Source organism: Ctenocephalides felis, unplaced genomic scaffold, assembly GCF_003426905.1.
Source record: "Ctenocephalides felis isolate EL2017-DRISC unplaced genomic scaffold, ASM342690v1 CF-g0.4_SCAFFOLD_03573, whole genome shotgun sequence".
Taxonomy (NCBI): domain Eukaryota; kingdom Metazoa; phylum Arthropoda; class Insecta; order Siphonaptera; family Pulicidae; genus Ctenocephalides; species Ctenocephalides felis.
Window position 1 is genome coordinate 3,817,499 of NW_020539727.1, and position 72,089 is coordinate 3,889,587.

Below are 72,089 nucleotides of genomic sequence, written 5' to 3' on the forward strand. Positions count from 1 at the left end.
TTTATAAACATTGTAGTAATTTCACACCCATTGTAGTATTTTTACAAACATTGTAGTATTTTTACACCCATTGTAGTATTGTTTATAAACATTGTAGTAATTTCACACCCATTGTAGTATTTTTACAAACATTGTAGTATTTTTACACCCATTGTAGTATTGTTTACAAACATTGTAGTAATTTTACACCGATTGTAGTATTTTTACAAACATTGTAGTATTTTTACACCCATTGTAGTATTGTATACAAACATTGTAGTAATTTCACACCCATTGTAGTATTTTTACAAACATTGTAGTATTTTTACACCCATTGTAGTTTTGTATACAAACATTGTAGTAATTTCACACCCATTGTAGTATTTTTACAAACATTGTAGTATTTTTACACCCATTGTAGTATTGTATACAAACATTGTAGTAATTTCACACCCATTGTAGTATTTTTACAAACATTGTAGTATTTTTACACCCATTGTAGTATTGTTTATAAACATTGTAGTAATTTTATACCCATTGTAGTATTTTTACAAACATTGTAATATTTTTACACCCATTGTAGTATTGTTTATAAACATTGTAGTAATTTCACACCCATTGTAGTATTTTTACAAACATTGTAGTATTTTTACACCCATTGTAGTATTGTTTACAAACATTGTAGTAATTTTACAGCCATTGTAGTATTTTTATAAACATTGTAGTATTTTTACACCCATTGCAGTATTGTTTACAAACATTGTAATAATTTTACACCCATTATAGTATTGTTTACAAACATTGTAGTAATTTTACACCCATTGTAGTATTGTTTACAAACATTGTAGTAATTTTACACCCATTGGACTTATGTACATCATATTATCAGATATTTTATAGAGATTTTAATACTGTGTACATATTTTGTGTAATTTTTTTTGGGTTCAGTACTAAAATTTTTAATTCCAGCATGGGAATTCTAGCAATTTGAATTAAGGCACGATGCCATGCACCCCACTAGTTAATAAAAATGTTTAAAAGATAAATTTGGTTATAATTCTTCTTCCCCAGAACCTGGTTATATATTTCAGGCGGCACCCTGAATCATATTGGTAGAGTGGCTCGGCACACCACAGTTAAAAGCTTGCCGACCCCTAATGAGGCTTGAACATGTTGTTCCCTCTACTTTCAAATATTGTTGCTATTTTTTTTTTTAAATTTATTTGGTGGTGAAACAAACCTCTACTTATGCAGTGAATGCACAATTAAATAAAATCATCATAAAATATTTACGATACTGCCTCTTATATCGAATTAAATCTTATCCCGGTAACAGAAAGTTAATAAGTTAGTAATTACCAAATATTAATAAGAAAATAAATAATATATAATTTTAAAAGATATAAAATATTAATTACGATAATAGGTAGGCACATATATGCTTATATTACTTACGCCATTATAGATATGGTTATATCCTGTTCGATTTTTGCAAAATGTGTGAAAAACGTTAGAAATTTCTTGGAACATTTTATTTACAAACCGTATCTTGTATGATTCAAAACCGATGCACATAAGTGCATTCTCAGAAATACGTATATCAATATTGATATAAATACTTAACTTATATAATAAATAAAGCAAATAATTCAATATAGGGTAGAATGGGGCTTAAAAGACCACGCTTAATAAAGTCCACCACCATTATCTCAAAGACTAATAACGCTATTTTCAAGTCGAGGGCAAATCATGTGTAACCAGTCATCACCATAAATCGGGTGACATCAGAAGGTAAAATGCCATATTGTAAAATTTTTAACTTTCCGAAAAAGAAGTTTATGTTTTCATCAAGAAATCCGATTCCCATTTTGAATCGAATGAGAATAAATTTGGAAAAAGTATGTGTGTGTGTGAACAGATTTTTTTGCCGTAAATCGACGTTTTCTCAAAAACGGCTGGATCGATTTCAAATATTTAAAAGCCATTCGATGTATTTCGATAAGAACTATCGCTTATCAATTTTGCGCGAAGATCAGTCAAGCCGTTTCTTTGTTAAAATCAGAAAAGTGAAAATATTTTTGTCCACGTTTTAGCCCGCAGTTCGAACATTTCAAAAATTTTGAAAATTCAAAAATGGATCGAAAGATATTGGTTGGGATCGTGCTGATTAGTTTATGGTAAAGATCCGCTGGCACAAGTTATTGTAATTCACTGTTGACAATTTTTTGTTCGACGATTTTTATGGATTCGTAATCGATAAATATAATAGTTTTCTAGATTATACTAAAATATTGCGGCCCCACGAATTAGACCTCAAAACTAGACCTTTCATCGACGTTTTTTCAAAAATGCCTGAACCGATTTCAGAAATTTAAAAGTCATTTGATGTATCTCAATGAGGACTATCATATGTCAGTTTTGTGCAACGATCTGCGGAGCCGTTTCTTTGTAATTTGAAAACAAGTGTTAAACTATTCGTTCACATTTATGCTCATACTACTGAATCGATTTTAAAAAATTGAAAACAGTTCGAAAGATATTAGTTGGGAATGATATTAATTAGTTTCAGGTGAAAATCTACCGAGCCGTTTTCTTGTAATTAACTATTGAAAAAAATATTTAAGTCGAATTTTATGGAACTTTTTTTCGCGATATATAATAGTCTTATAGAACTTACTGAAATATTGCGGTCCCACGACAAGTAGTTTAATTTTAAAAATTCATCAAAATTTGAGAAATGAGTAGTTTTTTTACGTTTGTTAAATTTAAAATTAGACAATTTACTTGGTATAACGATAGAGTACTTGGTCTTATTAAACAAACCATTATAGTCCTACAGAAACTAGTTCAATTATTAAATTTGTTGATTGTTGAAAATTTGATTTTAAAAAATACTCCAAGTTATTGTGTTTGTTCATTTTCAATTACATGTAATAAATGCACTTTTTTATTTTTTAAGGAGAATCAGTATTCATACAAGTATATCATACCAATCATCGACATTTTTTTGATTTAAGCTTTAACGAACATTCTTGACTATTGAATTAAGAAAATTTGCAATTAATAGTTTTCCATAATAAGTTGCCATGCATCTGATCAGAATTTCTCATTTGTAGACATCATAAAAGACGTTGATCAAATTTTTATTGTTTTTCTAGATGAAGCAACATTACAAGATTAAAACAATTAAAATATTTTTAATGTGGACCAGATATTTGACTAGACTTCAGAAATCTAGCATAAAATTGAAACTAGTTCAATTATTAAATTTGTTGATTGTTGAAAATTTGATTTTAAAAAATACTCCAAGTTATTGTGTTTGTTCATTTTCAATTACGTGTAATAAATGCACTCGAAATACTTTTAATCACTCATAAATTAATTTATTTTTATGGATTAAGTCGATTATTCACACATATCAAGAAGTACATGTAACTTGTCGCAAGGGAAATTACCAACACCAACCAGTTACATTTTTTTTCGATTGCTATAACTTAATCTGCAGGAACTTAATAATTTTATTTTCAGAAAAGAGGAGGTAGTAGTCCAGGAAATTATAATTATATATCTATTAAAATTAACAGATTAACTCCCTCGTAACGATTTGCGGAAAAGTAGGGCACTGAAATGGCATATAGATGATGCCTGGTTGTCACGACTACCCTAGGGGCGACAAGGAGGCGCCTTGGGCCTATATAGGCACAACCTTTAACAATATACATTTATCAAAAAAAAAAAAAATTCTTTATGTGTTAATGATTCTATTTATCTTAGCTGATTTGAGGTTACTTTTGTATTTGTTAGTTACTTATGTATAAAGTGAACCATACAACGTAAAAGTTATTTCGATTATTCTCATAAAGTGAAGACGTGGAAGAAAAACAGTAAGTCTCATCACCCAGAAAACTGACACAAACTAGTTGGCATTGGTATTTTGCCTCGAGGCAAGTTACATGAACTTCCCGATATGTTTAAATAATCGACTTAATCAATAAAGAATAAATTAATTTATGAGTGATTATAAGTATTCCGAGTGAATTTATTACACATAATTAAAAACGAACGAACACGTTAATTTGGAGTATTTTCTAAACGCAATTTTTCACAAATTAATAATTTTTATAATTGAATGTTAGTATGTTCATTGAGACCAAGTATACTCTATCGTTATACCAAGAAAATCGTCTAATTTTAATTTTAACAAACGTCATATACGATAACCCTCAAATGGCTTAAATATACATTAAATGGCTTTTAAATTTTTGAAATCGGTTCAGGCGTTTTTGAGTAAACGTCGATGAAAGATCCAATTTTGACAAATGCCAAAAAAACGATAATAATTTTTGCAAACTTTGACGAATTTATACCGTTAAACGAGTTGTCGTAGGGCCGTAATATTTTAGTATGATCTATAAGACTATGGTACCTACACCGTCAAAAAAAAGAAAAATCGTCCAAAAAAAGTTTAACACTTTATTACAAGGAAACGGCTCGGCCGATCTTTACCAAAAACTTTTCACTTTTTTGCTATTTATAAAGAAACTGCTTGGCCGATCGTCGCACAAAAACTGACAAATAATAGCTTTCATCGAGGTGCATTGAATAGCCAATTGAGAAAACGTCAATTTACGGCAAAAAATCTGTTCACACACATACGCAAACTTTTTCGAAATTTGCTCTCATTCGATTCAGAATAACTTGAAACGTCGAGAAAACATAAAATTAGCGATTCTGATTTTTTGATAAAAACAAACTTCTCTTTCGGGAAGTTATTTCTTTATTCACTTAATATGAATTATCAAAGTTATTGACATTTTTCTCTGAAACACTTAAAAATTTTCAAGTGTTTCAGTAAAAAAATGTTTGACAGCACTGTTGCATTCTTACATTGATAAACCAGTATAGCAAACTTAGATGATTCTTGTTGGCGCCAAACGCTCTTCAGATTTCGCGTTGAAAGTAGTGAAAGAATATTATTATTACTAAAGAATATTTTTATTACTATTATTATTAATAGTAATAAAAAAACATTAAAGCAATAATAAAGTGGACATGAATAAAATGGATTCAGGCAGTGGTGAGTGATTTTACGATTTTTAAATATTTTTAAATCGCATGATTATTATCCTTTGCTTAGCATTTAGCAATTAAACAAATCAATGTGCCATTATTTAACATTACATTTTTTTACCTATTTTAGATCATGTTTAAATAATATCTATGTGCAAAAATTATTCGTATTGGCTCTGCCTGAAGGCAGGCTCGTGATGAGAGATTTATCTTTCTTCCTTTACATGTATATAGTTCACTTTTTACTTCCCGAACTTCTGCTTTTATGATTGTGCTTCAGCTTACAATTATCCACATTTTTCTCCTTTTGTAAATCGTTCATCATCTTAAACTTTGTCATTTTTTTGTATGAATTCTGTCTTAGATGACATCGAGAAGACTCCTTTCCTAACATGTGTCCACTCCAGTTTTCTTTTCCTTTCACAATAATATCCAGTAGAGCTTTTTCCTATTATCGTCATATATACAGTATTTTCTGACACAAATTTTTCAAACAAACAATGTATTAGGCGAACAGAAACTTATGTTCAAATTAATTTCTCTATCGATAGGTGAGTGTTCATTCTTATATGAATGTTAACCCTATTATCGTTATATATATAGTCTTTTCTTAGATTTTTTATGGCATTATATTTTTTTAAATTTTATTTCATCATTACTATGATGGTGCTAGGCACAAAGGTCCAATTTGACTTTGAACAATTATGTTGTGAAAATCAAACCAATTATATCACAACAAATAACACATATCAAACAAACATCTATCTGACTATGTTCAGTAAAACTACAAGTTTATTTATCATTGTAGAAGTGCAGTTTTTCACTAACTTATTTCCTGGTCGTTTTTGCCCCATAGGCGGGGTAAAATGGGACAGTCAGAGGGTAAACAGGTCTAATGTCTCATTTTTAATTTTAAAGAGATTTTACGAAATATTAGCTACATTATTCAACAAATGGAAAACATAAATTTCATAGGTACACATTTTTTACAGAGATAACACTTTATATAACCTTGATCTAGTATTTTGTCAGAAATAATCACCAGCAGAGTTGGAATAACTATTTATTTTACATATCTCTTGTAAAATTGCTTATTAATTCAATTTATTTTTTTATTTACTATTTTTTATTGTTTACACCTATGCCAGGCCAAAGGCTCAGGTGGTTTCTTTTACCCTTCCCACATGTGAGCTTTTATAGAGGTTATATAAGAAAAACTGTAGAATTTCAATTAAAAATGACAAAACATCTTATAAGATAATTAAGTAACGTATGATTGAAAACATAACACTTTATATAACCTTGATCTAGTATTTTGTCAGAAATAATCACCAGCAGAGTTGGAATAACTATTTATTTTACATATCTCTTGTAAAATTGCTTATTAATTCAATTTATTTTTTTATTTACTATTTTTTATTGTTTACACCTATGCCAGGCCAAAGGCTCAGGTGGTTTCTTTTACCCTTCCCACATGTGAGCTTTTATAGAGGTTATATAAGAAAAACTGTAGAATTTCAATTAAAAATGACAAAACATCTTATAAGATAATTAAGTAACGTATGATTGAAAAGGTTAAGGTCTTGTGAACTAAACTAACTAAAAAATCTAAAGATGATGGTTGGTTATACATCTTTTTCCCTCTACTTTAAAATATTGTTTTTGAAAAAATTCTGACTTTACTAGTTTTTGAAATATCAGTGGTGAACCTTTTTTTTAAATATGCAATAAAAATGATTAATTGTTTGTTAAAATTTTGCTATAGTCATTTTATTACCTCAGGTTTTTGTGATATTTAATTAAAATGAATAATTGTTTTATATTCCATTCTTTTATATTTTTTTTAAATCTAAAAATAGTCAGGTGTTCTTTGAAATTTTCTCGTAGCATATTTATATTTAAGCTAGTTTACGTGTACATATCTTCATAAATCGAATGTTTTATGTATGTTAGGATTTTTCAAATTATAGAAAACTTATCAATCGATTTTAAAGAACCAAAAAACTATTGAAACATTAGAAAATCAGGGGTAAAATTTAGAACTTGTTATAAATGGAAGAAGTCATCAAATTTCTATAACATTTAGTATATATATCTCAACTATGTTTTTTGAATTCCGTCAAATGAATCACTTCTAAAAACATGTCCAACATATAATCTCATCAGAAATAGAATGGTCAACCATTGGGTCGCCTTGCAGAAATATACATCACAATAGCTTACAGAACACTTACTAGTAAAATTCATAAGTTTTATTCAAATATGTTCAAGACATTTTATTTGCTGTTATTACCTTCCCATAGGGCAAGTTATAGTAATCGCAAAAAACGAAAATGAAAATTTTTCTATATCTTTACGTTTCAAAACCTTCTGAACATTTTGGCATACCTTAGAAAAAATGGATGTACGTGTGAGTGTGTGTGTGTACGGATACAGATTTTCGTTGAAGATTTCGGGAACACCGATCAATCGATTTGAATAATTCAAAAAACATTCGATTCGTATTGATAAGGAGACGTGCTGATTAGTTTTTGGCGGAGGCAGTGCCAAAAACGATAACTCAGTTTTTAAGAGCGTCCGATTTTAATAATTCAAAAAACATTTCTCTTGTATTGACAATATGAAGAACTGATTATATTTTTAGGAAGGTTAAGGACTCTCAGTAAAAATAAGTTAAAAAATTGCCATTCGGCGGTCAAAAATGTTTATTGGACATATGTTCGTCAAAATATCAGATATTTTATAGAGATTTTAATACTGTGTACACATTTTGCGTGATTTTTTTTTTTTTTGGTTCCCTACCAAAATTTTCAATTACGGTACGGGAAGTTCCAGCAAATTGCCTTAAAGCACGATGCCGTGCACCCCTATCTATTACTTTATAAATTTCTTGCACAAAACTTTTCAAAACCTACTAAATACTTCCCGACTTATTAAAATTATTAACTTCCCGAAAGAGAAGTTTATTTTTTCAACATACAATATGATTATTAATATTATGTATTCTCAACGTTTCAAGTCATTCTGATTAGTTTGGCACCAAAATTAGGAATAATCGTAAATAGTATGTTTGTAAGTTAATAGGCCTATAATATTTTAAGGATTTCGGTTTGACTATCAATTCTATCATTATGCAAGGTTTCATCAAAATGACAGAAGAATGAACCTGAGGTTCTCCTTGTTAGTTTTAATTTTGCAATATTTGCTTCAACTTGTTTAAACACCACAATGTCAGTATTTGCTTGGAGATGGCGTTCTGTATTATCAATTCATCGCACATATTTACATTCCAACACGAAAAATAAAACAATTGGCGTTTTTTTGTTAATTTGACCATGAATTTTTTGTGAGGTCAGTTCTAGAATAATCAGAGTGAAACAAAATATGCAGAACTGAATGTAAATTAAGATTACTTTAAAAACATTACAATTGTATGCTATGTAAGGTAACCATATGTTTCGGATTTCCACCTTGTGTCTTGGATTTTTCTAAAATCAATATTTGTCCCGGAAATACTTTTTTGTCCCGGATTGTCCCGGGTTATGGAAAAATATAGGTTTTGAATTGAATCTTCACAATTTTTGATGTAAAATTTCAACTACCTATCAAATATTATAAAATGATATACATTATATTACAATTGTAACATGATTGTTACATTATATTTCAGATTGCAATGAGTATGCTTATTATTACGTTAAAATGAGGATGAATCTATACGTTATATATGAGAAAATTGACGATTCAAAATTTCAAAGATGGGTTAAAATAGTTTTTCACATTGATAATTTCAATTTCAATTTCACAAAAATTAGCAAAAATTGTGAAAACGGTTTTTTTGGCCACCTGGCAAAAGTAATATTCTTTGTCGAATAAATTTTGGAAATTTGTTTATAAAATCTTATACCAAGCTCAAAGATGAAAAAAATATATAGACCCATAATTGTAAAATTTTATTTACCAAATACTTAATATTTCAACATCATATTTAAGCTATTTAGCATGAGAACCCCCCCTCCTACCGTTCCTCTGTCCAAGGTTAGAAAACCAAAACTAAAAATTGGCGCAATGGTTTTGAAAAAATATGATCACCTTAATATTAAGTCTTTGTTTTTTATAAATTGCGAAGAAAAATATATACGTTGTTCTAAATATTTTATATTATCAGCCGAGCCATTTCTCTAGCTGCAAAATATTTTTTTAACATTATTTCCTAAAATCCTAAATCAATTCATAAGTTCAAAAAATGTTCGAATGATATAACTTGGGAATTGGGATGATTAGTATTAGGCAAAGATTGGCCAGGCCGTTTTTTTCATAATTAAATTGTGGAAGAACATTTCGTTTTAAAATTTGCGTTTATAATGAAACCTAACACAGTGATAAAGTTCTTTTTTCTTTGATTAAATCTATTTTTTATCAATGAGGCCAAATATTTGCACATATCGGGAAATATTTATAACTTGCCTCAAGGCAAAGTGCCATTCACACCTAGTTTTATCAGATTGTTATAACAATAATTCAAACCATATGAATCACCAGCACAATGGTACACAAAATAATTTTGAATTTTATCTGATAATGTTGAACGATTCGTAATCTATCAAATTATCACAATCAAACAAATATATTTTAAGGTATTACATTATGAATATTATATATAGAGTAGGGCGGGGCACAAAGATCCAATTTGACTTTGAGCAACTATATTGTGGAAACCAAACCAATTACAATTTATCTCCTGATAGCAACGTCGTAAAAATTGATGTGGTGGCTAGTTATATATCTTTTACCCTGTACTTTCAAATATTATCGTTGAAAAATTCCTAACTTTACTTGCTTTTAACTTTCCGTTGTGTAAGTTATAGTAATCACAAAAAAATCGCAAAATGAATTTTTTTATATATTTTTACGTTTCGGAGGTTTCTGAACATTTTGGCATACCTAAGAAAAAGTGGATGTATGAGTGTGTGTGTGCGGATACAAATTTTTGCCGACGATTTTGATAGCATGGTTAAACCGATTTGATTCATTCAAAAAACATTCGATTCCTATTGATAAGGAGACGTGCTGATTAGTTTTTGGCAAAGGTAGGTCTAGTTCGTTCTGAAGATATGGGGCGAAAGTGCCAAAAACAGTAACTCAGTTTTTTAAAGGGGCGTCCGATTTTAATAATTTAAAAAAAACATTTTACTTGTATTGACAAGATGAAGAACTAATTTTAAAGGTACAGGTCTAACGGTTACGGAGATCTAGTAAAAAAAGTAAAAAAAGCTATTTGGCGGTCAAAAATGATAATTAAACATATACACATCAAATTGCCAGACATTATAGAGATTTTAATAATGTCTATCAATTTTATTTGCATTTCTATGGGTTCCGTAACATCGTTTGTCCATTAGACGGCGACGCGGCGCTTACGCGCTTCGTTATTTTATCTCTATGCAGCTAAAGTAGTGCCATTGCTTTGAAAAAAAGTTCAGAACTCCCAAAATATTTCAAACTAAACCCAGTGGTTGACTGTTCTATTTCTGGTAAGATTGTATTAGATATGTTTCTAATAGTAATATTAATATATATTGAAACAATTCCCCAAAATCCTTCATTTTTTTCCAAAAGCCAATTTTGTTCAAAAATTTAAAATTTCTCAAAAATCTACTTTTTTCAAAGTTTAAAAAAATATATCTATTTTAAAAGAAATAATTATTGGTGCGAGAAGTTTCAGAAATTTGCCTTAAGGCACGATGCCATACACCACTAATTTAAGATACTTTATACCTCCAGACCTTTAAGCCCCGCTCTACACTGTGTTTCAATCGACATCAATTAAAAATAGTTTTTTTTGGAATCTTTATTTCCTAAATAAACAGTTGAACATTTTATCTAAATAGCTTGTATCTAAATTCTTGTTCATAAAGTCGATAATTAACTTCCCGTAGGGTAAGTTATTGTAATGGGCCAAAAATCGAAATTGAAAATTTTTACATTTCTCGATGTTTTGAAGGTTTCTGAACATTTTGGCATACCTCAGAAATAATGCATATGTGTGTGTGTATGTATGTATGGATACAATATTTCCTTTATTGATTTGAATGGTTCAAAAAACATTCGATTCCTATTGATAAGGAGATGTGCTGATTAGTTTTTGGAAAAGGCAGGTCCAAAAGTTGTGGAGATAAAGAGCAAAGAGTGCAAAAAATAGAAATCGAGTTTTTGAGAGAACGGAGCATCCGATTTGAATGACCTAAAGAACGTTCAATTAGTAATGATTGAGAGAAGTTGCAATTAGTATTTGGCAAAGCCAGGCCCAGCCATTTCAAAGATACGGAGCTAAATGTACAAAAAATGGCAGTTTTTGAAAGAACTAAGCGTCCAATTAAATTGATTCAAAGAACTTTTTGCTTGTCTTAACAAAATAATTAATTTTGGAAAAAAAAATTGTTTAAACTTTTTTTTTTCATTTTTTTTAATTCTTTGTATATCGAAAATAATTCAGATATTATTTTTAATTCTGACTATAGTTCTAATGTACTTTAAACAAATAATTTCAACTTTGCAATTCAGTTTATATAATTCTTATAAATATTAGACAATGTTACAATATTTATTTATAATAATCTATCTGAAAACATTCAGTTATCCTCGAACATTTCGTTATGGTACGGGAGGTTCCAGCAATTTGCCTTAAGGCACGATGCTACACACCCCACTAGATTACAGTCAATTTTTCTGCCGAAAGCAAAATGCTACTTACTACTAGTTATTGTAATAGAACCAATTGTATTAAATTTATTGATATGCCATAATATTAATTTAAAATTTCGGAATCGCTAACCACCTTGTCCAGCTTCATATCAAGCAATAGCGATATCATAAACAGCATTTTGGGGAATTGTTTCAATATATATTCATATCACTATTAGAAACATTTTTAACATAATCTAACCAAAAATAGAATGGTCAACCACTGGGGTGACTTCTAGAAATTATTATCTTAACAGCTTATAGGGGGCGTCCATTAATCACGTGAGGTTTTTAGGGGGAGGGAGGTTTGACAAAAAATCACAAAATATCACGTGGGGGAGGGTGGGGTATAGTAACATATCACGTGTATTTATTTTCTACCTAAATTTTGTAAGAAAATTAAACATTTTCAAAAAAATAATAAAAAAAAATTACAATTTTTTCTCGTAACTAAAAATACATGCGATGTTTGGAGGAGGAGGGGAGTAATTTTCAATACCATGTATCACCAAGGGAGAGGAGGGGTCCAAAAATCCTTAAAAAAATTGATCACGTGATTAATGGACGCCCCCTTATTGTTACTTCTGATTACTGGTCTATTATAAATAAGACTGATATCATGATTAATTACAACTTAGCAATAAACAAAATGCCACCGATTAATGTCCAAAAATAAAAGATAATGTTTCAATATCTGATGGGTTCAATAAGAGATTATTTCTAAGCTAGTTATAAAACATGATAAAACATACACAATGATTACCTTAGATAAATGAATTTTTAGATAAATTATATTGCCTTTCCTGTAATATTTGATAAAAGTGTTAACAGTAAGCATTTGCTGGTCATTAATTTTGCTGTTTTCTGCCAAAGTGTTCAATAATTAACAGATATTATTTTCAAATTTAAGTTTGTGATATATCTTGTGAATAGTGCTTGATATTACATTCAATATGGATTATAGAGGTAATTGCACAAATATAAAATTTGCCAAAACGGTTCAGGATTTAATCAGATTATATTTCAGACCAGTACGGACAAAGGCCACCTGTTGGTTTTAAAGGTAATGCAATTTATTTGATATTAAAATGCTTAAGTGTTTAAGTTAAGGTGGAAACGATGACAAAAATTTTGCACTACTTGGTAGTTATAAAAAATCTGCTTGGCCGATCAACGCGCAAAACTGACCAATAGATTGATAGAGTTTCATGAAATGGTTTTATAACGAGTGGTCCTAGTGATCTAGTGATCTTACGGTTTAGATATTTCTGTAAATGTATAATACTTTATATGCTTTATAAAGTATTATACATTCTCTCAAAAGGTCTCAAAATTCTTAGTTTGTTCCCATATATCGCAACTTCGAATACCGCACGGTGTGGCCTACAGGCAAGTTGCTATCGATAAATTCCAATTTTTAAATGGGCCACTCATTAATCAAAACTATAGTTTTGAAATCGGTGCAGCCGTTTTTGAGTCTACTAAATGTCAAATTAATGCTCACAAACTTTTTACAATTTTGTTGTCAAACGATATAGAATGACTTGACACTTCGAGAAAATTCAATATTAGCGGATCGAATTTTCAGGTGAAAAAACAAACTTCACCTTTGGAAGTTAATACAAAGTTTGTTGGAAATTTGATATTATCGAATCTGAAATTACGAAGAAACGGCCTGACCGATTTTTAACAAAAACTAAATAAATTAGTTTTTGTTGAAAATCGGTCAGACCGTTTCTTCGTAATTAATAGATAAGAAAAAGCCTCCACATCATTACAATTTGAGTGTTTTTTGAATAATTCAATTAGATACTCTGTCTTCTCGTGAACATTTTTTTCTATTTTCTGCACTATTTTCTCCTTATCTCCGAAACGGCTGGACCTGCTTTTGCCAAAAACTAATAAGCACGTCTCCCCATCAGTAGAAATCGAATGTTTTTTGAATAATTCAAATCCGTTGACCACACACATCCATTTTATCTAATTTATGTCAAAATGTTCAGAAAAGTTTGAAACGTAAAAATATACAAAAATTTTCATTTTGGATTTTTGTCTAAATTCTAAATCTTAAAATATTATAGGCCTATTTATAGGAAATCAAGTTGATGTACTAGACGTATATGTAATTAATCTACTTGTTAAAAATAACTAACGTGTTTGTCAAATTTGTACAAAAGTACATATTATGCAGTAGTCACTAGCTTCTTACATTATAAAGCCCTACAGCACCTTGGTATACTTATAAATAACTCACAACAAATCACATATCAAGAAGTTCATCCAATTTTAGTTATTTTAGTCATCCAGTTAGTTTAATGAATAATTTGGATCTGAAATTTTTGAATACAAAGTTAATTAAAATTATGTGCATTAAAATCAATGCTTTTTTCCATTTCGAACTATTTTTCAAATATTTCAAAGTTCTCAAAGAAATTTTTCAAAAAGTAACTTTTTTCGAAAATATTCGGAAAATCTCAAAAATCGTTTTTTTCAGACTTCTAAACGAAAATTGAATCTTTTCCAAAAATTTTAATTTCAGCAATTTGCCTTAAGGCACAATGCTAGGGTTTATACAAAAACCGACATTTCAGAAAACCGGTTTTCGAATTTTAATTTTGCCAGAAAACCGGTTTTAACCGGTTTTCGAATTTTATATGGAAAATAAATTTTTGCTCGAACATTCTGTTAATAACAAAAATTTATCCACAAATTTAGTGCTATTTTAAGCAGTATTTGATTGGAATTATTTATTGTTAAATTTTATGGATAGTAAACAAAATTATTTTAATTTTAATTAGTAGATCAAAAAAATAATAGTTTATATGGATTAAATAATTTTGAAAATAATTATTCGTTTTTCATGCATTATTTTAACATATAAGAATGTAAATATTTCTATGATAGTGAAAGGAAAGTTTTCGAATGAATGAAACAATTTAAAATAAAAAAAAAACATTTATTAAATTAAAAAAAAATATTAGATGCATCCTTGATAATATCAATTTTAGTTTTAAAAACAATTAAGCTAAGCCGCGAGTATTTTCTATTTCGAGTAGTTTCAATTAATTAATTTTAAAAATCCTAATTATTTTTTTGTTTGATAAAATGTGATTTCAAAAATATTTAAATATCTTCGATTTTCTTTACTAGTCCATTCATCTATTTATAGTTATAGAAAATGTTTGTCCTTTATTTTTCATACAGTTTATTTCATTTATTGTTTCATGTTTTATAGATTCGTAAAAGTTGTAAATAAGTTCCATAACCCTAGAATTATTCTGTGGTAAGCAATAATTCCGTTTTTGTAATGACTCTCTTATAAACGAGCTATTTGTTATGCAATTAATTGATAGTCCATCTAATGCAGCGAGCTTTGACACTATTTCTTCTAAACTAGTTTTTTTTCACAAAATTAAAAATACGTGGTTGTGTACATGTTTGTAAAGTCGAGCCGGCATCCGGCAATTTTTTTCAGTTTTTTTTATCGTGTACTGTTTTCAAATAATTATGTAAATTGCTTGTGCTTGATCCTTTGCAAGAAAGCATTTTATTGCAATAAATACAACGCGCTTTTTCTTTGTCTACTTTTTTGAAATAATTCCACACGTCTGACATTTTAGACTACAAAAATATAAATAGTTTAAATAATAATATATTTTTTAATAATAAAATGTTATCTACTAACATTTTGTATTATATCTGTATCAAATATCGATCAATGGCACTGAACACTGAATACTGAACTTATAAACTGCACATAAAGAAACAAGAAGTCCATTGATCTGAATTAATATAAACACTCGTATAAACATTAGAATTAATATATACATTAGACAAAAGATAACACAAAACCTTTCTGGGAACTATAGCAGACTGATAAGATTCCAAACGCTATTGAATCTATATGATTCCAAGAATCAAAACGCTGCATCGCATTTAAATTAGGCTATATTTGTCATTTTCCACTTATACAGTAAAAACCGACTTTTTTTTTACTGAAAAACCGGTTTTCGAATTTCATAAATATCGTCAAAAAACCGGTTTTTAACACCGGTTTTGAAAACCGACAAACCCTACACAATGCCATGCACGACTAGCTAAGCTGTTAATTCATGTATCACTGTCTATTGCCTTATTTAGCTTATAATGCTAAGTTACGGATCTATCTTTGTATGAGTTAGTAGACAAATTGTCAAAAAACTTTGTATTTGCTATACAATCAGATGTTTTGCACGTGAATCTCAACTTCACGAATGTGTCATCAAAGACACATTCTAGAATAAATTTTATGATAATGGTAATACGGGTCTATCTCCGTATGAGTTGATAGTAACAAATTGTCACAAAACTATGTATTTACTGTTCGATCAGGCGTTCTACACATGAAACTCAACTTCACTTATATGTTATAAAAGAGACATCAGGAAGTTGTACTTTTGACAAAATTGTTATTTGATGTTTGTGCGTTTTGTAGGTTAGGTTTTATGTGTGAAACGCCTGATCGCACAGCCAATACATAGATTTTTGGCAGTTACTACCAACTCATACGAAGATAGATCCTTAACATAGCATCACCATAATGAGTTTTCGCTTCATAATATATGTTGAAAATATGAAGATAACAAACAGATGCAATAAAATAAAAAATCTCAAGGGGCTATATCAGAGATATTCTCGTCACTTATCCCGTGAAAATCATCTTAAATTAACAAATAATTTTGCAGATATAATTTTATTATTTTACACATATAATTTTATTATTTTACACATATAATTTTATTATTTTATATAGAAGAGCGCACGTTTCGCATCGCCGATCAGATTTCTATTATTATGTAATACTCGTTTTAACCTTGATATTGTTCAAATTTGATATAATCGTTAAAACATTTTTATCAAGCTATGTTGATTTCTATATTAATATCTATTGTATAATCCTTTTATGTATACTAGCCATCAATTTTTTTTAATAAAACTTGATCACGAATACATTTGACGATGACTTGTAACAAATTGACATGTTAAATTTATTATAATAATTGTTACATTTTCGGATATTTTTAGCTTGTTTTTTGCAGCACGCACACACACATATGCATATATATTAGAGCATATATATTAGATTTGTATGGGTTAAAAAAAGTTGCTTAGGCACATATAATTTCCGGATACTAGGGATTAAAATAAGATACTTTGCTGAAGCAACCATACCTCTAAAATGAATACTTATGTCCCGTGCATTGACCCTAAATTAATTTATATAAGGGAGTTTTAGAATTTTAGCTAGAATTAGAATTAAAATCCGAATCATTCTTGGTATATAAAAATGGATTTTTTTGCACTTTTCAAAACTAATCGTCTCTTCACAAGCAAAACGTTTTTTGAATCATTTAAATCCTTGGCTTTGTTCTCTCTAAAACTGTTATTTCTAACACTTTTAGCTTCTTATCTCTGAAACAGCTGGGCCTGTCTTTGCCAAAAACAAATTACCAAGTCTTCTCATCATCACAAATTGAATGTTTTTTGAATCATTCAAATCGGTTGCTCTGTTCTCTCAAAAACTCGATTTCTATTTACTGCACTCTTTGCACCGTATCTCCAAAACGGCTGGACCTGCCTTTGCCAAAAACTAATCAGCACTCTCCTTATCAATAGGAAAAGCAGCTCGAACAAACACGTAGGCAACTTAATTGCTTAATAGGCTGGAAATCACAAGTCTCAATAGATAATAAACTCCTAATATACAAGACCAATTAATAAACCAATATGGTCCTAAGGTCTACAACTATGGGGTGCGGCCAGTAAATCAAACATAACTATTCTACAGAGATTCCAAAACAAAATTTTGAAAGGAATCGTGAACGCTCCAAAATATGTCCCCAACTGGTTAATACATCAAGATCTCAGAATTCCAACTATAGAAGAAGAAATTAATAATTACTGCTCCAGATACAAAACATCCAAACCAATTAGCGTGTAACCTGCTCAAGTCTTTACCTCCATAGCGTCTCAAAAAAAGAATCTGTAATGATTTACTACAACAAAACACATAATATCTAAGAAGGTGCTATCGCAGGATAGCGATCCTTTTCACGCTATCAAATAAATGTTTCTGTAAATTAGCTGAATGTACTGTATGTATAGTTTACTAAAAACAAAAAAAAATATTAATTTTGTCATTACAAGTAAAATGTTTTAAAAAACATTCAAATCGAGTTGTCTGTAAGTACTCCGTATATCAATAGGAATCAAATGTTTTTTTAACCATTCAAAACGGTTGATTTGCTCGTGGACAAAAAATTGTATCCGAACATACATACATACATCGATTTTCTCTGAGGTATGCAAAAATGTTCAGAAATCTCTGAAACGTAAAAATATATACAAATTTTCATTCTCGATTTTTTTGTGATTTCTATAAGTTACCCTACGGGAAGTTACAAATATTTTCGATTTTTGGACGATTACCCTGCAGGAAGTTAATTATGTCTTACATACATATTTCCATACTTTTTCCACGTTCAGTGTCGAACGATTCAGAATGACTCTAAAGGTAATGACATATAAAATTAGCGAATATGATCTTCAGACAAAAATTTAAAAATTTTCGCGAAGTTAAAAATTTAACAATGAGGCCAATTTACTTCAAGGTTTTAATTTCAGTTCCCTTGGATACCGCCTATCCTGAATGGCGCTCAAATTATAATTAATTACATATTTTTTAATTCCAACAATGTATTTGGATAAAAACACATTATGTAATAAGGTTTCAAAAATAAATTATTCAAAAACAAGTTAGACATATGCTATTAGATGATTCCGGTTATTTTTTTATGTGTGCTTGTGTGAAGTAACACAACATGAAACGAAAATAACACAATTCATTCTCAATATGAAATATGTCAGTTCTATCGCTCGTGTCAAATTAGAAACACGTTATCGAACAGATAAAATTAGATTGTGATTGTTCCAGAATTAAATCATTGAGTAATTCGATAAATTTGTATTTAATTAATTGTGAAGTAATCATTATCATTTTATCGTGACAAAATTTGTTCATGTAATTTTTTTTTTCATGTGAATGTGTTGTGTTTGTTACAGCTTCTTAATTAAATAACATATTTTAAAGTCTTTGCGTATTCATTTTGAACAAGTATATTTAAGAAAAAAAATAGAAATATTTCTTTATATCAGAAAGAGATAGGTCAACAGTCGGGTTGCTTTCTAAAAAAAAGCTACGTAGTTAAGAAACTAGTGGTGTATGGCATGGTGCCTTAAGACAAATTGATGGAACTTCCCGTATCATAATAAAATATACGAGAAATATTAAATGTTTTCAAATAAATTATTATAAATTCTTATTTTATAGACTATAGAATTATAATTATATAATAGAATGAATTGGGCGACGACGTTTATACATATTTAGAGAAAACTAAACTAGTTGAAAACGGCATTTACCCTTAAGGCAAGTTGCATGAACTTCCCGAAATGTGTAAGAATTAACTTAATAAATCAAAATTAAAATTTAGATAAAATTTTCAACTGTTTATTTCAAAATAAAGTTATCCCTTTCAATTAAATCTGAACATTGCGATTTCAAATAGAATTTTCTCAAACACATTTAAATTAACTGTAGTTAAATTAATTATATTGCACAGACACGTGCTTGTAAGTCCTAAAATTGTAGTTTATTATTTTAAATTTTAATGAATTGATAACGTTTGACTCTTCACACAAATTTTGACTATAATATGTTCTCAAACTTTGATGAATTTTTAACATTAAACTATTTGTAGTAGGGCCGTAACATTTTAGTATGTCATATAAGACTATAATTTCTATTGCCAAAAAAGGTGCATAAAAATCGGCAAAAAAAAATTTTTCAACATTTAATTTCAAGAAAACGGCTCGGTATATTTTTACTAAAACTAATCAGTATATTCCAACCAATATCTTTCAACAGTTTTTGATTTTTAAAATCCATTCAGATTGAGAGCTAGAACGTAGACGATTTTTTTTCACTTGTTTGTTATTTACAAAGAAGCGGCTCAGCCGATCATCGCAAACTGAGAAAAGATGATGCACATCGAGATATATTGATGGCTTTTAAAATTTTAAAATCGGTTCAGGCGTTTTTGAGCAAACGTCGATGAAAGTTCTAATTTTGACAACGCCAAAAAAACAATACTAATTTTTGCAAAAACTTTGACGAATTTTTAAATTAAACGACTTGTCAAAGGCCGTATCGACCATCAAAAAAATTCATTAAAATCGTCAAAAAAAAATTTTAACACTTCATTACAAGAAATGGCCCCGGCAGGTCTTTACTAAAAACTAATCAGGTCGACTCCTATTCAATATTTTTCAAACGGTTTTAAATTTCAAAATCGATTCAAAATTGCGGGCTAAAACGGAGACATTTTTTTTTTACTTTTTTGCTTTATAAAGAAAAGGCTTGCCGATCGTCACTATAAACACTAGTCCTCATCGAGATACATCGAATAGCTTTAAATTTATGAAATCGGTCCAGCCGTTTTTGGAAAAGCATTTAATTAGAAATACATTATCAATTAGATAAAATTAGATTGAATTGTTCTAAAAGTGTATTTAATCAGTTGTGAAATAATATATTAATATTGTTATGGGTTATACAACCACTTATGTGTTTTCTCCGAAATGTTATCAACACTTATCTCAGATCTTGAATTTTTCTCAAGAAATTTAAATTATTTTATTATCATCAGATATAGGTTATCAATTCTTCATAAAATTTAAATTTAGGAAAATCACTTTTTTGGAGTGTATACACATGCAGTTATATCATTACTGAATCATTTTTTTAAATATTCAGTATTCTTAAAAAGTTTAGCGGTAATTTCACCCCTATTTTGAAATTTATGAAAAAAAAACTTTAAATCTGGCTATTATATTATTACTTGTTATTACCTATTAACTAAGGATTTTTTACTTTTCGAAAAAGAAAACTAACTTAACGAAATAGGTTACCAACCTAAATCCAATATTTAGATATAGCAGTAAAAAGCCAAAAATTCATTTTCTTATAATAAATAAAATCTCTGTAAAATATCTGATAATTTGATGCGCATAAGTCCAATAAACATTTTGACCGCCAAATAACATTTTTTTAACTTATTTTTATTGAGAATCTATAACCGCTGGACCTGCCTTCCCAAAAATTTAATTAGTTCTTCATCGTGTAAATTCAAGTAGAATATTTTTTAAATTATTAAATTGGACGCTCCGTTCTCTTAAAAACTGACTTACCGTTTTGGCACTTTTTGCCCCGTATCTTCGGAACGGTTAAACCTGCCTTTGCCAAAAACTAATTCTGCCTTCGCTTAAAACTATAGCACGTCTCCTTATTAATACTAATCGAATGTTTTCTAAATTATTCAAATCGGTTGATCCGTGTTCCTGAAATCGTCGACAAAAATTTGTATCCGCACACACACACACATGCATACACATACATCCATTTCTATTATTCTACTAAGATATGCCAAAATGCTCAGAAATCTTTGAAACGTCAAGATATATAAAAATTTTCATTTTCGATTTTTTTGCGATTACTATAACTTATTGCCCTACGGGAAGTTAAAACAGTCAAATAGAAAAATAGATTTTTTTTAATATGAATAATTATTTTGACAATTAAGATCTATTTAGAAAATTTAAGTACCTTCTATATTAGAAGAAAGAAATACTTCTCACGTTATTTAGGTTTGTAAAGTTCTATTAAAATCTACAAATTCTATCGTGTTAGGATTTTATGAACACTTTCATTAATGAGTTTGAAGGCTAAAAAGATTTCAAACTACTATACGAAACCTCTATTATTATGGCACAGAAACTCTATTATCATGGCACAGAAATGTCGACTGTAATCAGCAGCTACCTACGAAACACAAAATGTATATAATGTTCGGCATAGATTCTAAGTAAAATCGCTTGGACACTGCATAATTCTAAATTTTGACAATTTTTTATAATTTACCGCATATTATAATATTTTAGTTATTTCAGACTATTAAATCTATCCGTATATAAAGTTACATCAATGTTGTCAAACAAATATTTTTCAGTATTTAATTACGAAGAAATGGTCTGGCTGATCTTTACCAAAAACTAATTAAACCGATTTCCAACCAACATTTTTGGATCAGTTTTTGAATTTTTAAAATTGATTTAAGATTATGGGCTAAAACATATTTATACTTTTCTGCCAATTACATAGAAACGAATTGGCCTATTTAGGTCATAGAGTTACATTGAATGGCTTTCAAATTTTTTAAATCGGTTCAGCCGTTTTTGAGAAAATGTCGACGAAAGGTTAAAAATGAGCTCACATATACACACCACATACATTCAGAATTCAGAAGTTCGATTTCAGAAGTTCAGATATTCGATTCAGAATGACTTGAAACGCCGAGAAAACCTAAAAAAATCTTTTCTTCCAGAAGTTAATAATTATTTAATCAATAGTGGTATACCACTTATTTTCACTTTAATCTATGGATCTGCAGTGCATATTCTGATAGAGTTTCGCGCGTGCAAACTGATATCAAACAGTATGATTTTTATAGCCGAATTCAGCAATTCAAAACAAGGTTTTCCATTGCTGAATTAGTTATGTAATCGCAAAAATGTTTCTGCGAAAGTCAACGGTGTACCCTCATGACCACATTTCGATAGAAATATATATTCATAGCCTACATTAAAAATATAGATAAGAATTGATAACAATGAAGACTCCCATTTTGCACTAACATGCATTGAAACATACAGTATTTTCGTTTAGTTTATAACAGGAGACTCAGTGAAATATTATAGTAACATCTGTTCAATTGTGAAGAAAATATTAATATATATCAGTTAAATAATAAGGAGAAGATGGATTACAATAAAGGTAAATTATTTTAAAGGTTTACACAAATTTTACTGAATTTGCAAAAATAAGATTTTAAATTATATCTATTATATCTATTATTAATTTAATCTTCTCAAGAGTTCTTATATTAGTTCCACCATGTATCTTGATGGTTTATATTTCATAAATATGTTTTCATTTAAATTATTACTTGCTGAAAACATTTATACTGACAGTACTCAAAACATAAAGAGTGGTGCATGGCATTGTGCCTTAAGGCAAATTGCTGGAACTTTCCGTACCATAACTAAATATCTAAGAAATAAAAATTATATGTACTTAATGAACAAAAAATGTAATGAATATATTAACGATATTTCTCAATATTTTTTAATAGATTATTATAAATACTGTAAATTAAAAAGTTATTATTGAATTGGAAGACGTATATATACTTAAAACAAATGTAAATCGAGCCAAAATAAAACTAGTTGTGTATGGCATCGTGTTTAAGGCAAATTACTGGAACTTTCCGCACCGTAACAAAATATTCAAAAATTATTATAAGTACTGTAACATTTATAAGAATTATATAAACTGAATTAAAAAGTTGAACATTAGCCAGAACTAAAATTAAATTCTCATTATTTTCGATATACAAAAAAAAATATTTGAAAAAAAATTTAAATAATTTTTTTTCCCAAAAGTAATTGTTTGTCAAAATAAGCTGATTATTTTTAAATCATACAAATTGCATGCTTAGCTCACTCAAAAACTGCAATTTTTAGCGCATTTAGCTCTGTATCTCCAAAACGGCTGGACCTGCCTTTGTGAAAAACTAATCACCACTTCTCCCCGTCATTACGAATTGAATGTTTTTTAAACCATTCAAATCAAATTCAAATGAAAACGTGGACGAAAAATTGTAACCATACATACATACACACACACAAATCATTTTATTCTGAGGTATGCCAAAATGTTCAGAAACCTTCAAAACGTGAAGAAATGTAAAAATTTTCAATTCTGATTTATGGACGATTACAATAACTTACTCTACGGGAAGTTAAAAAAAAATATCAGGACGAGGACTTTAGTCAAAACATGCGTTAAAAAATTATTTAGTTCATGGTTATTAGTGTAACGCTCCGAGATTATGAAGTGTTCTCAATAATTGCTGCAAGAATTTTACAATTAGTTAACATAATTTGTTTATTAAATTACTGTGTTTTTTGGTAACTACGTTTTTATAAGTTGTTTATTGATTTACCATGTTATTAATATATATTACACATTGCAGCACAACCACTTCACCAGCAATCACAATTTGGTGGAAGACCTCAAACTCAACAACCAGGACCACTCAGAGCGAGTGCAATGGTAATTATTTTATAAAATATATATATATATATATATATATATATATATATTGTTGCTCCCAGGAGCTCAAACGCTTCCAAATTGATTAAAAAAATTCTCTGAAAGTTTTAGATTTCATATTAACTTTAAGATAGTTCGCACTCCAACCAACGTTTTTTTGTTCTTATTTCTAATATTTGTTGTAAATGTTTTATTTATGAAAAAAAGCAAATGCAATGTTATTCTCCAAATTTTGATTCACTTGTCGCAAAGTTATAAAATTTAAAAATTAAATGAAATTTTATCCATGTTATTTTCATAAGAAACTGTCTGAAGTGCCTACAGTTAATATAAAGATCTAAAATTTTCAGAGAATTTCCAGTTATCAATTTGGAAGCATTTGAGTCCTTGGAAGCAAAAAAATTAGAAAATATCTACTCTAATATAGAAGTATGTAGTGTATAAGGGTAGTAACAACATAACTTTTGTTTATATTTTGAGTTCCATACCAATGTTTACACAAAAAGTCAATTGAAAAAAAAAAAAAAATTCTCAAGTATATAAGTTTTTCACTTTTCAAAAAAGTTTAATGCTTTATCAAAAAAGATAATTTTGATACGGTAAGTTTCAAAAATTTGCCTTAAGGAACGATGTTCCACATTAATTAGAAAAAAAATATTTGTGCTTATAATTGAATGTTATATTTATAGAAGATAATACTTTGAAGCAATGCCGTCAATATTGACATTATTCATAGCAAATGATTAAACTGCGCTTTTTTTGCAAATATCGTGATTATCAGGAAAACCAGAGTGGAAAATCCAGTCGGTGATTAGATTAAACTGTTGATTTTGACTTATTTATATTATACAAACATCATATATTATGTAAATATGCAGGTTAAGAATCGGTACTAGTATAACAATATTTTAACTTTAATATAAATATTAATGTCATTTCATGAGAAAAGAACCAAGAAAAGACAAAAATTATTACATAGAGTGATTTTTAGATTTGAGATTTTGGCGTTTTTTATGTTTCTCCATATTTGCAGTCGATTTTGATTTGAATTCGTGATCAGCAAACAAATTATATTAACTAGTGGTGTACGGCATCGTGCCTTAGGGCAAATTGCTGTTACCGTAATGGAATATTCGGGAAATATTAAATGTTTTCAAATAGATTATTATAAATACTGCAAATACTGTAACTTATATATGTTTACAGAAAAGCAAATAAACAAAATTAAATCAATCGAATTTAAAATGAAGGACATTATATAAACTGAATTGCAAAGTTAAAATTATTTATTTGAAGTATTTAGGTGAGCTTTAGAACTTTAGCTAGAATTAAGATTAAAATTCAGCTAGAAAAATTGAAAAAAAGTGCACGTAAGGTTTACACGCGATTGAAGTAAAACTTATTTGCTACTGTACAAGATGGCATTTAAGTCAAAATAAATACATCATATAACAATTTTGAATAATGTTTATTAGTGATGAGGTAACACTCGTGATGCACACATTTATTAGTGTCGTCAATCATTCTACACATTTATATAATGATAAATTATAAATTATATATTTATAATAGCATTAAAAGTACGTATAATATTTAAAAACAATAATGTAATTAAAGTCATACTTCAAATATGGCATGATCGGCTTGTCATTGTAATTAGCATTTAAGACTTGAACCTTAATTAGAGAAATTAAGAAATTGCTGATTAATAAATTCTATAATATTCGTTTACATTACACAGTGGATTATGTTAACCAACGCCTGAATGAATATTGTTTTCACAATTTCACTCATCATGTAATAATTGTGTTTGAAGAACTTCATGTAATTAAAATTAACATACATTCATTGACTGCTTGTATTTTTTTTTACTTTTTCGTTGGCGATATAATCGCATTCTTTGAACAGTTGTAATATCTGTCTTGCCTAAAAAATATTTTCCATTTTAATAGCTTCAACGATTTATAGAAGCTACGAAAAATATAGAAATTATTTCTAATGAATATGCTTAAGTTTAGTACACAGCACAAATACTTAATTTGTTTTATTATTTTCAAGGAACAGGGTAAAATATTCTTCTAATTCAGGCATTTCTCATTAAGTCAAGATTTGTACTACGATGTAACTTTAAAATGTTTATTTATCTTTGCCGATTACCTTGTTGATATCGGTACGCATACAACGTTGACGCCGGTACGCATACAACGATAGATTTTTATTCACATACACGACGACTAATCACAATCTACCCGTATAGAAATGATTTCATCGAGAGCGAATAACGAACAATTCGAGCGTAACGGACTTCCGTTGCATTTGTACCGATTTACACCCTAGTCGCGCCTAAAGAAGTTTTACTTCAAAAACTACTTCTTTTCTTAAATTTTGATGAATTTTTAAAATTAAACTACTTGACGTAAGGCCGTAATATATCGCAAAAAAAGTTTCATAAAAATCGCCTTAATTTTTTAACAGTTAATTACAAGGAAACGGCTAGGTAGACTTTCATCTGAAACAAATCAGTATCATTCCCAACTAATATCTTTCGAATAGTTTTTGTTTTTTTTTTAAATCGATTCGGTAGTATGAGCTTAAATGTGGACGAAAAGTTTAACCTTTCTCCAAATTACAAAAAAACGGCTCGGCCGATCGTCGCACAAAACTAACAAACAATAGTCCTCATCGAGATACATCCAATAAATTTTTGAAATCGGTCCAGCCGTTTTTGAGAAAACGTCAATTTACGGCAAAAAATCTGTTCAAGTACACGCACACACACATACTTTTTCCAAATTTGGTTTCATTCGATTCAGAATGGCTTGAAACGTCGAGAAAACAAAATTAGCGAATCGGATTTTTTAATGAAAACATAAAGTTCTCCGTCGGAAAGTTAAAAATTAATAGTTCACGAACGAATTGGCTCTCAGCTCGCCATCTAACAAACAAACCCAAGAACACTGGCGCCCTTCCAGTTCGGTTCAGAAGTCGAATGAAGGAATGAAGGGCAATTTTGGGTAAAATAGAGCCAATGTTGTCACATTTGTCATATCAAATGATAAAAAAAACTGTCAAAATGATATGTATTTGCTTACGTAAAGTTAGAATTTATGTGTAAAACACTGGATTGCACAGCAAATACATAGCATTTAGTCAGCTTTTACTACCACTTAATATGAATAAAGAGCGTAAATTAGTGTTGCCATAACAACGATATGTTACGGTCTATTAATGAAAAATTGGTTCCCGAGTCATATGAGTCGATTGAAGTCGATTGATTCGGTTAAGTCATACAAGCCGCAAAATTTGTTACAAAATTAAAATCAAATACTATCCTTTCAGCAATCAAAAGCACTCCTGCAAGTTCCATTCTCACCTGCAAACAGTTGTCCAAATTGTGGTGTCGGCTTCGTCACTGACAATTACTCCTGCTGCGCGGTCTGCCTAGGAGCATGCTGCTTTCCTCTGGGACTTCTGTGCTGCCTGGGAATGAAGGAGAGATCCTGCGTCAACTGTGGAGCAGCTTTTAACTAGGATATAGAGAAAATTATGATTTAATGTCTTTGTAACTGTCATTTTTATTACTTGATTTTAAATATTAGATCAGATGTTTCATTTTATGAAATACAAAAAATATATATTAAGAAGACTTTGTTTTTTATGATTGAATTATATAAATTGCTCAAAAATTGCACTTTTAGGACACATAAGCATGAGACTGTGCACTATAATTAATAAAATCGCAGATGATATAAGTTGTTGTTAACAATTGCATCCAATAATTTTTACCAAAAGTGAAAAGTTTGGAAATAATCAGAAGAAATTTTTATCTAAATAGTTTTTTTTTGCATAGTTTTATTGTCAATCAAAATAAAATACATTTTTTAAGACAATATGATGTTGATGTTAATGCATTAAGAGATTATCTCCTATGAGATATCTAACTTATTTTTTTTATTTTTGACGTTTTATTTGAGATCGTATCGCCATTTTTTTCAATCTACGTATGGCGTATTCCTCGCTCAAATCTTTTAAATATTTGTTAGGGTGACCATCTAAATAGTACATCTCAATTTCTATCAATTAAGTTTACTTCTTCACAAATTTCGCAAGTTTATTCAGAAAACTAACTTCTTGAACATTTTTTTCTCCAATTTTTCATCTAGGTATATAAGGGAGTAATTATTATTATTGTGAAAGAAAGAAATTATTTGTGTATATATAATATCAATCTAGAAAGATATTGGGTACCACAAATGCAAAGGATAGTAATATAATTTTTAAATATAATTTTGCAGTTATTTTGTTTACATCATTTTCCATGACTTTAATTTTCATTCTTATAATATGAAATACCTACTGCAAAAAAATTAAAGTTAATAAATGAAGTCAAATATTTTATGGCAATTACTATTCGACATATTTTAATATTATATTATTACATTATTAGATTTAAATATTTCATTATCTGGAAATTTTATTTTAAAAATATCAATCGAGAAAGATTTTGGGTACCGCAAATGTAAAAGATATATAATTATACTCCATATATTTTTTAAAATAACTTTGCAGTTATTTTGTTTACATCATTTTTCATGACGTTATTTCTTATTGCCCTGAGTCCATGAAAATAATATACCTACTGCAAAAAATTGAAGTTAAAACTTTTAAATTTAATATTTTTTGGCAATTACTATTTGACATACTATATTATTATATTATCAGAAAATTTTATTTTGGAACGAAATTTCTATACAAATATTTTCACATAATTTCAGAGTCGCATTAACTATTTTGAGAACGATGTATTTGTATAATAATTATGATTTGAACTTTCATTAAAACTTCAATTTTTGTTCATGTAATTTAATCATTTTTTAAAAAAGTTTGTAATATTCTATTAAACATAATAAATATATTGAAAACCTACAATATTTTATTTTGAAACTAAATCGTGATACAAATATTTTCACAGTATTTTATTCTCATTAGTATTTTTTACTACATATTGATTGTGACCTTTATTCTAAAATCAAATTTTAATATTAGTATTATAACAGAATTTAATCCTCACAATACCTAAACAATGTATTGTTGTCCAACCCTAATACATTTTTTGATTTCGGAGTCAATTTTTCTATGTTAATTTTTTCAATGCCGAATTAACCAAATACATACAATTTCTTTACTTCTAAATACTATTTCAATTTTGAGACCTATTTTTTTAATATTAATTTTTTATCATTTGAAATTAAAAGATACAAATAACGCTTTTTACTTCAAACAGCTATTTTTTCTAATTGATTGTTAAAATTTTCTTTGAGGATTTTAATGAATCTTTGTAAGGCGTTTAAGTACCTGGTATTAATGAAGATACTAAAATATTATAGTCCTACGAGAAGTAGTTAAATTATGAAAACTAAATTAACTGATGGTGCTGTGAGAAAATACTCTTTGGTGTATGTATTAGCCACGTGTGATTTAATAATGTGTAACAAAAAAAATCTTACAAAGTAAAATAAATTACAAAAATTTCTTTCATTATGGCGCTCTTCAGCAATTCTAGATCACTCTTAAATTAATATAGCGATTTCATATTGATTAAGTTTATTATTCACACATGTCGGGAAATTAATGGAACTTGTTTTAAGGCAAATTTCCACTTATACTTAATTTTGTATAATTTTTATATGTATGTAAAATTATTCGCAACTACCGTGATATTATTACAGCAATCTAATATTGGAGTGTCATCTGTATGTGGTTTCAATAATTCTTTTTCATATTAAGAAACCGAGTGAATTGGTTGAGTTCCCAACTTTTCAAGATGAGTTGAAGTTGTATTTCGGTTTTACATCTTATGATTTTATTGTTATTTATACCATTTTTAATCAAACTAGGCTTAAGTGGCAATTTGCCTCAAATCAAGTTGCAAGAACTTTCCGAAATATTTAAATAACATACATATAGTCCAGTCATTTGGTGCAAAAAAAGGCTGTTGCCGGTACAGTACTCCGGGAATTCTGAAAATTGGTAATCTCATAGATTTCGAGGTGCTCTTTACGAAAATCAACTTTGCCACCTCAAATTTGAACGGCAAGTTGCCGCCATATTGGAAAAATGGCGTCAAAGAACAGCTTTTTTAAAATATCTCCTTTCTGGCTGATTCTGCGATAAAAGTATCTATGTACGAATTAAACCAGATAAAATTTCCTATAATTCTTTAGAAAACCGTCTTTTTGTAAAATTGATAGTTTGAGAGTACGGCCGCCTCAAAGTCTTTGCTGCTCTCGCCGTAGTATCAAATCTCTCCATATATGACAGCACTTCGAACTTGACCACATTCTCTCTTATAATTAATATTTTCCATGTTAAATTAAGCGAATAAGATTTCGAAATAAAATAATTTAAATATTTTTCGTTTGTTTTGCTAATTTTTTAACACTTCAATGACAAAGTAGCTATAGGTATACTTATAGCTTAAGTAGCACCTTATAGCTTCAAGTAGCTTGAAGCGTTAAAAAATCACCAAAAAAAAAAACAGAAAAATATTTGAATTAATTTATTTCTAGATCTTATTCGCTTAATTTAACATTGAAAATATTTATTTATAGAAGGAATGTGGTCAAGTTCGAAGTGCTGTCATGTATGGACAGATTTGATACTACGGCGAGAGCAGCAAAGACTTTGAGGCGGCCGTACTCTCAAACTATCAATTTTACAAAAAGACGGTTTTCTAAAGAATTGTAGGATATTTTATCTAGTTTAATTCGTACATAGATACTTTTATCGTAGAATGAGCCAGAATGGAGATATTTTAAAAAAGCTGTTTTTTGACGTCATTTTTTCAATATGGCGGCAACTTGCCGTTCAAATTTGAGGTGGCAAAGTTGATTTTCGTAAAGAGCACCTCGAAATCTATAAGATTACAAATTTTCAGAATTCCCGGAGTACTGTACCGGCAAAATGACCAAATGACTGGACTAATAATCAATCATTAAAAATTTAAAATTGATAACATTTAAAATTGTGAGAATAAAAATTCTCAATACTTATTTACAAACAAATTTTAATAAGAACTAATCAGCACGATTCCCAACTTTACAAATCAGTTTAGAATTTTTCAAACAAAACTTCTTTTACCTACACTTTCCTATTAATTGTAAAGACACGTCTCAACCGATTTTAGAACTACTGATGTTACTAAAATCAGTGCAGTCCTTTATGAGAAAACGTGAATGAAAAATCAAATTTTGAATTACATTGAAATGCCAAAAAAACATAAAATTAACAAATTGAATTCAAAGCAAAAACATACATTTATACTTCTGGAAGTTAATAAAAAGGAAATAAAAGTATGTTGAAATTGATGATTAAATTAAAACTAATAGCAATGTTGTGAAATTTGAGTTCATAAAATTAAGAATATCCTAGTTACATTAAAAATAACATAGAAAAAATAATAAATTAGAGGGCAAAATGCTTTCATATTTTTTTAACTTTTATGGAGTCGTCAAAACCAGAATAGAAATATAAATATACAACTCATTATTACAAAATTGATAAATCTACGAAATTCTAGAAAAATCCTTTGTTTTAAATTTAAATTTTGTCTTGACAATTAGAATAAAATCATATAACAATTTCTTATTATGTACAAATCCATGCATCACTCGTAAGTGTTATTATTTGATATCAATAATAAAATATATACTAGAACTCAAAACAATTATGCAAATATTTGGTTTTTGTTAAGAATTTTAATAAGAATACCCATCACTAGCTCGACTGACATTAAATTTGACAATATAATAAATTCATATGAACATTATAAAATTTAAACTAATTCCATCACTTCAAACTCCGATCTCCATAGTACTTTAAAACATATAATAGTAATTTTTGTTTTAATTTTGTTATTAACATGTCTGAAAATACAGGTTTAAATAGATTTACGAGATAACGAAATAACTGTTTGTACAAGATTCCATAACATTATTTAGCCATTTTTTAGCGATTTTAAGGACGAAGCAGATTGACATTATATGTATCGCAAATATAATACTATGTGTTAACCTCACAAATATTATTTGTGTTATTTATGTTACTAACTCACATTTTGTCTCAAAAACCTTGATCATTTCTAGAAATCCATGCATACTAGTTCACTAAGTTGACACAATTTGCCAGATAAATATTTTGAGGTAATGAAAAATAAACATTTTATATTTCTGACATTTCAAGACACTGATTACACTATTCTTGTTTTTAAATTTCAAGACACTTACACATATGGTTTAAATAATTTGAAGCACACGTTACACTATTTTTCATTTAAAATTTCAAGATACACTTGATGACTCATCACTTTATACATTGGGAATAAAATATTTCACTATATAATAACTACTAAATATAACTGAATTAGTATCACTAATTGATCACAAGATACCATTAGATATCACAACTACTTGACAACAGTTAGAATTTCCATCAGTGACTTGGCTTAAGCAACTATTGGAGAAATACCAAAGCATTTCAGTGTTTTAATTTTTATAATATTTTTAGTTGGTCAGAAAGATTACCATCAGATATTCGGAGTCCGGTCGTCGTTGCAAATGACCGAAAACCGAGCGGGTCTGAATCAAGAAATTCATATCCCAAACTCATCATATGGTAACAGTGGATCAGTAATGACCCTACTGATGACGAATTTTCAAACCTCAGTAAGGTTTGCTTAAGGCATCCGTACTAAATTTTGCAGTAAGCCCTAAAAACCCTTAACGCACTAGCGTCATCTCACCTTAACAAAGTAAAAATGTTAAGGGCCTCATCCTTCAGGTAACAGCCCACCCAGTGATTGTTGTCAAATCTTAATAATGTCCAATTTTGAACCTTTCAGGTAATCAAAAATAGCATAGGTAACAATGAAAGTAAAGGAATTATTTTCGTAATTTATATTGTTATATTTATATCATAGTATCATATTAATTTATGATTTTTATTTATTTATAGTATCTTGTATTATATTATTTATAATTTTTATAAAGAATGTTAATATTTTTGTAAGTGCTATGCAAGATGCATTACTAATGACTAATATAGTAAAAAAATGTTTTCCAGTTACTATATCTGCAACTGAAAAAAATTAATTATATCGAATATTATAATAACATTGCTGATATAAATCGCTAAATTTTCAACTAAACTTATTTTTATTTTAAACATGTATGTTGTAATACACCTTATTATTTGTTGTAGACACTTGCTTGAAAGAAATATTGCCCTTTTAGTAATACGTACCAGTTTGGCCGGGACAGGATTTTTGTTCTGTATTTAGATCTTTTGTCCCAGATTGTCCAGTTTTTCAAAAATTAATAGGTAAAATAACAAAAATTTTGAAAACAAACGAACAAGTGCCAATTTATTTTAAATAATCATGAAGAAAATTAATAGATTTTATACAATGCTCGAAAATCATATAAAAAATATAAGATATAGTTCCTTAAAGCAAGTTGCTGGAACTTCCTGTACTAAAAACTAAATTATTATAAAAAACTTTACAAAACTTTGAAAAAATTAGATTTTTGAGAAATTTTGAAATTTTTGAAAATTCTATATTTTTTCAGATTTTTTTTATATTTCGATTTTTTGGTATTTTGATTTATTTTAAAAAATTTTGAACATCATTTTTGAGCAATCACGCTCTGCACAACTGATTTGTAGTCAAAAAATCAAAGGGCGAAAGCGCCGAGTAGTCGTCTAACGTGTAAACATTGGTACGGAACCCATATAAATGTACACAATGTTTGTACTTATTATTATAATCTTTATAAAATATCTGATAATACGATGTACATATGTCTAATGTTCATTTTTGATTACCAAACAGCATTATTTTTTACTTTTATTGTTGGATCTCCAGAGACGCTGGCCTGCCTTTACAAAAAATTTATCAGTTGTTCATGTCAAGTAAAATGTTTTTTGAATTATTTAAATCGGACGCTCCGTTATCTCAAAAACTGAAATACCATTTTTGGCACTTTTTGCACCGTATCTTCGAAATGGCTAGATCGGCCTTTGCCAAAAACTAATCAGCACGTCTCCTTATCAGTAAGTTTTTTGAATTAATCAAATCGGTTGAGTCGTGTTCGCGAAATCGTCGACGAAAATTTGTATCCGCACACACCCACACATATAAATCCATTCTTCCTAAGGTTTGCCAAAATGTTCAGAAACCTCGGAAACGTAAAAATATATAAAAATTTTCATTTTCGATTTTTTTGCGATTACTATAACTTACTCTATGGGAAGTTAAAAAGTATTATTATGATAGATAAAAAAAGTTTTAAATAAACTACCATAATTAAAAATGTTTTTTTATTATAAAACTAGTTAAAACAGTTTTTTTATTGTATTTTCAAAAATCTTGTTATTTTAAAGTCCTTTCCTCACGTTCAGGAATAGCATAATCAAAAATCGTCGTCCCGGATTTGACTTACTTTTAGCCACTCAATAGACCATACATTTTATTCACATTTCTAGTTTTTGAATTGATTCGCAATTTGTAATGTTGTAATATTTTGTTGTATTGAATAATTGCAAGTAATTAGTTCCACGGCGCAATAGATTATATCTCATAACCAATAATAAAAGAAATATCGAAAAAAAATCTTAAAACAGCCATCGCAGATAAAACTGCACGAAAGGCTCCGGCGAGATTCGAACTCGCGATCTCCTGTTTACTAGACAGGCGCTTTAACCAATTGGGGTTACCAAAGTTGACGCGAATATTTTAAGAAATAGTGAAAAACACCGATTCTGCCGCATAACACAAAAATGTTATGGCAGGGCCATGTTACGCTTGTCATGTATTTGCTGTGCTTTCAGGCGTTTTACACATAAACCGCAACGTCACTCGTATGTTATAATGCTGGGTCAGAAAGACCCTGTTATCTAAGTTCGTTTTTTCGACATTTGTGCAGTCTCTGAAAACGCCTAACTGCAGAGCAACCTCATGATTTTTGTCAATATTAGTATGGAAAGTTCTTCATAACATAGCCTTGCCATAACATTTTTCTGTTATGCGGCAGAATCGGTCCCACGGCGGCCGTTATCAAAGATGTCCCTAATATTTAAAAAACATCTCGAGACAACTAACGCAAATGAAATCGTGACCTTCTATCTAGACTTGTGATTTTCTGTTATTAGACAGGCGCTTTAACTAACTAAGCCACGGGGCCGGTGAAAGTTTATTAGGATTACCAAAGTTGTCGCGAGTATTTTATGAAATTATTAAAAAAAAAACTTTTTAATGTAGACACACATACTATACGAACGACAAATGATCTTCATATATTGATATTTGAGAGTTTATTACCGGGACAGCGCGTACGCAGTCCCGACTACCAAAAATTGCGCGCCCGAGTTATCCACATTAGGGACAATCGCAGGGGTCATCCCTACCGAGGTGCAATGGAAGGGCCTCGCCCTGGGGGAACCGCCTTGTTGATAACGGTAGCCCCCACGCCAGGTAAGTATGCCTAAGGGTCTCAAGAAGTGACCCAAGCCTTAACCATTCTATGTTTTGCGGAGCGAGTAGATAGGGGAAAACTCTATAGCGCCACATCGTGGCAGTTATTCTGCGCCGAAACGTCTCGATTTATTTCATCATTTTCACGTGTATAATAAATAATATTAAATTAAAATTTTGAATGTGAATTTCGTATTAATTATTTTATATATATATATATATATATATATATAACGACGTTTATATGTGTATTACAGAAAAGTAAATAAACAAAACTTAATCATTCGGATTTAAAATAAAAGATATTGTCTAATATTTATAGGAATTATATAAACTAAATTGCAAAGATAAAATTAATTATTTAAAGTATATAAATGAACTTTAGAACTTTACCCAGAATTAAAATTGAAATCCAAATTATTTTCGATATACAATAAAATATTTTTTTTGGAAAACAAATGAAATTTTGAAATAAAAAAAATACTCAAAAGCAATTGTTTTGTCAACAAAAGCGGAAAGTTTTCTGTATGATTCAAATTAGATGCTTAGTTTTTTTAAAACCTTCAATTTTTTGCACATTCAGCTCCGTATCTCCAAAATGTAATCCGTAAACCGTAATCCCCATTTCTCCCTGCCATTACGAATTGAATATTTTTTGCTTGTTTTAACAAAATAATTACTCTTGGAAAAAATTTTGGTTTAAGTTTTTTTTGTCAAAAAGTTTTTTTTTTGTATATCGAATAAATTTCAGATTTTAATTTTAATTCAGTTCTAATATACTTTAAACAGATAATTTCAACTTTGCAATTCAGTTTATACAATTGTTATAAATATTAGACAATGTTACAATTTTTATAATAATTTTATAATAAATTATTTGAAAAAAAATTAATATTTCCTGACGGTACGGTATGTTCCAGAAATGACCGTTTATCTCCGAACAAACATCTGTAATCTTGTTTTTAGTTCCGTCTCCCTCGATTGGAGCGCTGCTAGCGCTACAAAACGGCCTAAAGAAAATATTCGAGAATCTAATATGGCGGAATAATGTTATAGTGTCAAAGTGTAAAATGTTTGTTAAAAGTTTATAACAAATATCATGTCAAAGTGCGGTGTACAACAATGCAGAACACCAACAAATATGCAGAAATGCATGTATTTCCTGCAGAAAATGACGTAATATGTAAAATGATTAGTAAAATAACTGGAGCCCGGGCTGAGCACTGACGGTGAGAACTAGGTGAATAAGTTTTATCAATATGCAGTTATGCACACAACAAAATTCTTGCATCTTTTACTAGCACTTCTGATATAATTTTTTATTGTAGCGTATAAATACAAGACACCTGTCTTACTAAATTCCTTTCTGGAAGGTATGTTATTGAAAAATTATTTTTTTATAACACCTTATATTCATAACAAATAATTCTACATTGTTTTTTTTTCAGCAATTGTACTCTTGGAAGTAATGATAAAATATCAGTGAGAATAATAAAAACACAGCAATCAATATTAAGTTACAAGTGCAAGCCTGAAATGAGCTGACCAATATTGAAAATAGGACTCACAATTTTATGTCAATTAAATAAAAGAAAATTCAAGCTAATTGTAAAATTCCACCCTTCTTTTTTTGTGAGTAGCAAAAATTGCCTTTTGATGTTTCATGAAAAAAATATGTCTACTAATAATTGTGCGTATAGTTTCTAAAGCTAAATACATACCATATTCTGTAATCATGTATGTAATATATAAAAATTAATGCTTTTTAAAATTCAATTTTCTTTTGTTTAATTTTGAATTCAAACGATCTATATAATATTGGTGAATTTCTACAGCATTTTATATTCGCCCCCACGGTCGACGCTAGCGCCATCTATAGTGGGAGACGGAAACTAAGCCAGAAAATTGACAGATTTGATCGGAAAAACGTGGCAACGAAATATGGCCCGAGAGAGCGATCTATATGCTCTTCTTTTATCTGTGCATACACCATTAGTTAAAAATTCGAATCGATTAATCCGTACACCCAAAGACGTGGATGAAAAATTGTATCCACACAAAACACAAACATTAATTAACTTCCCGATGGAGAAGTTTATGTTTTCATAAAAAAATCCGAATTGCTAATTTTATGTTTTCTCCACGTTTCAAGTCATTCTGAATCGAATGAGACCAAATTTGGTAAAAGTATATGTGTGTATGTGTGTGTGTGCGTGTATGTGAACAGATTTTTTGCCGTAAATTGACGTTTTCTCAAAAACGGCTGGTCCGATTTCAAAAATTTAAAAGCCACTCGATGTATTTCGATGAGGACTATTGTTTGTCAATTTTGTGCGACGATCGGCCAAGCCGTTTCTTTATAAATTGCAGAAAAGTAAAAAAAAATTCGTCTACGTTTTAGCCCGCAATTCTTAATCGATTTTGAAAATTCAAAAACCGTTCGAAAGATGTTGGTTGTGAATCGTGCTGATTAGTTTTTGGTAGAGAGCGGCCGGGTCATTTTCTTAATAAAGTTTTTAATAAAAATCGACGATTTTTATGATTATTTTTTGACGGTAGATACCATAGTCTTAGATCATACTAAAATTTACGGCCTACGACAACTGATTTAGCTTTAAAAATTCGTCAAAGTTTGCAAAAATTAGTATGGTCTTTTTGGCATTTGTCAAATTAGAACTTTCATCGACGTTTGCTCAAAAACGCCTGAACCGATTTCAGATATTAAAAAGCATTTGATGTATATCGATGAGGATTATCGTATCTCAGTTTTGTGCGACGATCGGCCGAGCCGTTTCTTTGTAATTTGGAGAAAAGTGTTAAAGCTTTCGTCCACATTTAAGCTCATACTACCAAACCGATTTAAAAAAAATCAAACACTGTTAAAAAGATATTAGTTGGGAATGATACTGATTAGTTTTAGGTGAAAATCTACCGAGGCGTTTTCTTGTAATTAACTGTTGAAAAAAAAATTAGGCCGATTTTTATGGAACTTTTTTTGCCGATATATATCATGGTCTTATAGAACTTACTGAATTATTACGGCTTTACGACAAGTAGTTTAATTTTAAAAATTCGTCAAACTTTGCTAAAATTATAATCGTTTTTTTAAAGTAGGATTGATGAAGTATATCATTTACACTTTTTTTTTGATTAAGTCGATTATTTACACATATCGGGAAGTTCACGTAACTTGCCTCAAGGCTAAATACCAAACCAATTAGTTTACTCATACAATTATAAATTTGAATTAAAAATAATAAAAAAAAATATCATGAGTGGATTCGATCCTCCGACGATACGCAACGCATACTCAAGAATGAGAGCCCAGTCACTTTACCACTAGGCTACGACTGAACTGATGAGAGTGCACGTTGCAAGCTATGTATAGCGCGCTGCTAAAATGCAAACTAATTATTTTTTTTAATTAAACCGCTTTTCATAGGCCTCTAATATTTTACCACGGTCAGTTTGGGCCTAAAATCTACCATTGTGCCAAATTTCATCAAAATCCGAGACGAGCAATGCGCGAGTTCTCCTTAATAGAAAATATATGCAAAAATTTTGATTTTTGAACGATTACAATAAATAACCCTACGGGAAGTTAGTAAAGATGCTCAATACGTCAATGTCAATTCATCAATAAACTAGTAAAATTAATCTTAGTTGCATCAAAAAGTTTACAAACTGGGACCTTTCACCTAACTCCTAATATCAAATATTTTCATAAGCAGTCATAATAATAAGTACCCGTGTGTGCCAGCACCCTAAGTCATAATTCCATTCCTTCAAAACTTTGACCATTCCTGTCGGAGCAGCACACCGCCACCATTCCGCCGCGTCATAAATGCGTACAGTTGGCGCCTGCGCCCTCGCCGGCGGCCCTATTATTCAGCTGCTTTCCGCCAAGTTTCACCGATGCGCCTTCCAGTCTAGTTCACTTGTCGTACGACCGTTGCGCAGAGGGTACGGTCCATCGCGGTTGTGCTTTTCGTACTGGAATTAATAATAAGAAATAATTCTGTGTGTTTAGGGAAAGACAGTGAATTGTATATTATTGGTATTAGTGAGGTTAAAGGATTGTTTTAATTGGACTCAGAAGGAAGATGTGAATTTTAATTAAAGGTAATTAGTTATTGATATTCGATAAAATTGACTTGTTAAGATTGACGTATGTCGAATTACTAATTTGCGTGAATATAACGGATTGCTTTGAGTATTTGTTGTTTTAATCTAATAATTTACTCTTAACCATAATTAATTTGATCACAATAATTTGCATGCACTGCAAATGTTTATACTTTGAAGGAAACTGGCACAAAGACAAAAACGCATACCCTCATTGCTTCCTCATATACTATCTAATATTATATATGTATATTTATTCACTAACACACACGTATATAAATATATATATATATATATAAATTGTATATTCTGAATTTGATGTTGACAAATGTAATAACAAAGTCTAGTAATCGGGCATAACATCAATAAAAAACATGAATTTCTTTCAAAAATTTATTTTAAATCCATACGTTTCGGCTATAATCCTAGCCTTCATTCAGTGGAAACTAAAAATGAAATTAAAAAACTAAAACAATTGAATTGGAGTGAAAAGAAAAAATAAAATAGTAAATAGTACTTACAATTAGTTAATCTTAGAGTTAAATTGGAAAATTTTAATAATCTATAGTATCAAGATATGGTAATGCACTATACTATGTATTATGAATATTAAACTTGTAATTACACAATATTTTCACAGAATACTAATTTAAAAAATCACAATTGAATAGTGTGTTGTTCGTAGACTGGTTGAAGATATAATGGAGAAAGGACTTTTTAAAAAATATTTTTTTTATCAAGATTCTACACATGTGTGGAACAAATATCCTTTGCGCGTCGTTTTTATTGTTTTGTGAAAAATTTGGAAATACTATCTAAATAAAAGAGACTTGTGTCGCACAGCGTGTTAAGTTCATTCCATTTATCTATTGTTTTATTGCTGTAAATAGTTAAAAAAGATCCTTCTATAATTCTTCGTTCGAATAAATTTTATTCGAATTGTAGTACAGTCGGGTTAGAAAAGTCGATATTGTGTTTTAAAGTATAAATATGCTCTGCTATCATAGTTTTAAACTGTCTTGGATTTTTTGAATTGTTTTTATGTTGTTGTAAACGTTTCATTGAGTTCTGGCTTGTTTCTTCTATGTAAATTAATATATATTATATTATATATATATATATATATATATATATATATATATACTATATAACCCGACAGACGTTGTTCTGTACCCACGTCTACAATTCAAAAGTTTCAAATTTTCTAATATCCTATTCTATACTTTTTAATATCCCATTTAATGTCCTGCCTTTGTGATTCATTTATGGTCTTAGCATAAGCAGTATAAGAAATTCAGAAACAAATAATATAGAATCTGCGGTAAAAGGACGATATGACACTTAATTTTACCACACAACATAATTGCTTCGATAATTTAGTCTATAATTTACATAATCTCGTACGATATAGTAGTTGCATTTTGGCAATCATAATTTCTCAAGTGCATTTTTCTCACTAACAATTTTATATATTATTGTTTATGTTCAAATCTTAGGTAAATTCATTTGTAAAATCTAGTTCATATGAGCACTCTTCAATCTAAGATCAACTTGCTAATATTCCATATCCAATGCCAAACTAATGAATTTTTGACACATGAAGCAAAATTCTAAATCATTTTTTTAATAAGTATAAATATTTTTTTATTGTTAGATAATTTAGTAAAGTAAACTAAAATGCGACATGCATAAGTTTAAAAAAATAATGTATATGCGATTTTAGATTTATTGCGTCATTTATTCAACTAAATTATATAATTTCATCTGCCAAACACTTACTGTTGACTGTATCTTATATTATTAAAATTTCTGGCACATCTCAGCTGATTTTCGGAAATAATAATGTAGACATTACATTTTTCCTGTATATTATATTTTAATTTTATTTAGACTCGTAATTTCAGCTAAATTCAAATTTTAAGTGAATTGACATTACTAGCAGATGACAGTTCTCATGTATCAAAATGTTTTCAATGTCAACCCATAATATGTTGTTTTTTGCAACTTTTTCCATTTATTTCTACAATATTACTATATTTTTATAATGATATACACCCTGAAAAATTCCCTTGAAAACTTCAAAAAGATTTATCAAAATCCGAATAATTGTTTATGAGGAGTATATTTATATACATCATTACAGAAAAATTTTATATATAAAGGAAATAGTTATTGACTTCCATTAAATTTGGCTTAAAATTGAGTACGATTGGCATTGGTCGACTTAGATATTCGACTTAGAAATATTTTTCAGAAAAATTGCTTTTGGCGGTAATGTAACAGATTGCAATGTGCAGCAAATGTGCTATCTAAACAATTATTTGCTTGATCATACAACATAGAACCCGAAGTACACCAAAGAAACTTTTATAAAAACAAAAACACACCATTATCTCCTATTGAATGTTGACAGTTATGAACTAAAAAGAACAAAACAATGTGAAATGACAGTTGTCAACATTAATGGAAATTTCAAGATTGAAGATTCAGATTTGATTTGCTTACCATATGTTAGTTATGATACCAAAAGGCATTCAAAACTTTACAAAATATAAAGTGAAAAACATTATCATAGAAAATGTTAATCAACCCGCTATTCCTTTTGGAAATTGCTTTAAACTTCAACATACTACAAAAAATTAATTTAGACATCATTGTGTCATTGTGAATATATGTTCTCCAATGTCCACAAATAAAAAAATGCATAATATACACCATAATACCAAGTTTACATCAGACACGTTTTCGTCAGAATGCGGCACTGAAGTGCTTGTAGATTATTTTTGAATCAGTGCCGAGTGGTAAGGGTTAAATAAAAATAGAAAATAATTCATATGTATACAAAATACATAACACTTACGCGATTTCAAAACTGTACTATCTACTGTACCGGCCGTAAACTTGATTTCATTGTGTATGTTATGCAATTTGATTGATCAAAATTTGTGGTCATTGAAGGACATACATTTATAATATTAATCTATGTTTGATCTTTTTATAAAAAATGGTGACGTTCAAAACAATTTTCAAAATGCATAGCTGGTTGATTTTGACATGTTTTACAATAAAATGTTGTTTGCCGCCTTCCTCCTGGTGCTTTTCTGTCAGAACAGACAATACAATCCCTTTTTATTTCTCGTGCATTTAGAATATGTCACTTTTAGACAGTATATTTGTTCATTTTTTTGTTGCCATAATGGTTTGTTTTTTCTATTATATTGTCTAATAATTAATTTGTAAAATATAAGACAAATAATCGATTGCTTGGTATTTGTTGTCGAGGTGTTTGTTGATGTATGTCAAACTCGATTATTGAAGGATAATCATCTGTATGAATGTCTGTTTAAAACTCATCTTCACTACTGCTTAATTCACAAAATTTACCAGTTGTTTTGCCATATTTAAAAGCGCTCGGTCGTTTTAAATATTAAAAAAAGACTATATAGCAAAGAAAAAGGCTAAAAATACTACTAAAATAACTTAAAATAACTTAAAATTATTTTCAAAATACAACACTGTTTATCACTGCTATATGTAATTTATTCAACTTTTCGATGCAAACTTAGTCATTGTTTATAAAATAGCCTGTGCCTCACAAAGTATGTTTGTCCACTCAGGTGGACAGCCGTCCTCAAAGAGATAATATAGTATAAACAACAATTTTACATATATTATTTTATCTAAACAGTTTATTTAATTTGAAAAACAAAAAATTTAAAATTTGATTGCCGTAATAATAGATCCATATAATTACTCAGTTAATTATTATGTTAACGCTATTTTCTAGTTTTCCAAATTAAAATTGTACACGTAGTGACTTTTGCGTCGGAAGTAGTTCATGTTCCTAATGTATATAGGTTGAATTTTTAATGCACCACTCCAAGTGCAGGTCATGTCTGTGTTTGTAAACACGTAATGCACTAAAATACGATCGAAACTGAAAACATATTAATTGATATTGTGTAAGTGATTTCATATCAATATTTCCTTTTAAAAAAATGGTATCTATATATAAAAGATGTAACCAATTGTTAGATACGACGCCGTCAAAGTGGAGATTTTTGCTGACTACTGTTTTGTCCAGAAACTGTAAAAAATCTTGATTGATTTTTTTTAATAAAACGGTTATATTTATAATTTTATTTAATTTTTTCACTTCTAAAATGCCATGCTTGAAAAATACGAGATGTGTATATCCAATAATGTTGACGTGTATTTGTTGCAGCAATGCCCACCCAAACCGATTTTTACTTGTGTTTTTATTTGTGATCTTAACTTCAAGAGGAAATTTGAAAGCATATTTCTTGGTATCAAGTTGACCTAATTTAGCGTAAATCGATTATGGAATCGCTTAGCTGTCCAAAGTTGATGCAGATAATATCGTAGAAAAGCTCATTATATGACAATTAATTTGATTTTAACACAATTTTATTATATATTATTACTATTATGCTGCATAAATTTGCTATTTAGTGTATGATTTTTATCAATTTTTTATTATATCAACATTATCAACTACTCAAATAAAAATAATTATATTTTGTCAAATTCGATAAATTAATAAAGTGTTACATCGTATAGTTTTAACACTTTGCTTAGAGATAGTGTAATTTGTATGGAAGTTTGATATTATGTTTTTCTAAATTAATATTTATTTTCAATCAATAAATTATATACGATTCAAAATAAAAACTTTAAAATTGTACCTTATGCTGAAGAATTCATCAAGCGCTTGGTGTTTTTACTTATTTCTAGAATTCATTAATTGAAATTCTTCAATTCATTAATTGAAATGTGTTTGAAGAGAAACATTTTGTAACAAGTTTTATTTTATACTATTTGAACCGACTAATTTATTCTGCTTCAATCTACAAACTTAAATATGCTTTTGAACTTGATGCACTTGAATTTCAAAATAATAAATAATTTGTAATTTATTTTGTGTTTATCTATTTGTGTTAATTTTTTGTAATATTCCTGTAAAATATAGAAAAGTTGTTAATTCTCAAATAGTTGTATATTGGCAACCGTTTCATTTTATAAATGTAATTTTAATTTTGATAGCAACTACCAAAGAAAACCTTGTTCGTATGTTTAATTTCATATAACAAAATAATTATTATCTCAAAATTAACCATTTCATTACATTTATAATTAAGATATGTATTCATAATTATATTTTTATTATACTAAAATTAATTTTGGCCTTGGTAAAAGAATCAAGAAACGCAGAAACTTAGATTTATCTTATAACTCAATTTTCTTCCCCGGTCGACACCAAGAATTTCAATCACATTTACATATATATTAAAAATACCAGCTGATGTTTTTCGCGCTTTATATTGTTGTTGTGGTGTTTGCACATCTTATTTATTCATATAGAAATGAAAAATGCATTTCTTATTGTCTTAGTAAGTTGTAGTTGTTTTTTCGTCAACTGTCATCATTGTCATTTACTTTTGCAGGGCGTCCATTAATCACGTGACCGATTTTATAGGGGTTTTTCAATCGCCCCTCACCCTAAGAAATTCGTCGTGATATTTAAAATAATCTTCCCCTTCAAACATCACCTGTATTTTTAGTAAAATAAAATTTTTAGAACAAATTTTTCCAATTTACGGAAAAATCGTATTTGTTTGAAAATCTACATAAAAAAGAAATACTCGTGATATCTTACTGAACCCCTAGTTTCCAAAGTAATTTTTTGTAATTTTTGGTCAAACCCCCCTACTCAGTTACTCAGTCAATTAACAGACGCTCCAATAAATTCTGTAATAAATATAAAAGAAATGTAATAATTCTACCCTTTCTACTTTTATTTGTATAGTTTTATTTGTACCATAATATTGTGTGAAAAAATTACAAAGATTTTGGTTAGGGTAGCTGAGAGCTATTTGTTACAAGGGTAACTGTAACAGGCGTATTTCTATAGGATCTTAACAAATATTAAAATAATTTTTTGTCTTCACTTTATATGCAAACCATATTGGATATTCATATATATTGCATATATGTCATAAGATGACATAATATTCAGGAGTTTGCAGTCCCGTAGAACGACTTAATAGACAGAAGTGTGCAGCTCCGTCATTTTTGACGGATAATATAACATTCAATCCATTTTTATATTATTTTAAAAAAAGTCAATATAAACGTTTAGTTTTTATATCTTAAATACAGCTAAATTCTTCGTAATTTCGATTTCTTATTTTTACTCAATATATTTCAACTTCATTTACTCAGGAAATTTCTTTCCAGAAACTTTTCGGATCATTCTAATATGTATATGTAACAACGCACATAAGTATTTATAAGTATACAATATGTATATGTGTGTTTGTTTATATGTCATTCGGAATCAAGCGTTAATTTATATAATGCAGTTTCGGAAAAGCTTTTTTCTATTTTCCTGGTTTCAGGCTTGATTACTTTAGTTCTCTGTACGTATATATCCATGTATATATGTATGGATGTGTTTTTGTATTTATAAGACTGTATTTTCTTATAGAATAATAGTTGTACAATCACAGTAAACATTTAAATGCTTTCATTTCCAGTATCGAAAATTTAACCCTTTCCACTCGCAAAATACGAGATTTACATGTATTCGGCGGCATCCGATTGGAAAAGGTTAAATTTCAAATTTGATAACAATTAAATTAATTATGGCCTTTGCTACATATTCACCGAACCAACAAAAATAAATTGGTAAGATAGTAAAATATTATAATTTACATTTACTCTATGGAGTAAAAAAAAATTGTACTGTTATATCAATGCACTTTTGTCTGAGGTACAATTTTCATTAAATATAATCATTTGAATAATTTCTAATTAACTTTATTAATTATGAGAATAATTTATGTTTCAAAAGTAGGCATCAGAAATGTCAAGATATTATATTCCAAATATAATTAAAAGTTTAATTACGATTTTTTTTTATTTTTTGAAAAAGTGGAAAATTGGCTGTTGATTTACCCATATCAAATTGAAAATTAAGAAAAAAAATGAGAATAGTTTGTGCTCCAAAAATAGTTATGATTTGATATATCAAAAATACACATACTGTCAAGTCAATATATATCTCAAGGATTCAACGATGGGATTTTTTTAATATCCTAAAAAATGTGATGAAAATGAAATATTAGACAATTGAATTATGCACATCCAATTAACATTTTAACGTTTTTTAACATCATGCTTCAGTACTCAATTTACTTATTAAATTAACGCTAAACAATTTTAAATTTTCAAACATTTATAATTTTCTTAAATAAGTTATAAAAACACGTTAATACTATTATATAAAAAATCATAACTCAAGTATATAAAATCATATTAATTAACATTAAAATTTTGAAATTTTTCTAATTTCTTTACTTTAAATTATTTTATTACTTTCTTATCTTATCTCTTTATTACTTCAGATTAGATTACTTTCTGCATGATCAGGCGTTTTAAACGTGAAATCAAACCTACAAAACGAACAAGTCAAATAATAATTATTTCATGAGAGCAACTTTCCGATATCTCTTTATTTTGTTAACACATACGTGAAGTTAGGTTTTCTATCTTTTACGTAATATCAGATCAAGGTTATATTCAGTGTGATTTTTGTAAAAAAATGTGCCTATTAATTTTCATTTTGCATTCGTTGAATAAGGTAGCTATTATTTGATAAAACTCCTTTAAATTTTAAGTTAAGGCAGTGGATCTGTTTGGCTCTTGGTGGTCCATTTTTATTAAGCCCATGGGGTAAAAAGGGTCAGATGACAAATTTTATAAAAACGATATAAATCACATTTTTATCGTTAAAAACCATCTGAAAATTTTATTGAACTTAATCATATAGTTGATTGTTTGATATGTGTCATGGGTTGTGTTGTAGTTTATTTGATTTAATATAAGATAGTATAAGATAGTAGAATTACGCGAAGTCAAATTGCCTCTTAGTGCCCTGCTCTACTCTACTAACAATTGCTAATTTAAATATTAATGCAAATACTTATACAAGTGATTGAAGTTCTTATATATCAAAACATAAAGTCATCTATACAGTATTTATATCAAAAAAGATTTAAAATGTTTTAAAACTTTGGTATAACTAAATTTAAATTAGATTTTTAAGAATTTTTTTTCCTGAAAGTTTGACTTTTTTGCAAAATTTTATTACTTCATATTTATAATTTTTTTGAAAATTTATTTTTTTCAAAGCTATGAGCCATTTTAGAATTAATCAAAGCGCGTAAGCGCTGCCTTTCTATTTCACGGTTGGATATAGGTAATGGGAACATGGGAACCCGTAAAAATGTAAACAATATTTGTACTTACTATTAAAATCACTATAAAATATCTGATAATTTAATGCACATATGTGTAATGATTATTTTTGACTGCGTAAAGGCATTTTCTACTTTAGCTAGGCTAGTCCTGCTTTTCCAAAAGTTTGATCAGAATTATTCAAATTGGACGCTCCGTTCTCTCAAAAACTGAGTTTTGGCAGTTTTTGCCCCGTATCTTCAAAACGGCTGGACCTGCAGCGGCCAAAAATCAGCACGTCTTCCGTCAATAGGAATGGAATGTTCTTTGAATCATTCAAATCGGTTGATCCGTGTTCCCAAAATCGTCGACAAAAAATTGTGTTCGCACACACAGACACAACCATTTTTTTTCAGGTATGCCAAAATATTTAGTAACTTTTGAAACGTAAAGATATATAAAATGTTCATTTTCGATTTTTTGCGATTACTATAACTTACCCTACGGGAGGTTAAAAATATGAATTGATAAATTTGCATTTTCTATAATTTTTTTCATTTTCTACCAATCTGTTTTAAGTCGTTTTTGATCTATACAATGATATATCTACCTATATGTGTCTTATGCGCTGTTGTGCTGCAGTTTTCTATAACCGAATCGATTTTCTTGGCCGAGCTACTATTCCACACGATGAAAATATATTATGTCAGTTTCTGTTATGTTCGGTCACGATTCTGGCAAATTTCTTTATCAGAATTTTAAATTTTTTAATAGCAAGTGTATAAAAATCAGATAATAAATTGTAGTTACAAAAACTTTGAAATAGAGGTCGATTTTAAATTGTCGTGACAATTGACAATGTACATAGATACAATTCAGGAATAAAAGTTTTTATTATTTTCGTTTTTATTATTTGTTCTGATTAAATGTATGATTTGTTACGATATTTATAATTAGTAATGTGTTTTGTTTTTGTTTAGTGATTTAAAAAGTGGTGATTTGAAGAAAAGTAAAGGACGATTTGAAGGTGAACATTCGACGGTATGAGAAACGGATGAACTGTACAGGTGAGTGTCATAAAACTATTTTATATAAAAATTTAATATAAATACATTTATGAGAGCCTGATATTTCATTTAAAATGAGTAATATAAAGTTCATAAAAATCTTATCTAATACTTATTTAGAAATATTTACCCATGAATTTGCGACAAACATGAAAATTTGTAAGTTTCCACTAAAATTGTCCTTGTGTCACAAGACCCACTATACACAATATAATGCAAAAAACTAACCTTTAAACTAATAAAATTTAAAAAATATACTTCACTCATAATTTTATACAATAATCGTCTTAAATAAATAAGTTGATAAGTTGTAATTTGTTGATTGATTTATAGTAGGGTAGGGCGGGTCACAAAAGTCCAATTTGACTATAAGTAATCATACTGTGTAAACCAAATGAACTGCATCCATAGACCTTACACTACATGGACTGCTAGTCTAGCGCAAAATAAGTGTCAAAATATAGTAAGAGACTGTGACGTCACTTAGTGAACGAGCGTTGCCGATAATCGTGGAACACTTCCGATTGATTAAACGTCAAACGGCAGAGACCTTATAATATATAAATCGATTACAAGTGTATTCGATTTCATGTAAATTTATTTCACGGGGGAAATATTATTAATATCAAAATTTTTACAAAATTATCAGCCCACAGAATTGCCATTTTATTGTTGAAATAAAACTATCACAGATAATATTGAGATTACATCAACTATTATGATAAATATTATTAAATATTACACTAATATCATTTCTTACAAAATTATGAGTCCACATAATTGCCATTATATTATAATAAAACATATGACATATGACACTTAATCAATCGAAAGTGTTCCACGATTGTCGGCAACGCTCGTTCACTTAGTGACGTCACAGCCTTCTTCTATCCTTGACACTGTGACTTTGACTTTTGACTAAAGTAGAAAACATATGAGGACTAGCAGTCCATATAGTGTTAGGTCTATGACTACTTCACAACATTTAACACGTATCAAACAAACAACTATCGAACTGTACTCAATTAATTCCCAATTAGAAATTAGAAAACTAATTCTCTATCATTTGTCATCTGTCTCTATTCACACCATCGGTAAATTGGAATGGCCTGGGAGCAAGCAGGTTCAATATAATTATTTTAAATTTAAAGGAATTTTACGAAATAATAGCTATATTATTCAATCAATGCAGAATATAAATTTGATAGGCACTGTTATTTGCAAAAATATATTATCTCTGTATTTCGTCAGAAATATTAATCAGCAGAGTTAGAATAACTATCAAGTTAATTATATCTTCAAAAATTCACTTTTTAAACCTAATTTTCTTTTTTATTTTCTATATACTTATAGTTTTCACTTTTGCTAGGGTAAAGTTTTAGTTGTACCTTTGTGCCTCACATATATGTAAGTTTTTTTAGAGGTTATATATAAAACAATTAAATAACAAATACTTAAATAACATATTAAGGTCTCGTTAACTAAACAACAGTGCTCAAAACACAACCAAAAGACCTAACATCACAGAAAATACTTTTGTTATGGATTTTCAAACATTGCGTTATCTATACTTACTAGCAAAGTCGTAAAAATCAAGGTGATAGCTGGTTATACATTTTTTTCCTTCTACTTTCAAATATTTTTGTTGAAAAATTCTTAACTTAACGTTTTTGAGAAAGTGATTATTTTTACCCGCGGAACTTTGTATATCGAATGCAGCCAAAAATGCAAGGACATAACTTGAATGTACCCAATCCAATTATTTTGTGAAAAGAGAAAATTAACTAATAATGATTATATTTTTATAAACTTGTATTGAGGCAACAGAGGAAACTTCTTTGATAATAGGTCTCACAAATGAATTTTGATAGGATTTTGAAATAGATTTGAATAATTAGAAAATTCTGCAGTAAAATTTATTTTGGTACTTACTTGTACTTTAGCGAAAAACAAACATCAATATTGATTGATGCCAGATTGGCTTCACGTGTTACCGGTAACTGATTTTCGTACAAATCTATATGTACGTATATACGTATAAATGTATGTATGTACGTATGAATGTATGTGCGTGTATATATGTATATGTATGTATTTATTAGGGAACATCGAATCAGAGCACTTATCCAAATTACAGTTTCTAAACCGCACTCAGCATTTGCGAGTGAATTGATCGTCTTTTGTAAGACATGAATATAATTACATGCCTAGAAAGTTTATATAGGAATTTGGTATATATGTGCCAAAACATTATGCTATTCAGTATTAATAGCACTGTTGAAGTACCACTTTCCTCTATAGAGAAATAATAGAGTTGATCACCTTAAAATAATAGAGTTGAGGAATAGAAACTCAGCTTCAGATTGAGATTGAGCTAGATACCTATCTTCGAACAAGGCTACACTTATTTCATTCAAAATGTTATAATGAGTGCAATGGCTATTCTCGGTGATCTGTTTTATTCTATTTATATAGATACTGATGCGTTGCACTTCTAAATATTTACACTCTTAAATATACTCGAAATAACATCATAGGTATAGGTATAGCCAGGGCCGGTCCTGAAGTCCTCAGCGCCCGCATGCAAGATTTGTTCTAGTATTTTTTGCATGCATTGCATTCAAGGTAGGACCGGCCCTGGGTATAGCTTTTCAACTGTTTTGTGACTACCATAACATTGAAAACCAACATAAAAACATGATTTGTCAAAATAATATAGGTGCATCAAAAATTCTAAAAAATTAGCTTTCAGGAATTTGGCTGCAAATAGACATTAGAAAATATGTTTCAAAAGTAATTGGTGGAGTAAGATTTTTAGTGATATAGTTATATTTATTGTATATTAATAATTTCTAAGTGATGGAAATTCTAAACTCAAAATATGTTTGAGCATATTTGATATGAGAGCCGCGGTATGAGCCGTCATGTTGACTCGTCAGGTTACAAAATGGACAATCATGTTTACACGGGGTTATTGGGACGAAAACTCTCTGCACTCTTGTTTATATGAGGGTAGGATTTATAAATAGAATGATTTTTCTATTATATATACATATATGTATATACATATACACATATGTATATATACGTGTACATATATTTGATTGATGGGCTCCGGATTTGTTATAATTTTTTGTTTGTGTCCCGATCGGAAAATCCAAATTAAAACCAGACTGGGTAGGGAAAATTACTAATTATTTTCAATACTTCGTAACATGTTCGATATGTTTGAAAATCAATACCAAAAGTGTTTTCCTTCGTAGTTAGATTTTTGATTGTGAGCACTGTTGTTTAGCTTACGATACTTTGTTGTAGTTTTTAAGTATGAGTTAATAATTGTATTATAAGATGTATTAATAATTTTAAGTTAAATTCAAGTTTTGTTAAAATAACCTTCATGAAAATCTTAAGTCTGGGTGGAGTAATAATGACCAACTGACCTTTGCCCTGGCAAAGGTGTAAAAAATAAAAAAATAAATTGAGTTAAAAAAACTATTTTACAAAAGATAATTAATTAAATACTTATTTCCAACTCTGCTGATGAATATTTCTGACGAAATACTAGATCAAGGTTATTTACAATTGAAATTTGTATTTTGCATCCTTCAATTTAAAATAATACATTTGACTGTTGAAGCCCCCTGGTGGACTCAATTTACCTCGCCTATGGGGTGAAAATGACCAGATTATAAACGTTTGAAAAATAATAAAAAAAACATATTTCCACAATGAGATATTAGCTGAGAGATTTACTGAACATATTCAGATATTTGCTTATTTGATATATGTTATTTGTTGTGATATAATTGCTTTGGTTTTCACAACATAATTGCTCAAACTCAAAATGCACCTTTGGGCCTCGGCCTACCCTATGCCATATAACGAAGCAATATTTTTATATAGAAAACCTTGTATACAAGGAGATTTTTTTCCGTAGTTCTAATCATTATGGATTAATCTGTCAGTATTAATAAAAGATCAAGTAACAATAATTTCCATGATTTCGGAATTTCCATGAAAACCGAAATTTTTAACTTTCCGTAGGGTAAGTTATAGTAATCGCAAAAAAATCGAAAATGAAAATTTTTATATATTTTTACGTTTCAGAGGTTTTTGAACATTCTGGCACACCTTAGAAAATATGGATGTATTTGTGTGTGTGTGTGTGTGTGTGTGTGTGCTGATACAAATTTTCGTCGACAATTTCGGGAACACGGTTCAACCGATTTCAAATATTCAAACAACATTCGATTGCTGTTGATAAGGAGACGTGCTGATAAGTTTTTGGCGAAGGCAGGTCTAGCCGTTTTGAAGATACAGGGCAAAAAGTGCCACAAACCGATTTTAATAATTCATGAAACATTTTACTTGTATTGACAATATGAACAACTAATCTGATCAAAGAAAATTTTTTTTCAAGAAGGCTTTTTTCCAGAAAAATAAAAAATATTCAATAATTTATAGTTTCCCAAAAATCTAATTTTTTCAAAGTTTTTAAAAAATGTTAATCTTTTTAAAAAAAAATAGTTTTTGGTACCGAAAGGTCGAGAAATTTGCCTTAGGGCACGATGCTATGCGCCTCACTAGTTGTTTCTGAATATTATATATATTTTTAATGCTATTATAAATATATAATTTATAATTTATCATTATTTAAATGTGTATAATGGCTGACACTAATAAGTGTGCATCACGAATGTTACCATATTACTAATAAACATTAATCAAAATTGTTATATGATTTATTTATTTTACTTAAATGCCATCTTGTACAGTAGTAAATAAGTTTTACTTCAATCGCATGTGAACCTTACACGCACTCTTTTTTATATGAGAATTACTAATAAATCATTACAAAAATTTAAATTTTATACAATCTACAATAAACAGGATAGACTCAGGGTACATAGTGGATATAAAAATCAATAATATAAGAAATGTATATAAACATAATAACAATTATGTAACACAATTTCATTACTTCATTTATTAATAGTTTCATCGTGTTTAACATTTTGTGAAGCACTGTTCTGAACGAATCCATAAAACATTTGTTGAAGTTTTTCTGTTGTCTCCTCAGAAAATTTGTCGAAACAATTCAAAGTGTATGGAACTTCAGAAATATCTTTTTCAACACCACACAATTCTGTATATTCATCGTATAACACCATAAGAACATATATATATCCAGTGCAAATGCCTTTATCTCTTTGTCGTTCAATTAACAGTATCAAACCAAATTTCTCCAAATTTTGCTTTATATTTTTCAAATCAAAAAGTTCCGACTCGCCAGTTGGACATAGTTTTTTTCCACATTTGCTTACTTCAAGATGTTTTATAATGTTACCAGGATAATACATTAAGATATTTTGAATATCGTTTCTTGGTGGTGGTCGATAACTTTTGGTACATTCAAAATCTTCGCATTTCAAACTTTGAATCACTTCAAAACAGTTAGGCTCAGAATCAAATATAATTGATAACTGATCGTCTGTCTTGCTAAATGATAAAATATTACCCAAATATTTATCTTTGAGGCCTGAACTATCAGACAACCACGTACTCGGATATGTTAAAGGATAAATATGAACAAATGTAAGATTTAATATGAAACCTGGTTTTCTACCATCTTCCATGGTGATTCTAATCTATTATTTTCAATTTGATGTATAAAATATGTAGAACTTGTTATCAGTTAACAATACTATGCTGTTATTAGCTCACAAGTTTGATAAGAAATGAAACTAATATACGTCCAATAGATATCTAAAAGATATATGACTAATAGTCGTATCAATCAATATCAATGCACATAATTAACTTTGATAAAAGCGCTTGTAACTTTTTTTAGAAGAACAATAACTTCTTTAATATTTCAAGGCGTTTATGGAAAGCTCTTTGAATGATTTCAGAAGATTTGTGCCATTTTTCAAAATCTTTGATCAATAAAAAAAAAATCTTCTAGTTTTTTGGATTTGCCCTGAATTGCTCACGCATATCTCCAAATCTTTATCTTCCCCAAGAAGAAGTTGCAGAAAATCCAATTTGCTTTTATGCTCGACGTTTCAAGTTATTATGCATCGTTTGATACCGTAATTGGTAATAATATGTGTGTATGATTGTGATTAGTTTTGCGCAACGGTGGGCGAATCTGTTCCTTAAAATTGACAAAAGTTTCAAATTTTGCGTCAACTTTTTCAGAAAAAAACCTGAACAGATTTTAGAAGTTCAAATACTGTTAGAACGATTATGCTAATTGATTTCTGGGCTGTTTCTTCGTAGTTAATTGTTGAAATAAATATTTTGATTATTTTAATATAAAGTTACAAAGTTTGCATAATTATAGCGTCCATGATTCAACACATTCGTTGCCACTAAAAGTTTCAGTAAGATCCAGAAATACACTGCCATTTTATTTTTAAATTGGTTGCGATATCCGAATTTGATTAAACATAGAAATAGTCAGATTATTATATTTCATAAGATGCTATAGCATCCACGTTAAGTATTACGCTTGAAGTTTACGCCCAAGCTAACTAGCGACTACGGGAAAAAATAAGATACTACTAAAATAGCATACTAAAGAATATGTTAGGTATTGAATCTTGGCAGGTGTAATAATTACAAAAACGTGAGGTTATATAAAATTAAATTCAAAAAATTACTTTAAAATTTGAATGCTATAGCATCCACGTCCGCGAACGTGTTAAATGAACGAGCATGCAAAAAAAAAGAATGCGCGTAAGGTTCACGCGCGATTGAAGTAAAATTTATTAGCTACTATACAAGATGGCATTTAAGTAAAAATAAATACATGATATAACAATTTTGAATAATGTTTATTAGTAATATGGTAACACTCGTGATGCACATATTTATATAATGATAAATTATATATTTATAATAGCAATAAAAATATGTATAATATTTAAAAACAATAATGTAATTTAAGTCATACTTCAAATATGATATGATCGGTTTGTCATTGTAATTAGCAATTAGAAATGAACCTACATTAGAGAAATTAAGTAATTGCTGATTAATAAATTCTATAATATTTGTTCACGCATTGGATTACGTTAAACAACACCTCAACAAATATCGTTTTCGCAACTTCACACATCATATAATAATTGTGTGTGAAAAACTTCATGTAATTAAAATTAGCATACATTCATTGATCGCTTGTATTTTTTTTTACTTTTTTGCTATATCTTTCTTGCCTAAAAAATATTTTCCATTTTAATAACTTCAAAGATGTATATAAACTACAAATAATATAGAAAAAATTCCTAATCAATACTTACTTGTATGTACTTACGTTTAGTACACGACACAAATCTTTAATTTGTTTTATTACTTTCAAGGGACAGGGTAAAATAATCTTCTGATTCAGGCATTTTTCATTAAATGAAGATTTGTACTACGATGTAACTTTTATCTATGCCGATTTTCTGGTTGATATGGGTACGCATACAACGTTGATGCCGGTACGCATACAACGACAGATCTCTATTCACATACACGACCTAATCACAATCGAATCGTATAGAAATGATCTCATCGCAAGCGAATGACGAACAGTTCTGGCGTAACGGACTTCCGTTGCATTTGTATGGATTCACACCCTAGTCGCGCCTAAAAAAGTTTTACTTCAAAAATTATAGGTCTAGGAAATGTGGTTATAAAAATTCTTCACAACTTGGAATAGTGTATTATATATATACTAGAAGTATTAATTTAGGTTCGAAATAACCATTTGAAAACACAAATTTGTAATACTAAATACCAGAAATGCAAATGTAATGATAATTCTATCGCACGCCACTGCTTTCAATTTTTGCATTTTATTCAATAATAAAAAATAAAACTGATAAAATAATATGTAAGATACTGATTTTTAGTTTATGCATTTATCAATAATTGTTACGAATCTTATCAGTCTCATTTGGACTCACACATACACTTTTTCCACTATTCAGAAAAAGGAAACATAAAATCAGCAAGTAGGATTTTCTTCAAAAACAAACTTCTCCTTTGGCAAATGAACTGGTACTTAATTAAATAAATGAATAACGCATACTAATGACATAACGTCAGTACTATATATTATCAACCATTAGAAGAGGGTTCGTAATTAATTTATATGTATTACTCCTACAATTTTCGGGGAAGACTACTCAATATCGTAACGAAGACATTGTAATAGTTTAGTGTTTTTTTTAAATAAAAATTCTACTAAAATGGACATGATAGAAGATAATAGAAAACCAGGGTTCAGACTAACTATTCATTTCGATTTCAAAGGTTTCGGAGTCAGTGCGGATAAGTGGATTTCTCAATACTCAGGTCTCCAAGATAATAATTATACGAATAACATACTATTATTTCATATGACCGATAATCTGATGTCAATAATATTTGACTCTGAGCCTAATTGTTTTGATGTGATACAAAGTGTGAATTGTAAAGTAATTAAAAATGAATCAACAGTGCACCAACCTAGTACTACCTCCAATAATACTTCTGCCAGTTATACTGTAAAATGTCTTGAAGTAAAGAAATTGGAAAAAAACTGAGAGCGATACAAGTACGTCCATCTCGTGAATCCGATCTTTATGATTTGACCAAAATAAAACAACGTTTGGAAAAATTTGGTTTGGTGTTACTCGTTTCACGAGCAAAAATAGGTGGAATTTGCAATGGAAATATATACGCCCTTGTAGTGTTTCATGACGAAAATATAGTTTTGCGTGATATGGGAATAGATATTGCTGAAGTTTCATTGCATCCGAATAAATTTGGAAAGTGGTCCAAGGAGACCACAGAAAAACTTTGGAAGATGTTTCTTAAATTTGTTCAAGTTAAAAATATTAAACTCGATGAACCTGATGAATAATAAGAGTGAGTGTAAATAGTATATACATAAATAAACAATTACTTGTGTTTTTGTAGCTTGTATCTGTGTATTCTTATGATAAATGAATTTGCTTTGAATTTGTTTTTCAATTTGTTAGTTTATAATATAATAATATTCAGGTAACTTTTACAAAATCTTTTATCATTTTAAATTTTCTGAAATTCTGGTTCAGGTAAAGCTAGAAATCATCAGTATCATTTCAATTAGTATCAATTATTATCATTATCATAGTGTTCGAAAGAAGCATGGACATATAAACTGTTTTAATAAATAATAGTTCAAATACTTTTCTTGACTTCTAAATAATCTTAATAATAACCTAAAATAAATATTTAGAGAAATGTTAATACAAAGTGATACAAATTTCATAAAAGTTTCTAGATATATTTATATAAAATTATATAAAAGTTTTTAACTTTCCATATGGCAAGGAGGCGTCTATTATTTATTTTAAGAGAGGGGGGGGGTTGACAAAAAATCATAAAATACCACACGTGCGAGGGAGGGGTCTAGTGAGATATCACATTTCCAAAAAAATACAAATTTAAAAAAATAATAATAACGATTTTTTCTGGTGTCCAAAAACCTCAAAAAAAATCGATCACATAATTGAAGAAAATATTTTTTTTTACATCTTTACGTTTCAAAGACTTCTGAACAGTTTAGCATACCTTAAAAAATAGATGTATGTGTGGCGTGTGTGTATGTGTCCATGAAGGATGTATGTGTGCATGTTTGAATACAATTTTTTGCTCGCGATTTCGGGCGCTTAGATTAACCGATTTTAATGATTCAAAAAACATTCGATTCGTATTGACTGGGAGACTTGCTGATTAACTTTTGGCAAAGGCAAAGCCGTTTCAAAGATACAAGGCAGAAGAACTTTTTATTACAAAATCAATATCAATTTATATTGTTTACAACAGATTTCCTTACAATACTATCCTCTTAAAATCAATTAGGAATTAAAGTTTGGTAATTCGTATATAAATTTAATACGAACTCTGACATCGCCTTGATTTTTTGAACATGTTTGCTTTAAAAAAAATTGTTGAGAAAAAAGAGTGCGTAAGGTTCACACGCGATTGAAGTAAAACTTATTGTTAACGTTTTCGGGCGCACTGATCAACCGATTTGAATGGTTCAAGCAACATTCGATTACTATTGATAGGGAGATGTGCTGATTAGATTTTGGCAAGGGCTGGATCAATAGTTTTGGAGATACGGAGCACAGAGTGCAGAAAATAGAAATCGAGTTTTTGAGAGATCAAAGCATCGCATTTAAATTATCCAAAAAACATTCAATTTGCAATGACGGGGAGAAGTGGTGATTAGTTTTTGTCAAAGGCAGGTCCTAACATTTCAAAGATACAGAGCTTATGTGCAAAAAATGGCAGTTATTGAGAGAACTAAGCGTCCGATTTAAATGATTCAAAGAACATTCTGCTTGTTTTAACAAAATAATTGCATTTAGAAAAAAAAATCATTTAAAAAAAAATCTAAAATATTTTTTTTTGTATATCGAAAATAATTCAGATTTTAATAGTAATTCTGACTCAAGTTCTAATATACTTTTAACAAATATTTTCAACTTTGCAATTCAGTTTATATATTTCTTATAAATATTAGACAATGTTACAGTATTTATAATAATCTATTTGAAAACATTCAATATTCCTTAAATATTTCGTTACGGTACGGAAAGTTCTAGTAATTTGCCTTAAGGCACGATGACCACTAGTTTTTCAATATATCCACTGATGATGACACTACCTTTGTTAAAACCTATGAAAAACTGAATATTTTCTAAAATTATTATTTTGTGTTCAAGATGAATATTAATTTATGTGTGTATATATGATGGATATAGAGATATATTCATTTTTGGCGCAATTCTCATAAATTCTATCTGCGAACTATATTAACTCTCTTTTTTGCATGTGTTGTACGGAATTCTACAGCTTCCACGATACCAAGATGTAATATGGTTTTCTTTACAAACTAAAATTCAAACTCTTTAACTTGGAAATGTTACAAACTTTTGATAAATTTTAGTTGAAAAGTTTCTTTTCAATCCCGCGGCTTATAATGGAAACGTATTAAATGACATATATATGTACATAGTGTTTTTGTTTGGGTATAGGTATTCATATGCACTTGGAAATATTCTAGTCTTGTGACATGTTGCGTATAAAAAGTTTTGATGGATTTGCGTTGCATTTGCGCATTTTTTGGTCTGATGCTATTGATACGCATATTTGATGCGCTGAATTATTTATTGAGGCTGAAATATTTGACATTTATGTACTAAAAATTCTCGTGTCATGTTAGTCGCAATACTCTTCCCAAACGGTTTGACCGAATGTTATACATTTTTTTAGTCGTTTTTAGTATCACTGAGAATCGGCCAACTCTCTATTATTCATACAACTAAGCGAGAAAGAATGGCCACCCTTCAAATTTTAATTTTAGTTCTTTTAACAAATTTCTATTGTTTTACTTTTTAATTTCCCTCAGGGTAAGTTACAGTATTAGGCAAAAAATAAAAAAATGAAATTTTTGTTTATCTTTACCTTTTACAGGTTCTGAACATTTTGGCATACCTCAGAAAAAATGGATGTGTGTGTGTGTGGAAACAATTTATCGTCGTTTTCGGGAGTACCGCTCAACCGATTTGAATGATTAAAAAAGCAATCGATTCCTTCTATTGGGGATTAGTGCTGATTAGTTTTTGAGAAAGGTCGGTCCAGCCGTTTTCAAGATACAAAGCAAAAAATGCAGAAAATGTAAAACCGGTTTTTGCAAGAACCGGGAATCCGTTTGGAATGATTCAAATAAAATTCAATTCGTAATGTTGGGGAGAAGTGGTGATTAGTTTTCGGCAAAGACATGTCCAGTCGTTTCGGAGATACGAAACTAAATATGTAAAAAATGACAGTTTTTAAGAGAACAAAGCATTTGATTTGAATGATTGAATAAACTTTTTGCTTGCGTTAACGGAACAATTGTTTTTGAGAAAAGCAAAAAAAAAATTCTTGAATTTACAAAAAATATATTTATTTTGAATATCAAAAATAATTTGGATTTTAATTTTCACTTTGGCTAAAATACTTGAAATAATTAATTTTAACTTTGCAATTCAGTTTATGTGATTCTTAGAATTCAAATCCTCCCAAAAATCCCATTCAAAAAGAATCATTATGTTCTGTTTAGTTGGTTTTCATATAAACTTCAAGCATCGTCGTCGAATTTATAAGCTTTTATATTTTATCTATGAAATTTTGAGTAATGAAAGTTACAGTATTTATAATAACATAATTGCTCCAGCAATTTGCCTTAAGGCACGATGCTATACACCACTAGTTATAATTTATAATTAAAAACATAAACAACCCTAAATTTTCACCCTCCTACCATAAACCCATATTTCATAATAGTCATCTTAAAAATCGAATAATTTTTAACTTCCCGTAGGGCAAGTTATAGTAATCGCAAAAAAATCGAAAATGAAAATTTTTATATATCTTTACGTTTCAGAGGTTTCTGAACATTTTGGCATACCTTAGAAAAAATGGATGTATGTGTGTGTGTGTGTGTGTATGTGTGTGTGTATGTATGTATGTATGTACGTGTGTGTATGTATGTGCGGATACAAATTTTCGTCGACGATTTCGGGAACACGGGTCAACCGATTTGAATAATTCAAAAAACATTCGATTCGTATTGATAAGGAGACGTGCTGATTAGTTTTTGGCGAAGGCAGGTCCAGCCGTTCCGAAGATACGGGGCAAAAGGTGCCGAAAACGGTAACTCAGTTTTTGAAAGAACGGAGCGTCCGATTTGAATAATTCAAAAAACATTTCACTTGTATTGACAAGATGAAGAATCGATAAAATTTTCATAAAGGTAGGTCTAGCGGTTTCGGAGATACGGAGGAAAAAGTAAAAAAATGAGCCATTTGGCGGTCAAAAATGATCATTAGACATATGCTCATCAAATTATCAGATATTTTATAGAGATTTTAACAATAAGTATACAATTTGTTAACATTTCTATGGGTTCCGTACCAATGCTTATGCGTTAGACAGCGACGCGGCGCTTACGCGCTTTATATTTAGTCCCTATACAGTTAAAGCAGTACAATTGCTTTGAAAAGAAAGTTCAGATCTTCCACAATATGTCAAAATAAAAAAAAAAAATTTTTCAAAAAATAAAAACAAAAAAAAAATTAAAAAAAATTTTTTTTTTTAAAAAAAATTTTTTCAAAAAAAAGTAATTTTTTGTCCAATTTATAGTTTCTCAAAAATCTTATTTTTGCAAAGTAAAATTTTTTCAAAAATGTTAATCGTTTTTAAAAAAATAATAATTTTTGGTACGGGAAGTTCCAGCAATTTGCCTTAAGGCACGATGCCCTAATTGCCTTAAGACAGAATTCCACTTACAGCTAGTTTACCTCGCTTTCAGTCATAGTCCAAGAGCCCGTGGGCGGATGACAGTATGTATTTTACGACACCTGAGATTTTGTGCATCGATTCCTCTATACCTATCCTACATGAAATGGGGACTGACTAAGCCCAAAGTGGCGGTCACAGCTACTGCGCAGCTGGTAAAGGTACCTTTTTTTCGCCCATATCCGAACCATTTTACGACGGTTGCCGTTTTGAAAGTTTGAAAATATAATATTATTACTATCGTAAAATACCAATGGCAAACGATTATCGCGCGGTTAACATGGTGGCAGACGATTTTGAAAATGCAGAAAAAAATTTTTTTTGAATGTATTTTACGATGTCTGCCATTTACATATTTTATTCCTTATAGTATCAAAACCTTATTTTATCACGGCAGACGTGTACCTGGTGGACCAACATCAGCAGAGTTAAAAACTCAGCTACCATTTGGCGTGATAGTATGCATAAATCTCCATGTTTTATACCGATATAAGCAGTTCTTTCATAATGATAATAGAAATTAATATTTGTTAGTTTATATGTGACATTTAATATGTTGATGAGCGGAAAAAAGATTTTTTACGCCAAAATTCGTAAGATTAAAGTATACAAACGATAACAACAATTATTGTAATATTTATTCTATTTTTTTATTTATTTTAGTCTATTTCAAAATATTGTATAAAAATAAAGTTATATAATATTATATATATATATATATATATATATATATATATACTTTCTTTATTTATTATAATCTCGGAGCCATATCTCGCTTTTGATGATTCCTCATCATCCGCTGAATCAGATTCTATAAAATAATAAATCAGATGTAAAACTAGTGGGGTGCATCGTATCGTGCCTTAAGGCAAATTGCTGGAACTTCCCTTACCGTAATTACAAATCTTGGTACGGAACCCAAATAAAAATTACAGAAAATGTGTACACATCATTAAAATCTCTATAAAATATTTGATAACTTGTTGTGCATATGTCCAATAAACATTTTTGACCGCCAAATAACATTTTTTTAACTTATTTTTATTAAGAGTCCATAACCGCTGGACCTGCCTTCCCAAAAATTTAATCAGTTCTTCATTTTGTCAATACAAGTGAAATGTTTTATGAATTATTAAAAAATCGGACGCTCCGTTCTCTTAAAAACTGATTTACGGTTTTTGGCACTTTTTGCCCTTCTTCGGTACGGCTAGACCAGCCTTCGCCAAAAACTAATCAGCACGTCTCTTTATCAAAACAAATAGAATGTTTTTTTGAAATATTCAAATCGGTTGATCGGTGTTCCCGAAATCGTCGACGAAAATTTGTATCCGCACGCACGCACACACACACACATTTTTTTTAGTTAAATTACTGGGGAGTTAAATATGTCTTAAAATGAAAAAAGCCCAAAGGCACTGCAATATGAAATAGCAATAGGCATCTCACACTATTTCTCCTTAATCGATTTGGAGTTTAACCCTTTCCACTCGGATGCAAAATACATATTAATTTCGGAATTTGCGAATGGAAAGGGTTAACTGCCTGCCAAGGGACCTGCCTTGGGCCAGAACTACCTTATATAGATTTTTTTAAAACTTTACTTTATTGTAAATTTTTAGGTTATCCAATTGCCTAAATACCAAAACAGTACGAACTTTGGGCAAAATGAAAACACAATGTATGAATAGCTATTATGTATTGCTATTGTATACAAAATATATAATTATTTTGATATGATCTGAGGGAAGATATCGTATATTACGTAGAATCTTTTCATCAAGAAATAATCTTTATTATTTGTTTCATTTCGACAACCTGCCTGATCCAAATTTAGCTTTTGACATTATATTCAGAAGCTTCATATTAATTTGTCGTATTTGCTCACAAAAGCTCTGTGTACATTCAGAAAACCGGAAAAAATTGATACTAAAGAAGAGATATAAATTGTCATTTATGATAAAACATATTTTTAGATTTGGATTTAGGAGAGAAAAAGCAAACAATACGATTTGAATCAAAATTATATTATAATATTTCTGAAACTAAAGTATAAAAAATGTATAAAATATTATTGTACGATTTTATGCTTTATTGAAAGACAATACAATATAAACTTCTATAAGTTTTTTTTTTGCCAGAAAATCTAATTTTCCAATTTCGAATAATACTAAGTCGTTTTAACCCGAATTTAAAAAAACATTTAATGAAAAACGCCAAATTAGGTTTGCAAGATGATCTGCCAAGCCGTTTCTTTAAAATTTGCTGAAAAGTTCAAATTTTTTGCAAAAAGCTGTCAAAGCTCGTAAACTTATTTTAAAACTTCAAAAAGTGTTCAAAAATATATATTAGGAATCATGCTGATAAGTTTTGGTAAAGATCGTTCGGGCAGATTTTCATTGTTAAATTTTTTTAACAGTGGGTAGTTACTATAATGGGCCGAAAATCCCATTTCTTCACGATTTGAAGGTTTCTGAACATTTTGGCGTATCTCAGAAAAAATTGGTTTGTGTGTGTGTGAGCGTATGTGTGTAGTGTGTTTTGTATGTCCGCACCTTTCGTTCACGTTTTCGGGCGCACGGATCAACCGATTTTGAATGATTAACTAGCTGTAAGTGGAATTCTGTCTTAAGGCAATTAAGGCATCGTGCCTTAAGGCAATTGAGGCATCGTGCCTTAAGGCAAATTGCTGGAACTTCCCGTACCAAAAATTATTATTTTTTTAAAAACGATTAACATTTTTGAAAAAATTTTACTTTGCAAAAATAAGATTTTTGAGAAACTATAAATTGGACAAAAAATTACTTTTTTTTTGAAAAAATTTTTTTAAAAAAAAAAAATTTTTTTTTAATTTTTTTTTTGTTTTTATTTTTTGAAAAATTTTTTTTTTTTATTTTGACATATTGTGGAAGATCTGAACTTTCTTTTCAAAGCAATTGTACTGCTTTAACTGTATAGGGACTAAATATAAAGCGCGTAAGCGCCGCGTCGCTGTCTAACGCATAAGCATTGGTACGGAACCCATAGAAATGTTAACAAATTGTATACTTATTGTTAAAATCTCTATAAAATATCTGATAATTTGATGAGCATATGTCTAATGATCATTTTTGACCGCCAAATGGCTCATTTTTTTACTTTTTCCTCCGTATCTCCGAAACCGCTAGACCTACCTTTATGAAAATTTTATCGATTCTTCATCTTGTCAATACAAGTGAAATGTTTTTTGAATTATTCAAATCGGACGCTCCGTTCTTTCAAAAACTGAGTTACCGTTTTCGGCACCTTTTGCCCCGTATCTTCGGAACGGCTGGACCTGCCTTCGCCAAAAACTAATCAGCACGTCTCCTTATCAATACGAATCGAATGTTTTTTAAATTATTCAAATCGGTTGATCCGTGTTCCCGAAATCGTCGACGAAAATTTGTATCCGCACATACATACACACACGTACATACACACACACACACACACACACACACACACACACACACACATACATCCATTTTTTCTAAGGTATGCCAAAATGTTCAGAAACCTCTGAAACGTAAAGAAATATAAAAATTTTCATTTTCGATTTTTTTGCGATTACTATAACTTACCCTACGGGAAGTTAATAAAAATTATTTGAAAATCCAACTGAAGATGTTTGATAAAGACGAGATTCTCCGACCATACTTAAAAAATTAAGCTGAATAGTATTAAAAAGATATTGTATGTGGGTTCTTTGTTAAGTGTAGCAAACATTTGTTGAAGATCGATTTTTTTCAAAGAATTGTAAGGTCTTTTTTTTGTTAAAGAAGGCTGGATTGAAATCACAACCAGTAAAAGCATGACAGCAAATTGAAATTCTGGCAAACAACTAACCAGTTCACTTCGTGATGTTAATATATCTCTGGTTATTTTCAACCCCATTTAGCATCCAAATATTTGAATTACTATATTTCTTAGTTATGTCATATTACCAATTCATATTACCAATATTATACTGATATTTTGCAGTATCGAAGACTCTAATAGGAATATTGCAACGATATGCTCAGCGATGTTACGCGCGTGATTGATAATGTTTGTGTCAGGTTCTTCATGTGAAGTACAACAAAAATCTTCAACAACACACGATTGAACATTTGTGATTATCATTGTATAATTGACCAGTCTCAGAAATTCAAATAAATTAACAAAATTTACATAAAAAATATCGATCTTCAACAAGGGTTTGCTACACTCGGTTTAGCAAAAAAGAAAATTTAACAGGAAACCACCTAAGATATTTGCCAAATATATAATGCAAAAAGACCTAAATGACGTGGTTCTTGGACGGTACAAACTATTCATTAATAACTATAAAGTTTACAATGTACTCGTATATATATATATATATATATATATATATATATATAATATTGTATAACTTTATTTTTATACAATATTTTGAAATAGACTAAAATAAATTAAAAAATAGAATAAATATTACAATAATTGTTGTTATCGTTTGTATACTTTAATCTTTACGAATTTTGGCGTAAAAAATCTTTTTTTGCTCATCAACATTATTAAATGTCACATATAAACTAACAAATATTAATTTCTATTATCATTATGAAAGAATTGCTTATATCGGTATAAAACATGGAGATTTATGCATACTATCACGCCAAATGGTAGCTGAGTTTTTTAACTCTGCTGATGTTGGTCCACCAGGTACACGTCTGCCGTGATAAATATAAGGTTTTGATACTATAAGGAATAAAATATGTAAATGGCAGACATCGTAAAATACATTCAGAAGAAATTTTTTTCTGCATTTTCAAAATCGTCTGCCACCATGTTAACCGCGCGATAATCGTCTGCCATTGGTATTTTACGATAGTAATAATATTATATTTTCAAATTTTCAAAACGGCAACCGTCGTAAAATGGTTCGGATATGGACGAAAAAAAGGTACCTTTACCAGCTGCGCAGTAGCTGTGTCCGCCACTTTGGGCTTAGTCAGTCCCCATTTCATATAGGATAGGTATAGAGGAATCGATGCACAAAATCTCAGGTGTCGTAAAATACATACTGTCATCCGCCCACGGGCTCTTGGTCTATCAGTTAAACTAAAGCTTAGATTTTACTTTCAAAAACAATTGTTCGTCATCAAATCTGGTTCATCTCTAACACCTGAATTAAATTTTGTGACCAATTAATTAGGAAGATTTTATTTTTAACGGAGAATTGAAAAATATATAGAACGTTTACCTTTCCAGGCATAATTCAAAAATTAGTGTTAGGATGTTGTTTCGTATTTAAAAGCATAATAAATTAATAAAAAGCGCGGTAATAATTGAACTAAAACATTGAATCTCTAAATGTGCCAAATCAATTTAAATGAAATCGTTTCAAATTAAGCTGACACTTGCAATGACTAATAATGTTAACGAACATTTATATGACTAACTAAATAACGAACTAGGTAAACTGCACATATTTGCATATGGCATCAATATTTTAGCTAATGCTTAATTTATTTTGTTTCATTTATTTTTTGTTAATATTAAGAATTACATACAATACTTGGATTATAAAAACAATTATTAATTTTTATTCCAATTTAAAAGACGTATATTTAAGTTAAAATATTATGTATTATTTATTTTTATCAGTGTTCCTTCTGATTTACTAGTTTTTTTTTTTAAATTAAAGGCACTTTTACTAAGCCGTGATTTACGTATAAATTACGTTTTTTATAGCACCTAATAACTATATTTTCAGTGCGGCAAAATGCTTTTATACTTAATTGTTATCGTCTCAGGAAAAGTATTCGCGATTACAAAATGTCGTTAACCTTTCTTCTTATCAAAAATTCTGATCTGTCACGTTATTATGAAGAAATTGCCTACTGGTTAGTGCGAAAGGCTTTTTACATTTTGCAAAATATTTGTGTGGAAAAATAACTAAATAGAATCACGCATTTGGAAAAGAATGATATGATATTATCGTGTAAAGATTTACTTGATAATTATTCAAGTAAAAAGTAAAGAAATTTAACTCCAAAAACATCGATTATAATTGATGTTTTTGAAGTGAAATTTCTTTAGGCGCGACTAGGGAGTAAATCGGCGAAAATGCAACGGAAACTCGTTACGCCACAGACTGTTGCTCATTGGCTATCATTGTGCTCATTCTATATGGTGGGTCGATTGTGATTGGTCGTCGTGTCACGTGTGTAGGGATCTTTGATTGTATGCGTACGTCACTGAAAAGCATGTTGTTGGAAATATCATAGATAGCATCATTATATTTTAAGGTTACCTAGTTGTACTAATCTTGATTGAATAAAAATGTCTGAATCAGAAGAATCAGAGTTTACCCTGTTAAAATATGTAGTGCCTTGTTATCTGCATTTGACCAAATAATTATTTTGTTATAACTCCTATATTTTTCTTCAGTTTTTTAAAGAAATGATTTCAAGTTCATTACAATCGTCGCAAATATTACAGTAAATTAAACAAAATAAATTGCTGCAAGAGAGGCCAACGATCTCTGAATGGCGCTTTTTTATGAAACCACCCTACACAATTCAAGACTTAAGTATATGTCATTTAGTCTTAATTATATTTGATCACTCTAATTATGAGACATTCAGATTTGTCTCAATTATTAAAATATCGTACAAAAGTTATGCATTTGGGCGATTAATTTTGTCAAGTGATTAGGGAAAATTGCTGTAGCTAAATCGGTATAAATAATGACGATAATTGAGTGTAAAGAATTGCTTTAATTATTAATCATTTTTTTAATAACTAGAAAATGTTATTGAATATAATTATAATTCTCTCAAACTTGAAATAATAAAGATAAAGTATTATGCGGGTTATTTAACTCATTTCGGTCGTAAAATAATTTATTCTGTAATTTTGTTTATCTACTATTTTTTATTCTACAAGGCTAACTCTACATTTTTATTTTCACAATTACAGAAGGTAATTAACTAATAGACATTTCATTTTACATTTAGCAAAGAAATTATTTCGATTCTAAAAACTTTTTTATGACAACCGTAACAAAATAATTCAGTCGTCGTAGGTACTAAAATTTTTTTTGTTCCATTTTAATTTATTCGTAAAAAATCTAGATAGAAGATTTTGTCATTTTCATTTAATTTTTGAAATGTCGGACCTCCATTTTACACAAGATTTTTTGTAGACATATGTTAATAATCTATTAAAGATATTTATTATTATGTGAAACTATTTTTGAGAATTTAATAATCTATGAACCTCATCTGGATCATTATTGAAAAGCTACTTGTTAAAAAAAGTTCTTTAAATTGCTCATGCGGAGCAACAGCCAAAACAATTCAAACTTTACCATGAAACTCATTGTCAGACAAAATAATACTATATAACTGGTTAAACTTTAATACAAACTCTTGTTCACATAGCTAGTTCATTTAGAACATTGTTGAATGTTAGCAGTACAGTTTGTCTTTATTTTCACATAATTCAATTGGCGCACAGCTTTTGTAAAATTTTCCTAATTAATTGATCGTGAAAAAGCGAATACCGATCTTTACATAAGCCTAATAGGCAATAATTCAATAATTTTTGTAAATTTTTAAATGTATACTGTTATATAAGTTGGCAAAAAAAGCCTCTTGTTAAAGCTTTTATCACAATATAATATTATTTCTGTAGAGAACTGTGCAGGTTCGTCATTATTGACATGTAATATAAAATTGTATTATAATAAAAAATCGTTTTGGGTTATTATTATTGACTAATTTTAAATTGTTTGTATATAGTTAATGTTTACTCATAACGCCTTCATTTATCACATGATTTTAGTTCACTTTTCTTGTCTATAATCCTCTAAGATGATAATGCGCCTTCATTACTAAGAAGTGGATAAACCAATACCAAAACAAAATATTATATATATCTTATATTTAAAAATGTACCTCTCGATAAAATGATCCGCTAAAACTCGAAAACGGCTAAACCGATGTGAATAGAGAATTCGGACACCGACGATCGTTGGTGGGGCAGAAGACAATATATCGAACGACTTGTAACGGATAACACATAGTGCTAATTTAGGTTTCCATATTTTAAATTTTAAATTGTAACACACTGATGATAAGACAAACCTAGTCTGGAAACGTTTGTGAAAATTATCATTTATGTTAATTATTATAAATTAGTGCAAAAAAGTGTTTGTTCATATTTTCAAATTATATTGCGATGAAACATACTGAAATATTTATATTTTAAACAAAATGAATCCCCTAAAATTCAACCGCAAATCCTGGTCTCAATATGTACCTTCAAACAGAAATTTGTTAGTGACGTTCCTGCATCCCAAATGTTTGAGAATTAGTAAAACAATTTAAACTTTAGTATTAAACTCTAACGAAATAACATTTTACAACCATTTAAACTTTAATATCAGAGCTGTTTACAGAGCTAGTTTTCATTTAAAACATTATTACGTTTTTGCCGTGTGGTTTGCTTTGTTTTCGTGTGGTTCTAGTTGCCATTTAGTTCGTTTGACTTCTCTGGGTAGTAATCTTCTTAATAAAGGATATAGTTTTTGCTTTTATGATATTACCCTAGTTGTTCTGCTGGAATAATAGCCAGTTAATTCCATGTTTTTATTTTCGTGTTAAGTACGCCTTACCGCCGTGACGCACAATCCAGGTATGGAGCACGTGGAAAATTATTTTTAATTTTTAATGAATAATATTTGAAATACAATTTAAATTCTTCACAAATAACTAATAAATTATTGACGGTCATCGAAAAAATTATATAGATTTCCCAAAGAAGTTTGCGAAAAAATCCGATTTGCCAATTTTATGTTTTCTCGACGTTTCAAGACATTCTCACTAGAATGAGATCAAATTTGAACTAGTTGGTATTGGTATTTTGCGTTGAGGTAAGTTACTTGAACTTTCCGATATGTGTAAGTAAATCGACTTAATCAATAAAAAATAAATTAATTTATAAGTGATTAAATGTATTCTGAGTAGATTTATTACACATAATTAAAAACGAACGAACACATTAACTCAGATTATTTTCCAAAAGGAAATATTCAAAAATCAACAATTTTATATTTAAACCAAGTACTCTATCGTTATACCAAGTAAATCGTCTAATTTTAATTTAATACGTCAAAAAAACTATACTTATTATCTCAAATTTTGATGAATTTTTAAAATTAAACTACTTGTCGTGAGGCCGTAATATTTCAGTAAGTTCTATAAGACCATGATATATATCGCCAAAAAAAGTTTCATAAAAATTCCCCTTTTTTTTCAACAGTTAATTTCAAGAAAACGGCTCGGTAGATTTTCACCTAAAACTAATCAGGTCGATTCCCAACCAATATCTTTTGAACGGTTTTTGAATTTTTGGATTCGATTTCATAGTATGAGCTTAAATGTGGATGAAAAGTTTAACACTTATTTCCAAATTACAAAGAAACGGCTTGGCCGATCGTCGCACAAAATAGACAAAGGATAGTCCTCATTGAGATGCATCAATTGGCTTTTAAATTTCTGAAATCGGATCAGGCGTTTTTGAGAAAACGTCGATTTACGACAAAAAAACTGTTCACATACACGCACACACACACACACACACACACACACACACACACACACACACATACTTTTTCCAAATTTGG

The 72,089-nt window shown here is 29.1% G+C and overlaps 1 protein-coding gene and 1 non-coding gene across 5 annotated transcripts; one reads left to right on the top strand and one right to left on the bottom strand.

The window, feature by feature from the left end:
* Positions 1 to 4,909: 4,909 nt before the first annotated feature.
* LOC113389199 (brain protein I3-like) lies at positions 4,910 to 27,710 on the top strand. Of its 4 annotated transcripts, none has more exons than XM_026626258.1 (4): positions 12,664 to 12,759; positions 12,821 to 12,856; positions 23,985 to 24,064; positions 27,404 to 27,708. In XM_026626258.1, exons 1-4 carry the CDS (start codon positions 12,747 to 12,749, stop codon positions 27,593 to 27,595), a joined length of 321 nt encoding a protein of 106 aa, XP_026482043.1. In that variant the 5' UTR covers positions 12,664 to 12,746; the 3' UTR covers positions 27,596 to 27,708. The 4 variants fall into 4 exon arrangements, with proteins under 4 accessions (XP_026482045.1, XP_026482043.1, XP_026482046.1 ...); XM_026626261.1 differs by lacking the exons at positions 12,664 to 12,759; positions 12,821 to 12,856 and adding exons at positions 18,686 to 18,780; positions 22,616 to 22,723 and having other exon boundaries at positions 27,404 to 27,710; XM_026626260.1 differs by lacking the exons at positions 12,664 to 12,759; positions 12,821 to 12,856 and adding an exon at positions 4,910 to 5,056.
* A 7,730-nt stretch (positions 27,711 to 35,440) lies between these two features.
* Positions 35,441 to 35,602, bottom strand: LOC113389849. Its single transcript, XR_003368277.1, has one exon. It is a non-coding gene; the product is annotated as a U1 spliceosomal RNA (small nuclear RNA).
* Positions 35,603 to 72,089: the final 36,487 nt, after the last annotated feature.

Excerpts from the sequence above, each read along its gene's own strand:
- LOC113389199 (XM_026626258.1), top strand. Across the intron at positions 12,857-23,984 it reads GCCACCTGTTGGTTTTAAAG|CACAACCACTTCACCAGCAA; the intron begins GTAATGCAATTT and ends TACACATTGCAG. Across the intron at positions 24,065-27,403 it reads CACTCAGAGCGAGTGCAATG|CAATCAAAAGCACTCCTGCA; the intron begins GTAATTATTTTA and ends CTATCCTTTCAG.